Genomic DNA, 72,089 nt, shown 5'->3' on the forward strand with positions numbered 1-72,089 from the left:
GATTCCAATTTAGAATGGGGTTGCACTATAAATATCACGAGGGGATGGAACACTCTTGTGCTCTAATCCGGGAAGGAAGCCGTTTTCACGTGGTGCGGTACGAGGAAGGAGGATGCAGGGAACTTAGTACTTTACCAAGGTAAGCGCTGTAGGAGTGCTCTTCTAAGTAGAAAACTTCTGGGTTTACAAGCGCGTTTGGGTTTAATTAGGAATAGCCTTCATTTTCCAGGGGGACAGTTTTTGCCTATTCCACTCCACTCTGAGTAAATTGTCATTGGTCCCACTAGAAGCTTTAGAACTTGATACTTACACATTTATCTTTTATGCACGGTTCTAGATTCCCCTCCCTAGATTGTTCTTGGCAGCTTACACTACTGGCCATTATAAACTACTGAGGAGGTTATGTCCAGTTGCAGTTTGAGGCCCCCTTTAAATAGTCAACCATTTTATTTGTCTTGGAAATATACTTAAGGTAGGATATATGGGCTTTTAGATCTGTGTGTCTCATAGTTTAAAATACTAATATGATAGACATCCTTTTTCTTATTTAAAATTGGGCTTAATTTATAAAAAGAAATATATGACCGCATTATGCACAAATTCAAGTAAATGGATACGGGTCACCAACATTAGACTAATAGACATATTGTGTGGTCTTCCTATTTTTCAGAGTCATCCCTGATGGAACAATCGTTTCTCTGTCCATCTCCCTCTGAACCTTAGTCTATATAGTAACTAAAGAGGTAAGGTTATGCATCCACTTCTAGCTGACGATATGTTATCATACATACTTTACATTGGCCCATTACTACTAAATTCATTTATCATTTTCTCAGGACTGTTCATAAACGTCTTGCCAAATCTTTGAAGACGACTTATATTTTGACTACTTGTTTGCGCGTATAAATAATTTTGTGGTGAGTCACAACTTCAAATAAAATATATTAATTTGAATACACTTGAGACACCAATTTGGACAGGGCTCTCATTCAACAACAAGTATGCAATTTTCCTTAGGGATGTCTCAATATAAAGACACGGTGCTTCAGCACAAAGGCATCATGATTGAGTTGTATAGATACCTTTTAGGCTTGTGGATTCCCAAGATTACTTAAACACAAATGTGGATGTTTCATGGAAATGTAATTTTCCTTAGGGATGTCTCAATATATAGACACAGTGTTTCAGCATAAAGGCATCATGATTGAGTTATATAGACACCTTTTAGGCTTGTGGATTCCAAAGATTATTTAAACACAGATGTGGATGTTTCATGGAAATATGATTCAGGCAAAGAGTTGTCCTGCTTTTCTCCTGGGAAAGTCCAATGCTACTACGGGTACTTAGGCGTTTTTGTTTCCTCCTGGCAAACCTCTTATGTGAATCTGTTCCGTGCTTTTTTAGGCATCCCAGTACTATTAATTAAGAGATCCTTTGAGACGTTGAGTTACAAAGAAACTATCTACCCATTACGACGACTATCCATACTCAAAAGAATTCGGTATGTGGGACTCCGTTCTTTACATTTGCAAGATGAGAAGTAATAGAGTGTCTCTCCCATACAGCACATTTCTCTGTCCCTGGGATCTATTCCTTATATTTGACTTCACCCCATTCACTCTCTCTCCAGATTCCTCTCCTTTCCTTTAAATTTTTGTCTCTTACTAATGTAACCTTTATGGACATTGGATTAAATTATCCATCATATGAAAAGCTTATATGATGATGAATATATTATATGGTGTTGTTTTTCCATTTTAAATGAAAATCAGCTTGTGATAAAAATGTTAAAATTGGTTGCATAGGCTCCTAATGAGTTTGACCATAGTGGTCGATTGTAATAATATAACTTATAGGTCATTAACTGTAACAAAGTCTGGCTATCTGGATGACTAAGCTTTTTAAACTCAGATTTTAATTGTATGTTTATATGTTTTTATGGCAGCCCTGAAGAAGTCCCTTGAGGACGAAACGCGTCGGCTGCGAACACCCGTGTTTTGATTGTACACCCTTTTGGAATAAAGAAAATCACAACTAAGAAAACCTACGTCTGTGATTATTGGCATTGTAGTTTTGTAATTGTGTGGTGCACCTTTGCGTTTATGTATTGATTACTTGAGTTCTTGGATGAACTATCACTGTGACAGTGGGTGTTAGCCAGTGTGCACACACTTCGCCCATACAAAATACCGGGGGCGACTTAAAATTTGGGAGTGATTTGGGTTAGGTGCTACAATTAGGAAGTTTCCACTGTCTCTCTTTTCTCTTGAAAATGCAACAGCGGGATGTTGGCAAAAGAAGGGGGAGCGACCTAGGGTAAAGATTAATACAAATATATAACCACCATTCAAATAAATGCATTCTCTAACAGTAACATAAATAACAGAAACACGGACAAAAAGACATAATAGTAACCTCCGGTCTTGTAGTAAAATTATAAACCTCAAAATTACAAGCAGAGAGTGAGGGTATATTTTTATCCTATGTATGCACTTGTTGGCATTAAAGACATTTTTTGATTTGGCTTGGCAGTAGGCTCATGAAGGCACTGGCGACACCCTGACACATTTAAAAATTATCTGTATGGTTTAAAGGAAGAAAACATGCAAGGAACTACAAAGAAGGAAGATTGTTTCATGCATTATGAACATTTCTCTGTATGAGAAACATGCATGCGGTCAAACATTCCAGTGGGAAATCATAATTTTGTTGTGAACTTAGCCTGGATGTTGAAAGATTACATTCTGAATGTGAATTTCTCGGCACACTTTGGAATTACGTTCTGATGAGGAAGAAAATATACGGATGTATGACGTTAACACGCATACTTTTACAACGCATGCTTTTACAACGCATTTTTTACAATGCAAGTACATTTACAACGCATGTTTTTACAACGCATACCATTACAACGCGAACATATAATAGTTATGAAAAAGTACCATTACAACGAAAACCAATACAACGCATACCATTACAACGCATATATTAAGAATATTATATAATTTTTTTTTCTTTGTAAAATAACTCCTGGCACGGGATGCAGGGAAAATAGGGGTTTTGGGTGGGGAAACGTATTAAAAATATAGTAAAAAACTGAACAGTAATACTTGAAAATAGCCCGCTTTCGAAACAAATTAATACTTGAGTATTAAAATTAATTCTCGAGTATTGAAAAAAGGTACTCGCTGAAATAAAAAAAATTATTAACTAATTATTTTCATTACAATTAATTAAAATCGAATTAAAAACAGTAACTTTGATGAATATGAACAGGACAACAAACACATATCCGCCATTTTAGGAAAGAAGCCAAAAAAAGAGTCCTTCAACTATTTTCATAAAGACAACAGCACGATCCTCTAAACAAAATGGAGGAAAAAACGCTAAGTCAAAGTAAAACACACACATTAAAATAGATATTTTAAATTACACGTTTTCACATCATTTTAATGTAAAAAAAACAGATTTAAACTATGGTTTTCTCAAAAATTAAGAAGTTAGTCACAAAAACCTATAAATAGAAGTAAGCCACCATTTTGAAAACAGTTGTTATTCAACTCCCAGAGCGAGCAGTTGTAACAAACTGACCCTCTGACCTTTTTGCCACAGTGACGACCTCGAGTCAATCGAGAACAAAGCCATCCATAAATAGAAGTAAGTTTGCAGTAAAACACAAGTAAACATCGCATTTTCATTAAATATTGTAATATTAATAATAAATGTTAAACATTTTTAATTTTCAGTTTTCCGAAAATCTCTACAATTACTATATAAAATCGTTTCGACATCTTAAATAATTGTTCACAGATGTAAGTACATTTTTACATATTAAATATTTTTAATAATATGCAGTTGAATGCTTAAATTAAATTTTAATAATGTCGTTCTGTAAACATATCCTCTATAATGAAACAGTGTTTTTTAAACCCATTTACAAATATTAATGTCAGATTTTTCAAAGGTCACAATCTCCGTTTTTTTAAATAAATTAAATTTAAAATAATTAATAAATTTTTTGCAGCTTATTCGTTTTGTGAATTTTCAGTTTTAAAATGGGACCAAAAAGTAAAGAATTTAACTTTTCATATTTTAACAGACAAAACATTAGCTGTGAAGAATCCAAAACCAACATTCATAGATTGTTTGCAAATTAGAAGCAAAATACCAAAATTTGACCTTATAAAAAGGTAATTGATTCAAAATATTTAACCAAATTATTTTTTTTACAGGGAAGCAGTTAGTAACCTGCATAAAAATGTAAACACATTTTTAAATGAAAAAAAAGTTCTTTTAAACATGTAATAGACTAATCTGAAATGTGTAAAAATTATCTATAATTAACATATTGTTATTTCCTTTAATAAACTAGGGTTTTTAATATTTAAAATAACATGTATTATTGTTTAGAACCATTTACAGAGATCACGAAATTCAAAATCTTGAAAATCTGAGCCAACATAAAAATAAAAAGAAAATCTATAAAAGGTAAATAATACTATTTTAGACCACAAAAAAACCTGTGACATGTTTTTAACAAACCACTTTTTTCCAAACTAAACAAAATGAAGCAAAATAAAACAATCATCCAATTATATCTTTCTAGCAGAATCAATCAAAACTACTCTACAAATCGACCCGAAAATCCAAGCAAACCTAAAAGACTTCAACGCCAAAGTAAAGAACAAAAGGTAAGACACATTTAAATACACAAATAAACATTTTCATCATTAGACATGTTCATAAAACTAATGAATGTTCTATCTATTCCTTCAAAACAAACAGAGCTCTTACATCGAAAACATATCAAAGAAGAGCAATTTAAAACACATCTTCAAAGACTCAAACAGTTCAAACTAAAAAGGTAAAATGCACCAAAAAAAAGTAATAAAGCTAATACATAGTGTAAATGTTTCATTTACTATTCTAACTCCAAGAATGTGCAACAGTAGGAAAAGAGATGGATAGTGTAGGGGTATAGTTTAATATTCTAACTCCAGGAAGGTGCACCAGTAGGGTAAGTGATGGATAGTGTAGGGGTATAATTTACTATTCTAACTCCAGGAAGGTGCAACAGGATGGAAAGTGATGGATAGTGTAGGGATATAATTTACTAATTCTAACTCCAGGAAGATGCAGCAGTAGGGAACGTGATGGATAGTGTAGGGGTATCAATTACTATTCTAACTCCAGAAAAGTGTTGCAGTAGGGAAAGTGATGGATAGTGTAGGGGTATAATTTACTATTCTAACTCCAGGCAGGTGCAGCAGTAGGGAAAGTGATGGATAGTGTAGGGGTATCAATTACTATTCTAAATCCATGAAGGTGCAACAGTAAGGAAAATGATGGATAGTGTAGGGGTATCAATTACCATTCTAACTCCAGAAAAGTGTTGCAGTAGGGAAAGTGATGGATAGTGTAGGGGTATAATTTACTATTCTAACTCCAGGAAGGTGCAACAGTAAGGAAAGTGATGGATAGTGTAGGGATATAATTTACTTTTCTAACTCCAGGAAGGTGCAGCAGTAGGGAAAGTGATGGATAGTGTAGGGGTATCAATTACTATTCTAACTCCATGAAGGTGCAACAGTAAGGAAAATGATGGATAGTATAGAGGTATCAATTACTATTCTAACTCCAGAAAAGTGTTGCAGTAGGGTAAGTGATGGATAGTGTAGGGGTATAATTTACTATTCTAACTCCAGGAAAGTGCAACAGTAAGAAAAGTGATGGATAGTGTAGGGGTATAAATCACTATTCTAACTCCAGGAAGGTGCAGCAGTAGAGAAAGTGATGGAACCTGCCATCTCAGAGCTACTGGCAGTCGCGGCCGATCTCTCTCTTAAACACCCCCACTTCATGGTACTGGGTGACTTCAACCATCATGTGGACGTAAGCAACTGCAACCGCGCCTCTCAGCTCCTGGAATCTATGCAAAATTTAAATCTGTCACAAAAGGTAATAGGCCCCACTCATACCGCAGGACACACCCTCGACCTTATTTTTTCGAACTGCGAGAAACTTAAAACCCTCCCCCCCGTACCTCTAACTTGCTCTGACCATTACTTAATACCTTTCGAGGTCCCCTTGGCCCAAATTGTCAAACAGGAGTCCACCATTAGAACACAAGGCAGGAAATGGCACAAGCTCTCATTAACTACCTTAGAGCAAAAATACCTCAACAGTCTAAACCCCCTACCGGACGATCTCGATGTAGCAGCACGTATATTTGACAACGACCTTACGTCCGCTATAGAGAAAATTGCCCCTTTACAAACCCTTACCTCCCGCAGACAAAAACCTTCTGCCCCATGGTTCACTCAAGAACTCAGGGCACACAGAAGCAAGTGCAAAAAGTTGGAACGACTTTGGAGACAGCACTATGACCCGGAAGCCAAGGCCCTTTACCGACAAGGCCTTAAAGAGTTTCGCAAACTCAAACGCCACTCCATGTGCACCTACTTCTCAGATACTATTGCCAAGGCAAAAAGCTCGACCAAGGCCCTTTTTAATATAGTAAAAGATTTCACTCATCCCAGTGCACTGTCCACCCCTGTTCCTGTGTCCCAAGCCCTGAGTGAAAATCTTGCAAACTACTTTGAAGAAAACATAGCCAACATTGCGGCAACTATCCTTCAGAATGGCTCCAACACTACCGAAGGCCCCGCCACTAACTGCAATCATGCATTCACAGCATTCCAACCTCTAACTAAGGAACTTGCCCTGAAGTTTTTTATGGAATGTAAATCAGGCTCTCCCCTGGACCCAGCCCCGGCATTAATCATGAATGAAATCGCCCCCCTAATCATCAATCCCCTTCTCGAAATCTGGAACTCCTCTTTAATCACTGGTGTTATGCCCTCTGCCTGGAAACATGCATTACTAATCCCAATCCCCAAAAAAACAGGCTTAGATCCTTCCTGCCTAAACAACTACCGGCCGATCTCACTTTTACCCAAACCCGGCAAAGTACTTGAGAAAGCTGTTCAAAAACAACTATCACACTACCTAGAATCAAACTCTTTGTTCCACAATACCCAATCGGGCTTTAGACCGGACTACAGTACTGAGTCGGCACTACTCGAGGTATCCGAGTCGATCCGAGAATGCACGGATAGGGAAGAGGAGGCCATGTTGGTCCTCCTCGACCTATCCGCGGCATTTGACACCATCTCTCATGACAAACTACTGACTCGCCTACAAGAGATAGGTATTGGCGGGCCTCCCCTCTCTTGGGTAAAATCTTTTCTCACGAACAGAACCCAACAAGTGATGCTGGGACCCTTTCTTTCCTCCAAAAAATCCCTGATATGGGGCGTTCCGCAGGGCTCTGCCCTTAGCCCGCTCCTTTTCCATGTGTACCTCATACCTCTGGCAAAAGTGGTGGAATCCTGGGGCGTCAAAGTAACCTTCCACGCTGACGACACCCAACTGGTGTTCTCTTTCAAAGACCATTCTGAAAAATCATTCGACAACTTTCGCCACTGCATGCTGAATATCGCCTCCTGGATGTCGGTGAATAATTTAAAACTCAATACAGATAAGACGGAAGTCTTATTCTTCAATCAGAAACAATCAGAAATCTCCCTTACCCTCCAATGTCTGGTGGCCGTCTGAACTCAACCCTCCTCCAGAACCAGTCCAAGCCGCCCGAAACCTAGGCTTCCAATTCGACACCTCCCTCTCCTGCAAAACCCAAGTCAACAAAGTCACCTCAGCCTGTTTCGGGAAGCTACGTATGTTAAAAAAAATCATCCCCTTTCTACCGCTGGACGCTCGAAAAACAGTAGTCCATGCCCTCATCACCACCCACCTGGACTACGCTAAGAGCTTGTATGTAGGTGCTCCTACCTACATCATTAACCAACTACAGAGAGTCCAAAACGCAGCAGCCAGGCTGATATGCAATATCCCTTACCGACATTCCATTTCACCCCACTTGATCAAACTCCACTGGCTCCCAATCAGACTGCGCATCCAATTGAAAGCCTTAACTCTGGCTTTTAGAGCTCTCAATGACCGAGGCCCCACATACCTACGTCGCAGAATGAGGTTTTCTCAAGCCCCACGAAACCTCAGATCTAACCATCTCCGCCTCATGGTATGCCCCCGTTATCGTCTGGCACGCACGGGAGGAAGGGCCCTTGCAGTTGCTACATCCAAACTCTGGAACCAACTGCCCACAGAGTTAAGATTTCTGACATCAGAACCCCTATTCCGAAAAAAACTGAAGACCTGGTTTTTCTCCCAGATCTAATTCTAAAAGCCTCCTCTCACACTCCCCTGACTCTTCAGAGATAAGGTCTTCAGCGCCAGGACACCTCAGTCGGAGGTAGCTGTGCGCTCTACAAAATACTAAATAAATAAATAGTGTAGGGGTATCAATTTCTATTCTAACTCCAGAAAAGTGTTGCAGTAAGGAAAGTGATGGATAGTGTAGGGATATAATTTACTATTCTAACTCAAAGATGGTGCAACAGTAAGGAAAGTGATGGATAGAGTAGGGGTATAATTTACTATTCTAACTCAAGGAAGGTGCAGCAGTAGGGAAAGTGATGGATGGTGTAGGGGTATCAATTACTATTCTAACTCCAGAAAAGTGTTGCAGTAGGGAAAGTGATGGATAGTGTAGGGGTATAATTTACTATTCTAACTCCAGGAAGTTGCAACAGTAGGGTAAGTGAGGGATAGTGTAGGGGTATAATTTACTATTGTAACTCCAGGAAGGTGCAACAGTAAGGAAAGTGATGGATAGTGTAGGGATATAATTTACTATTCTAACTCCAGGAAGGTGCAGCAGTAGGGAAAGTGATGGATAGTGTAGGGGTATCAATTACTATTCTAACTCCAGAAAAGTGTTGCAGTAGGGAAAGTGATGGATAGTGTAGGGGTATAATTTACTATTCTAACTCCAGGAAGGTGCAGCAGTAGGGAAAGTGATGGATAGTGTAGGGGTATCAATTACTATTCTAACTCCATGAAGGTGCAACAGTAAGGAAAATGATGGATAGTGCAGAGGTATCAATTACTATTCTAACTCCAGAAAAGTGTTGCAGTAGGGTAAGTGATCGATAGTGTAGGGGTATAATTTACTATTCTAACTCCAGGAAGGTGCAACAGTAAGAAAAGTGATGGATAGCGTAGGGGTATAATTTACTATTCTAACTCCAGGAAGGTGCAGCAGTAGGGAAAGTGATGGATAGTGTAGGGGTATCAATTACTATTCAAACTCCAGAAAAGTGTTGCAGTAGGGAAAGTGATGGATAGTGTAGGGGTATAATTTACTATTCTAACTCCAAGATGGTGCAACAGTAAGGAAAGTGATGGATAGAGTAGGGGTATAATTTACTATTCTAACTCAAGGAAGGTGCAGCAGTAGGGAAAGTGATGGATAGTGAAGGGGGAAAATTTACTATTCTAACTCCAGGAAGGTGCAGCAGTAGGGAAAGTGATGGATAGTGTAGGGGTATCAATTACTATTCTAACTCCATGAAGGTGCAACAGTAAGGAAAATGATGGATAGTGTAGAGGTATCAATTACTATTCTAACTCCAGAAAAGTGTTGCAGTAGGGTAAGTGATGGATAGTGTAGGGGTATAATTTTCTATTCTAACTCCAAGATGGTGCAACAGTAAGGAAAGTGATGGATAGAGTAGGGGTATAATTTACTATTCTAACTCAAGGAAGGTGCAGCAGTAGGGAAAGTGATGGATAGTGTAGGGGTATAATTTACTATTCTAACTCCAGGAAGGTGCAGCAGTAGGGAAAGTGATGGATAGTGTAGGGGTATCAATTACTATTCTAACTCCAGAAAAGTGTTGCAGTAAGGAAAGTGATGGATAGTGTAAGCGTATGATTTACTATTCTAACTCCAGGAAGGTGCAACAGTAAGGAAAGTGATGGATAGTGTAGGGGTATTATTTACTATTCTAACTCCAGGAAGGTGCAACAGTAAGGAAAGTGATGGATAGTGTAGGGGTATAATTTACTATTCTAACACCAGGAAGGTGCAGCAGTAGGGAAAGTGATGGATAGTGTAGGGGTATAATTTACTATTCTAACTGCAGGAAGGTGCAGCAGGTGGGAAAGTGATGGATAGTGTAGGGGTATCAATTACTATTCTAACTCCAGAAAAGTGTTGCAGTAGGGAAAGTGATGGATAGTGTAGGGGTATAATTTACTATTCTAACTCCAGGAAGGTGCAACATTAAGGAAAGTGATGGATAGTGTAGGGGTATAATTTACTATTCTAACTCCAGAAAGGTGCAACAGTAAGGAAAGTGATGACTAGTGTAGGGGTATAATTTACTATTCTAACTCCAGGAAGACGCAGCAGTAAGGAAACTGTAAGATACAGTACAGATTAAAAAATTGGTTGTAATATAGTCTACTTCTATACAAAAATAACCAAATGCAAAACTCTTTCTTTTTCTTAACAGATAATGTTTACTCAACAGACTGCATCATACATCAAATCCAAGAAAGGAAACCGCTTACTTAATCATTCTGGATATATATATTGTAAAGAGAGGATAAGTGAACCTCGAAGACATTGGAGGTGTGTGCAATATTACTCATCCCATTGCAGTGGCAGAGCAGTTACTCTTGGAGAGACCATCATTAAGACAACTGAGCATAACCACTCTGCCTCTGCAATGGAGATTGGGGTTCGTGAAACAATCAATGAAATGAAAGAAATTGCATGCACCTCCAATGAAACTTCAGGTGCAATTTTAAGAGAGGTTGCACAGCATGTCCCCAGTCATGTAGCTAGCAGTAAGCATGGGCGTAAAATCCGTTCCGCTCGCGGATTTTGCGGATTTTCGGTAAATTCGCAATCCGCAAACTCAAGCGAATTTGCCGAAAATCCGCAAATTCGCACGCGGCGGATTTTTTTGCTTGGTGATACAATATTGCGGCGCGCGGCGTTCACTTACCGTCATTCAGCGTTTGCCGAGTTGTTTTTCTCGATATTTTGCGAGTGCTGCGCCATTTTGGATCTTGCTGCGGGATCCCGCGGGAGTTTGGCGACCACCTTGCACAGCACGCATCGCGAGAGTTCGTAATTGCGAACACGTAGATGCGGCGGGCAGCAACAATCTTGCACTCGCGAAATTACAGAATTTGCAATTCTGCACAAGATATCCACCAGCAAGCAGCATAAACCTTCGGAAAATGATGATTTTTATCAGAATAACTCCTCAGGTTGACATTTGCCTGCACTTTTTTTGCAAGGAGTCCATTTTGGGGGGTGGGGGGAGGAAGGAAGTGCCCCACAGTCTCCAACTTCCTGTTCCTGTCCAGCAGGCTCCTCCCAGTGCTTTCTTCATGTGCTGGTCACTTTCATTCGGATCTTGACCTGGAAGGATTACTTTTTGTGGATGCTGCTGGATATTTGGATTTGAGGCCTTTTTGACTTTCTTTGGATCACTTTTGGATTAGAAATTTCACAAGTAAGTTTGTTTGGGGCATTACATTTGCTGCAACTACAATTTTGGAATTTTCGATTTTTGGGCTGTTGTTGGGGCCTTTTGACCACGGGTAGTGAGTGGTGCATGGGCCTAGTCTTTCTGTGGGGTGTCTTGAATTTAAACATCATCGAGGGCATGGATGGCATGGGATTGTGCTGATTTTTCTGTGTTTTTCGATTTTTGGGCTGTTGTTGGGGCCTTTTGACCAGGGGTAGTGAGTGGTGCATGGGCCTAGTCTTTCTGTGGGGTGTCTTGAATTTAAACATCATGGAGGGCATGGATGGCATGGGATTGTGCTGATTTTTCTGTTTTTTTCGATTTTTTGGGCTGTTGTTGGGGCCTTTTGACCAGGGGTAGTGAGTGGTGCATGGGCCTAGTCTTTCTGTGGGGTGTCTTGAATTTAAACATCATGGAGGGCATGGATGGCATGGGATTGTGCTGCTTTTTTTGTGTTTTTCGATTTTGTGGGGTGTTCATGGGGACAGGCCATGTGGGTGGGGGCCATTTTGAGTGCTGGTACAGGCAGACCCTGGGCATGTGCTGGGAGGCAAGGGGCCATTTTGAATGCAGGCAGTGTTCTCAGGCCTGCACCCATTTTGCCTAGCTTTCATACATTAGCCCCAGGGGTAGTGAGTGGTGCATGGGCCTAGTCTTTCTGTGGGGTGTCTTGAATGTAAACATCATGGAGGGCATGGATGGCATGGGATTGTGCTGATTTGTCTGTGTTTTTCGATTTTTTGGGCTGTTGTTGGGGCCTTTTGACCAGGGGTAGTGAGTGGTGCATGGGCCTAGTCTTTCTGTGGGGTGTCTTGAATTTAAACATCATGGAGGGCATGGATGGCATGGGATTGTGCTGATTTTTCTGTGTTTTTCGATTTTTTGGGGTGTTAATGGGGACAGGCCATGTGGGTGGGGGCCATTTTGAGTGCTGGTACAGGCAGGCCCTGGGCATGGGCTGGGAGGCAAGGGGCCATTTTGAATGCAGGCAGTGCTCTCAGGCCTGCACCCATTTTGCCTAGCTTTCATACATTAGGCCCAGGGGTAGTGAGTGGTGCATGGGCCTAGTCTTTCTGTGGGGTGTCTTGAATTTAAACATCATCGAGGGCATGGATGGCATGGGATTGTGCTGATTTTTCTGTGTTTTTCGATTTTTGGGCTGTTGTTGGGGCCTTTTGACCAGGGGTAGTGAGTGGTGCATGGGCCTAGTCTTTCTGTGGGGTGTCTTGAATTTAAACATCATGGAGGGCATGGATGGCATGGGATTGTGCTGATTTTTCTGTTTTTTTCGATTTTTTGGGCTGTTGTTGGGGCCTTTTGACCAGGGGTAGTGAGTGGTGCATGGGCCTAGTCTTTCTGTGGGGTGTCTTGAATTTAAACATCATGGAGGGCATGGATGGCATGGGATTGTGCTGCTTTTTCTGTGTTTTTCGATTTTGTGGGGTGTTCATGGGGACAGGCCATGTGGGTGGGGGCCATTTTGAGTGCTGGTACAGGCAGACCCTGGGCATGTGCTGGGAGGCAAGGGGCCATTTTGAATGCAGGCAGTGTTCTCAGGCCTGCACCCATTTTGCCTAGCTTTCATACATTAGCCCCAGGGGTAGTGAGTGGTGCATGGGCCTAGTCTTTCTGTGGGGTGTCTTGAATTTAAACATCATGGAGGGCATGGATGGCATGGGATTGTGCTGATTTGTCTGTGTTTTTCAATTTTTTGGGCTGTTGTTGGGGCCTTTTGACCAGGGGTAGTGAGTGGTGCATGGGCCTAGTCTTTCTGTGGGGTGTCTTGAATTTAAACATCATGGAGGGCATGGATGGCATGGGATTGTGCTGATTTTTCTGTGTTTTTCGATTTTTTGGGGTGTTAATGGGGACAAGCCATGTGGGTGGGGGCCATTTTGAGTGCTGGTACAGGCAGGCCCTGGGCATGGGCTGGGAGGCAAGGGGCCATTTTGAATGCAGGCAGTGCTCTCAGGCCTGCACCCATTTTGCCTAGCTTTCATACATTAGGCCCAGGGGTAGTGAGTGGTGCATGGGCCTAGTCTTTCTGTGGGGTGTCTTGAATTTAAACATCATGGAGGGCATGGATGGCATGGGATTGTGCTGATTTTTCTGTGTTTTTCGATTTTTTTGGGCTGTTGTTGGGGCCTTTTGACCAGGGGTAGTGAGTGGTCCATGGGCCTAGTCTTTCTGTGGGGTGTCTTGAATTTAAACATCATGGAGGGCATGGATGGCATGGGATTGTGCTGATTTTTCTGTGTTTTCCGATTTTTTGGGGTGTTCATGGAGACAGGCCATGTGGGTGGGGGCCATTTTGAGTGCTGGTACAGGCAGGCCCTGGGCATGTGCTGGGAGGCAAGGGGCCATTTTGATTGCAGGCAGTGTTCTCAGGCCTGCACCCATTTTGCATAGCTTTCATACATTAGGCCCAGGGGTAGTGAGTGGTGCATGGGCCTAGTCTTTCTGTGGGGTGTCTTGAATTTAAACATCATGGAGGGCATGGATGGCATGGGTTTGTGCTGATTTTTCTGTGTTTTTCGATTTTTTGGGCTGTTGTTGGGTCCTTTTGCCCAGGGGTAGTGAGTGGTGCAAGGGCCTAGTCTTTCTGTGGGGTGTCTTGAATTGAAACATCATGGAGGGCATGGATGGCATGGGATTGTGCTGATTTTTCTGTGTTTTTCGATTTTTTGGGGTGTTCATGGGGACAGGCCATGTGGGTGGGGGCCTTTTTGAGTGCTGGTACAGGCAGGCCCTGGGCATGTGCTGGGAGGCAAGGGGCCATTTTGAATGCAGGCAGTGTTCTCAGGCCTGCACCCATTTTGCCTAGCTTTCATACATTAGGCCCAGGGGTAGTGAGTGGTGCATGGGCCTAGTCTTTCTGTGGGGTGTCTTGAATTTAAACATCATGGAGGGCTTGGATGGCATGGGATTGTGCTGATTTTTATGTGGTTTTCGAGTTTTTGGGGTGTATAACTGAACTGATGTTCCTCTGTCTTCCATTGCTTTTAGGTGCACAAGACTCAAGAGAACCACCAGTGCCAGGAAAAAGTCCTGCAGCGGTGTGTGTGTGCAGCATAACGTCACACGACGTCACGTCTGGCCACAGACAACTCTGCAACTCGTGCAACTGCGGCCTGCTGTTCTGACCTCTGAAGAAGATGGCCCCAAAAAAAGTTCCCCGTAGCTCCTCTAGCAAGAAAGTTGCCAGTAAGGAGCAGAAGAAGCAAGTTACCAAGGAGACAGACAGGTGTGCCGCCCCCGCCACATTTTTTGGGAGTAAAAAAAAAGTACGCCTGCAGCAGCAGCGGGATCTGCTGGGGACCAAGCTGGGAGCAGCACCCCCGCTCCATTGGGCTCAGTGCCACCACCACCACGCCAGCTTAAGTCCAAGCCCTTGAGTGCTGCAGAGGTACTTAGTCTAGTTGTTCAATCACCATCGACCAGTAATGTTGGCTCATCGCAAGAAAGTAGCAGCAATGTCCCTCAATCAACACTGGTTGTTGTAACTCATCTGACGAGTGTTGAACAACCACAGCCGCAACAACAACCACATGTGCAAGTACAAGCCCAAGTACATGTGGAAGGAGAGGCAGCGCAAGGAGATGCGCAAGCAGAGGTGCATGGAGGGGCACAAGTGCCCACAATAGTTGTTCCTCCCGAAGTAGGGGCACATCAGGAAATCGACAATCACGCCGAGGTATCATTTGAGGAAGCCACTCCTCCTGATGATCATTCATTGTCTTCCAAATCCCTAGCAAGGAAAAGATCAAGGGTGGTGTCTACATCTTCTTCAAGCCCACCTCCTTCTGATGATATGGATCTAACTTGGGAACCACCACCACCACTGCGGTCTGAGAGTGAGGCACACCATGATCTGACAAAGGTAGCTAAGCGTAAAAGGAAGGTCCCCGAAACTCTCGTACTTATGGAGTGTGGTGCTGAAGAAGAAGTGGCGTATACTACTCCTGCTGATGAAGACTCTCACGACGACGACGCAGTCATAAAGGTCACTGCAGCCCCAGCGGGCATGCAGCAAACAGACATTTTTACCCTAGCCCGAAAAGCTGCTGAGCGTGATGATGTTGTCGACGAGGAGGCAATGGAAACACCACAATCATTGGAGTTAACTAGTACACCAACACCTACCGCTTCCATATTTCTTCCTCGCCAGAAGGGACCTCCATCCACCTCGACCTCAATTAGTGGTGGTGAAAGTGCACAACGTAGTAAAGTTCGGCAATACACATCCTCCACTTCATCTGGCATTAGCAGCATGACCACCACCAGTATCGCCTCCTCCGGCCCCCACAGACATTTCAAGTCCGCAGTTTGGGACTTCTTTAGTGTTTGCCCAAAAAAGGAAAACTTCGCCATTTGTAGCATTTGTAAGCTTGCAGTTAGTCGTGGTAAGTTTGGTACCAACTATGGTACCGGAGGCCAGAAAGGTCATCTTAAGAGACAGCACGCTGTCCAATGGTTTGCGCACCTAAAGGAGATCAAGGAAGCCCGAATTGCAAGTCAAGAAAACGTTGATGTTTCATCTGATGATGACGAGGAGGAAGAAGTGTCAAACACTTCACTTACACCCAGTACCCCTGTCAGCAGCACACCCCCTGTGAGCCACACTAAGAGTGTGGGAGAGAGTGAGACACCAATGCGAAAAAGTTCATCAGTGAGCGTAACTGGGTCGACGAAGTCATCATCATCATCATCCCGTAAAATCATGGTCCAGGCCAACATTAGAAACATGTTGTTTTCAGAAGCGCCATATGATCGCAACCACCCACTGACAGGTCTGTATAACACTAAGCTGGCTAAAATGCTAGCTCTGGACCTTCTCCCTTTTTCTTTTGTAGAAGGGGTTGGTTTTCTAGAATTAGTGGCAGCGCTCAGCCCTAAATGGAAGGTTCCTAGCCGGTTCTATTTTGCCAGAGTTGCGGTTCCAGCACTACATGAAGATGTGCTGGAGGTGATTGGCGCAGCTTTGCAGAAGAGTGCTGTTCACACTATACATCTGACAACAGACATGTGGACCAGTGGCGCAGGCACTGATTACATGTGCATCGCTGCACACTGGGTCTCTTTTTCAGGGGTTAAAGCAAAGCTAAACGCAGGTGTTGACCCGGACAAAGTTTTTAAAGCTGCTCGGAAACATGCAACACTAGCCATGTTTGGCTTGGAGAAACGTCATACAGCAGAAAACATTTTGAATGAATTTAACACAAAGGTCTTACACTGGCTGTCCCCAAAAAAACGCCAGATTGGTTATGTTTCCACAGATAATGGCGCCAATGTAGTTAAGGCCATGGATCTGGGTCACTATTTCAGAGTGCCGTGTTTGGCGCACTGTATAAACCTGGTTGTTAAAAAATTCTTGAGTGAAGACAGTCCAGCGTGCGAGTTAGTGACCACCTGCCGAAGAATGTGCAACCATTTCAGCCATTCTTTTAAGGCCCGGAAGCATCTGAGGAGCCTGCTACATGAACGTCGAATGCCAGTGAAAGCACTCATCCAGGAGGTGCCAACACGTCGGAACTCAACCTTCTACATGCTTGAGCGTCTGTATGAGCAGTATACGGTACTCGATCACTATTTCTTAACACTGGGTACAGCTCAGAAGGACCTGAGGCTAGATGCGGCGCAATGGAAGCTAGTTAAAAGCCTGACAGACATGCTTCGTCCTTTTGAGGTCTTCACCCGTGCAATCAGCAGGGAGGACTGTCATTTGGGAAAAGCTATCCCATTGTTGCGCATGCTGGAGCACCAACTGAAGGCGGTGTCTTCTATGTTTCAAAAAGATAAAGAAAAGAAAGACGCTTTTGTTTTGGCGGAGAAATTATTAGAGCGCCTACTTGGCGATGAACGTCTTAAAATGATCTACTCAGAACAGCATTACATTTGTGCTACTATTCTGGATCCACGCTACAAAAAGGCGCTGGCAGGCAGAGCATTCTTTCCTTTTGATGATGAAGATGTTACAAAGTACAAACGTTGGCTAGCCTTGTTAGCCATGAGGTTTGAAAGAGAACAGCAGAAAATTGAAGGAAAAGGCAGTACATCAGCATCAGCAGGCCATCCCCAGTCAAAAGAATCCACTTCTGCACCTGTGGCTGTGGCAGAAGTGACCTCTCAGCCGTTAAAGACACCGGCAACCGGATCATCTGCACCAGACACAACAGTAACATTGGGTGAAGAAGAAGATTGGCTAACTCTGCTTGGGTTTGGTTCTCAAAAGGTCCCAGCAAAAAGTAAGCAAAGTGGAGGAACCTTGGAGAACCTTGAGTCGATGGTGCAGGACTATCTGAATGACTCAACAGAGGTCTATGTTAATGCTGACCCATTGGCTTATTGGCATGGGAAAAAAGAATTGTGGGCACAGATCTCCAACCTGGCTATAAACTACTTGTCTTGCCCACTCGCAAGCGTGTCTTCTGAACGTGTTTTCAGTGCTGCTGGTGGCATTGTAACTTGCAAACGGACCCGCCTCTCGCCCAAAAATGTGGAGAGGTTAACAATGATCAAGATGAATCAGCACCTCATACCACCAGATTACAAAGTACGAGAACACACGCCGGATGAAGACGAGGAGGACAGCAACTTAGATGAGGGAATTTCTTCTCTGTTAGGTGACACTGACCTACTCCTGCCTGAATTCGCAGAGTATGAGGATGAACTCTTATTCTTATTCCCTGACACCGAGCCCTGAAAATGAGTCAATGAATCAATAACTTTCTTTTTCGTCCTTATTCACTTTTATTCCTGTGTGTCTGTCTTTCTTTGTTTTGCACAGTTAATATAATTAAAACTTTAATCACCTAATCACAAAAACAAGCCCATCAGCAGAACTGTCTTCACTTATTTGCTTATTGATTTGAAGGTGCCGCAGTCTGCACTCCTCAGGTTCACAAGAACATGCTCCTCTATCCTCCTCCTCCAGACTCCTATTTCCCTCAAAGCAGAGGGCTGGATTACGCCCAATGAAGAAAGACTCTGCACTTGTGGGGGTGTTCTACTTCTTTGCGGGTGAGTTGGCGGGTCTTGGGGCATTGCTGGGAAGGTCTAATACCGGATAAAACTGGTTTTGACCAAATCAGACTTGAAAACGTTTTTGACTTTTTGCTCACTATCATGTTTAGGGAGGCCTGTTTGGGGGGCTTCCTGGTGATTGTGGGTGGGTTTCGGGGTCTGGGAGCACTGCTGGGTATGGATACTTTTGATTGCAAGAGGTTTGAAGCAAATCCATGGTGGCAGAGGGGAGTTAGGGCCTAGCTGCAGAGCGCGCGCGAAGTGATTTTGGAAATTGCCATGAAAATGACTAAGTCCCCATTTTTGTACTTTTGCTTTTTGGCTGTTTGGGGGTCTTCTACTTGTTTTCGCCTGGGTTGAAGGCTCTGGGGCCATTGCTGGGAAGCTCTAATACCGGATAAAAGTGGTTTGGACCAAATCGGAGGCGAATTTTCTTTTGCGTTTTTGCTGACTTCCTTGTCTTTGAGGTGCTCTTTGGGGGGTTCCGGGTGTTTGTGGGTGGGCTTTGGGGTCTGGGGTCTGGGAGCACTGCTGGCACAGTCTAGTTTTGATTGCATTTGCTTTTCAGGAAATCCATGGTGGAAAACGGGAGTTATGACATAGCTGCACAGCGCGTTTTGACAGAAGGCCGAAAAATATTGTAAGTATGAGATTTTCCTTTTTGGCTTTTTTGCTTTTTGGGGGTGTTGTGCTTTTTTGCGAGTGGGTTGGCGGGTCTTGGGGCATTGCTGGGAAGGTCTAATACCGGATAAAACTGGTTTGGAGAAAATCCATGTGGAAAAGCCTTTTGGCACTTTTTGTAACTTAGGGTTTGTTAGGGTTAGCCCTAGCAGCAGGATTGCATGTGTTTCGGGGTGTTCTAGATTTTTGCAACTGAGTTCTGAGGTCTTAGAGCACTCGTGGGAATGTGTTATTTTGGTTGCAAGTGATTTGAAGAAAATCCATGGTGGGAGAGGGGGGATTTGGCATAGTTAAAGAAAGCGTTTGCCACTATTCTTAACTTAGGGCTCGTTAGGGTTAGCAGTATTTGTATTGCATGTGTTTGGGTGGGGGGCTGTTTGTGGGGGGGTTTGCGAGTCTTGGTTGGATATGGATACTTTTGCTTGCTCGCAAGTGGTTTGAATACAATCCACGGTGGGTAAGGGGGGATTTGGGCCTACTTTTACTTTCAAAGTACGTTTCGTCACCAGTTTTCTACTAGGCCTCGTTTTTTGAGATCTGATTGGGGGTCTTCTACATTTTTGCGACTGGCTTTAGTAAGGGTCTGGGTGGGAGCACTGCTGGGAAGGTCTAATGTTGTTCTAAAACACAGTTTACAGTACACCTAGCTTGAGGGGAAAGATCCGCTAAATTAATTTGCCCATACTTATTTATCCTTCAAAAGGAGACTCAGACAGAGTACGCACTTTCAAAAATATTGTACTGTCTATTAGGAAACTCAAAGTGTGACTTTTTGCACTACACAGCGTACATACCTTATATTTATTTGTCAGTGGTGTTCTAATATCACTTCCTGTTTTTCCATCAATAATTACAGGCCGGGTTTCAGTCTGTGCAATGGGAAAAAAGGATGAAGTCAGGTTTCACATTAGCGAGCCGCAATTCAGCATCCGCCAGGCAGGCAGTGGACAGGGTGTCTTCTGGTCACCAACATTGATGGACGAAGCGTCAGCTGGAATGGAGGAGTGCCGCTAATAAGAGGAATGGCTTGATGCGTGCAACCTACTTACCAAATTCAACAGGACAACTACAACAACATACAGATACAGTATCCATTCATTTCAAATTATTTTTTAAGTAATGTTATTGCTGTGAACTTCTATGAGTGTGACTCTGCATTTCTTGGATCTCTCTCTGCTTCTAAATTGATCCCTACAGCCATTCTATACGTTTTACTTCGGCTATTTTTTAAACCTAATTTAATGTAAGAAGTGTTTCTCTGAGTGCAGAGATAGGCAAGTGAAAACGCAGCAGCCCTGTACTGTCGCATTCTGTCATTCACGGTTGTCGAAAGTACTACTTACTTTTCAGTAACAATGCATGCAGTAGTGCATGCACTTCCTTTATGTCACTTAAAAGATTTATGGTTAGCTTTGTACCCAAAGATTTCTTTATCTTCAATTATTGTTTGTCCATGCTGTGCTTTGTTTTTCTTCTCTCAACAAAACTTACCCAAAAAAAAACCCCATTCCCATCCATTTTCCAAACTCTAGCTGTGTGGTTTTGATCGATGTGTGACTAAATGACAGCAATAATTCCACACACTTGCTGGGGAGGATAAGGTCATAGCAACAGGCTGGTGAAGGAATCCGAGGATATATATTCTATTCTTACTCAGCTTGACACTCAGTCACTATTGGCAAATGAAAGCAGATTTTCATGTGCGCCATCAACTTGATAGGTCATCAAGATTAGAACATCCTCCTCCTAGACGTGGAAAATTATTACGCTGCTGTGTCCTTCACCTTCGGTACTATTTCTTGTAGTAGTAGCCAATGTCAAATAAATTCAACGCAAGTACTAGTTATACTTTCAATACTTTACCATTTGTTAGGCTACATTGTGGCACTGTTCTAGTGTACTGTCACCTGCTATATTCTCTATCGTACCGTTCTAATGCTACGTTAAGGACAAACAAAGTTTCATTTTCTTTTTTTTCAGATGCTGCAACTGCCACTGTGTAACACCACTAGTACCAACGCAATGATGACATTTCATCCGCCCAGGATTGCCATATCGCCATTTGACGTGCAGCCAGCCCTGTGCCTAGCCCTATTTCCAAACACAAATTACAGGTAAGATAAGCGTTTGGGGGGGAGGAAGTATAATGGAGTATTAGGAGAGACGAGAGACTGACGCTAGTACTAGTAAAGTCCTAGGACTATTGAATTCACTTACTCTGTGAGAGGCACTTAGTTTTTAAAACATTTGGGCAATTAATTACACAACTTGAATCAAGATGCCACTTAAGTGTCACCAAAACAAAGTTACTGTTAAACCCCCACCCACCAGCCTCAAAAGCAGTAAAGAAAACATGTATGCTAAGATAAAGTTTAAAGTATATTTATATCCCTGACAAAAATAATCTCCCACAAGACCCAACCCACCCCCACTCCCTAACCCCAACGAATGTCCGTGAGAAGTCCAAAAAAGTAAAAAAACCCAACTCCCAATTCCCACCCCCCAGAAGTCTTTAAAAAAGGGGCAAGGGACAGTCTCCTCCTACTGCTGGCTGCTGCTGTTGAATTTCCGGGCCAGGTCGGAATGCTCCTTGCGGAGAGTCTCGAGCAGGGTTTTCGTGTTGAGCAGCTCCTGCTCGAGGTAGGAAACCCTCAGGGAAAGGCGGTGCATGCGTTTCTTGCAACTGCTGTGGGGGGCAGCTGATTTCTTTGCTTGGCGGTGGCGGGTGTCTGCGGTACCCCGGCTCCGTACTGCTGGAGACCTGTGCCGTCTGGGTGACCCAGGGAGCGCGGAGGAGGATGCAGCTGTCCCGGTAGATGTTGTGGTAGACTGCGTGTCCCCCTCCTCCTGGGCCACCAGCCGGCGATATTCAGCGACAGTGGCCTCCAGCCTCCGTTGCCGGGCCTGTCTAGCCAGCTCCTTCCGGGTTGGTTTGGAAGGAGCATCTATATGAAGAAAGAAAGACATAGTCTGTAACCAATGCTCTTTGAGATTAACACAAAATGATTCAGCAGAAAGTTGTGTCACAGTAGAACTAGCAACTTGCAAGTGCAGTACATAACTATTGTGGCCAGTATCTATCTAACCTCCCACTTCTTCATCCTTGCTCTAACATTAGTGGGAGTTTAAGGAATCAATTCTACGGCACTGTGGACTCACTCCATTAGAGTTGACTATGACAGTACACCAGTCTTATTCTTCTTCTTCTCTCTTGTTTAGCAAAATTGGTACGTTTACTTCTACAAGCCGTCATAATGCCAGAGCAGTCAACTTGCACCCGAGAAAAACAGACGCCTGCCATGATGAGTGAGACAGACTTGCATTACTGTACCAGTCCAGTACATGCAGGTGGTGATGCTCTTACTTTTCTATTACGGATGGCACTAAGAATACTCTGTTACAAGGGCTACTGCTTAATTAATTTAACTTTCACCCTACAGTGCCAATGAATACTAGAAAAGGAAAATGAAGAAGATAAATAATCTGATTATCTATCACTGCACATGGTATGTATTTGCTTACATATGGGATGACTTTAGGTGCTTTGCTTTTTATTGAGTGAACAGTGCTACATCCAAACATGAATGACCGAGTTCCACTAAACTTATTAACAGAGGTAGTGAGTGGCCATCGTAATAGCCGGATATATGCTGTGCTTGCAGTACAAACTACTGCTACTATTCATGGTAGTATTCAGACAAAATTACAACTTCTTTTCCTTGCCTTTCCTACACTGGGACGGACGTGCGGGTGCGGTGTTACATGCTCTTCAAAGTAACACTTAGTTCATCCAGTGACCGTCTACTCTCTCTAGATACACATATGCTATCTAAGAGTCAGATAGTACCATGATCCAGGCATCCATCCATTCAAACTATGGGGCAGATTAGGATTGCGGATTTCCCGCATCCTCTGGGCCGGCGGAATCCACAGCCGGCCCGGAGGATGCGGGAAATCCGCAGCTGACTGAAAAAGACCCCCCGCCAGATTAGGATGGCTGGGGGATCGTTTTGCAGTCCGCAGCCGCGGTCGCCTCCCGTCCGCGGCGGAAAAGCACTAACATGGCTGGCGGTGTCTATCAGACACCGCCAGCCATATTAGGATGTCTGGACTATACATGCCTTTACACGGCTGCATTTCCGACGTGCAAAGGCATACAGATTTTTGTTTGGGGGCCCGTTGCGGGCCCCCAGAGGTGAAGAGGGGGTGGGGGGTGCACATTGGGGGTACCTATGGTACCCCCCTGCATTTGCCTGCACAAAGCGGCAGGCACCGCGCGGTGCCTGCCGCTTTGTGCATGCAAATGCACAACTTACATTTTTATCATTGCGGCGGGTGCTGCTTCAAGCAGCACCCGCCGCAATGATAAAAATACAGGATGTGACTGCCAGGGTGGCGGTCACATCCTAATTACCACGGAGGGACCGCCACTGCCCCTGCGGACAGTCCCTCCTACTCTATGGTGGCGGACGGACTCAGGTCCGTCCGCCATCATAATAGGCCCCTAAATGTCAATCATTCTTCTTCATGTCTCTCATCTGGACAAACCTTACGTTTTCTCACGGGGAGCAGCACACTATGCAGTCTGCAATCTCAATAAGTAAGGAACATAAGAGCTTCAGCTTACCACTGCCCGCCACTACCGTGGCAACCCGCACAGTAGTTTGGTCCGGCACTTGCACCGCCTCCTCCCCAGAGCTTCCCTCCACCTCCGCGCTGGGCCCAGCACCAGATGTTCCACCTACAAAGTACATTTAAGAATGTTAGATGTCATAGACATACACCACTCACTAGTATTTTGTCTAGGAATGAAGAAATGTGAATACAGAAACCAATCTATTAATTTGTGACTGTCTACTCTAAATTAAAAATGTCCCTTTTTCCAGGGAAGGGTGTTGTCTTGCAGCATTATTTGGCACAATTGATGAATGCTTGGTTTTTAACACGCACCATTTTCCTCATAACAGACAGAAGCTTCACTTCTAAGAAGAAATCATTAGGACGAAGGGACCAATGACTCCGCACCAAAAAGAAAAATGAAAGTTCAAACCAGGTGAGGGCTCGGCTCGCCCACAATAAATGTGTGAAATTAGAAATGAGTATAAGCACTTTTCCATTTTTAATCAACCGTTTATGTTTTATGACAAGCTTGATTTTAATAAATATTTTAACTTTTAATAAAGCTTTAAAACTTAAATAGACTCTGTGGTTTTTGGTCATGAGTGAATGAGCAAAAGGTTTTGCAATTTGCAAGCATGAGTCCGTGCCTCTGACACTTCTGGACTCTGACTCCGTACTCTTGTCCTGCGTTGGATAATCATCATTGGGGATCAATCATCGATGAATTCGGGAGCTAAATGACTCTGCCACACTATCTAGTCAGTAAGGAGATTGGGGGTTCTTCAAAGTCTGATATCATTGAGGTATGTGGAAAGTCTACCTGCGCCTATTATAATTGATAAACAATGCACTATTTAGTGTCCATAGTTCTGTTTGTGCAGATTTGTCCCTGCAACAGTAGTAGAATGGATTGTCCTCCTATCCAAACCAAAAGTAAAGTAGTATCTTATTCTTTCTTGGTGGTCATTCACCTTTTTATTGTTGGCAATTGAAAAAGCATAAACATTTAGAAGACTTGAAAATACATTATGGACAATCCCAGAGGACTGCACTCAGTGCATAGAGCTATTGCTGACTAGAATGGGAGGCCAATGGAATTGCCAAATGTGCAATCTTACTTAGCTACACAGACAGACTAATAAGAATAATCTAGTAATACCACAGGGAGTCATAGTCGAGGCAGGATAAGAATTTAGATACAGTCAACAAGAAGATCAAAGACGATTTAGAAAAAATCGAATGAGGAACGCTAGGAAAAAATAGGTACTCTATATTAAAATTAAAACTTACCGGGGCCAGCAAAGGAGCCCTCGCCTGACCGATCCTGTTCAGCAGCAGCAGCAGCCTCCTCCAATGCCCTCTTGCCCCTGGGGGGAGCTGATGTACAACATGAAAGAAAGAAAGACCAGAAAACATGGATGATATTTGTCAACCAAATCAAACATTTCAAAAGAACAATAACAAAATATTTTGGCGAATTAGCAAATAGACAACTATTCCATGGGATATATTGACCTATCTCATGTGGTCTACTATGTTATTAGTATTGCTTGATTTGCGGACCGTCGACTTGGAAAGTTCTTATGTAACTCACTAAACAAACTACTAAAAAGGTTTGCCTAGGACTGGCAGGCAGCAGTCCACAGCACGCGAAGTGACAGACAAAGTCCATCGTGATTGCAGATCAGCGACAACACTAAAAAGTTTCCTACTACATTAACCAGTCAATAAAATACTCAAACTATCAATCCACCACCACTATTTCTTCTTATTGACAGGTGTACAAAGTAAGGACTGGACTTGAGTCTGTAGGGGCTGATTTAGAAGCCCCTTGCGGCTCTTTTGCTCCATTGTTGCGTGACTTTTGTGACGCAGCGGCAGAACAAAAGAGGCGCCATGGTGCGGCGTATATTAACAACGTGACGCATATGGGAGATGCATCACGTTGTAAAGCCCTACGCCATCAGGGGGCATTCCGGCGCAAGGGAGGGCGTTCCTGCGCAGGAACGCATCCTACAAGTGGCTGAGGGAAATCTACAAGATTTCAATCAGTCACTTTGAGGACAATGATGCGTGACTCAAACCCTGCGCCTGCTTGAAGCAGACGTACGGCTTGACGCAGCATTGGGGGGATAGGGCACCCCAGAGCATTGCTGGAGCTGCGCCATCGTTGCGACGCAACTCCAGCAATGCGCCACCTTTACGGCACAGATGCGTAACGCTTCGGTGACGTTTTGGGCCCATGGTGCGCCGCATTGTAAATACGGCGCACCATGGGTGGTGGTGGCGTGGCGCACAATTACTGGTGCATCCCTGCTACTTTGCAGGGATGCGCCGGTAATTAGAAATCTGACCCTAAGTGTCTAGCATTACGCAGTTCTTTAAACTACACTCATACATAATTTCACAGGCCAATGAAATGAACACAAAATCGAAAACAAATAAGCATAGTAGCAACGCTACTGAGAAGGAGAGCAGTGCACCTGAAATGCACAGAAGATTTTGAAATATAATTTACCTACAATGTAATCAGCAGCATTATTGCTCTTGGTAAAAAACAAAAATTTGCAATATAATAACACACAGAGCAGGAGAAAACAGAGTAGTAAAGAAATAGCTACTACTACTCACCAAGCCCGGGGATCTCAAGGCCGAGCAGGTCGAACAGATCAGGTTCCCTGTCCAGGAGATCCGTCCAACGGTGGGTGGCCTGGTTGTAGGTGCGCCGGACCAGAGAGTGTTGGTACATGGCCCGGCACACCTTCCCCCACCGCTTCCGGCGCTCCTGGATCCCGTACCCGCGAGCGATCTTGCCGCCTGCCATGATGGTCCTGGGGAGGTGGCGCTGAACATAAAAAACTAGTGCAGCCACCTCCTCCGCGCTAAAGATCTCCCGGGCTGCAACCTGCTCCCCCCTCAAACGCCCGCACGGGAGCCGGGCACGGGGTGCGGGAACCTTCCCCTTCTCAGGATGCTTCCCGGCTCCCTTTACCATGGTCTGGGCAGAAAGGAAGCTAAATAATCTCCTTCAGTTCCGGAAATCACTAAAAACCCTCCTTTTTACTCATCCATAAATTCCCTCCTCTGCGGAAACCACAGGAGATTCAGGTTCAGCGCTGGGATGCTCTAGGGTTACTACGCGCTCTACAAAACCTTTAAATAAATAAAAATAAATAAATAAATAAATAAATAATAAAGAAGAAATAGAATAGGAAAGAAGAAAAGAAAAGAGTTTAAAAAAGTAGTTTAAAATTAACCAAAAGTAGCAGAAAACACAAAAATATAGAGCTAGAAAAATAGAGGGATAGATAATAAGTAAAATAGATTAAAAAAAACTTCAAACAAGCAAAGGATGGCAGAGATTCAGAGAGGATACAGAAAGCATGCCCAGAACCATAGCAAGGAATGAGAAACAAGATGGCCGCGCCCGTTCACGACTGAGTGGGTAAGTTCGCGCGAGATTTTCCTCGCGAGCACACACGAAATTGTACTAGCGAGCCGCACACTTTGCGAGATTACACATCGCGCCCGGAAACGGAAATACGTCATGCAAACAAGATGGCCGCGCCCACTGAACGACAGTGAGGGTAACTTTGCGCCGTTGCGCTACAAGCGGCTCGCTAAAACGCACAAAACCTTGCGAACTAACACGCCGCAAAAAAACAAAACGCAAATTCGCACGAATTCGCGGCTTCCGAATTCGATCTCGCGCAAGTTCGCGCCCCGCGAATCCCGCGAAATTGCAGAAAAACGAGTTTTGCAAAACTGAAAGCACTTAGCAGGTGCAAAAGTTCAAACTCATCATTAGTAACCATTCCCTGTAGTGCTTCCTCAGGGGCCCCTCCAGAGTTCAGTTGCCTACTTGCAACTATTCTATGACCCTGCTCTGACCCTCACAGCAGGCTCATAGAATAGCTACAAGTAGGCCACAAAGGTCCTGGGAAAAAAAATTGCACTGCAACAGAAAGCAAATTACAGATAAGGAAGCAGGTGCCAGACAGGAACTTTAAATTCAGTGACACATTAATCAACCCCAAATTAATTCATGTCAGTTGAAGCAGGGCAGGTGTGCTTGCTTTTCCCCCCCATAATCTACAGTGATGAATCAGAGGGTGGCAGTGATGTACCAGAGGGTGGCATGGGTGAATCAGAGGGTGGCAGTGGTGAAACAGAGGGTGCTGTGAACCTGTGATGATGAACCAGACGTAGAAACAACAAAGTCGCGACCGTTGCGAGCCGACAAGTAAGTTCGCAATTGCGAACTGGTACAAAACCCTCGCGAACTGGCAGAAACCCTTGCGAACACACAAAAAAAATCCGCTAATTAGCGAGAATTCGCGGATTTTGCGGATTGCGAGTTCGCAAATACGCAAATTCGCGAACGCCAGATTCGCAAAATTCACCCATGCTTAGCTAGCAGTATGCCCATAATTCCCAATTTGAGAAGGATTATCCAAAGACAAAAGCAGGCAAGTAAGACACATACTCCAACTCCATATACCTTTTCTGACATTCTCATTCCTCCTGAACTCTCTATTTCTTTTTCAAATGAACCTTTCCTCCTGTATGACAACAAAAACTCTCTGAAACGTATTCCTATCTTTAGTACACCCCGCAACCTTTTTAAATGAGAGAATAGTGAAATTTGGATGATGGATGGGACGTTTAAAAGTACACCCCATCCTTTCACTCCAATTTACACTATTCATGCTAAAATTAATCACAATGTTATTCCCTTAGTGTATAGTTTGCTACCTGATAAACAATCTGCAACCTACACTGAACTTTTATCAGTGATTAAAAGCAAAACTTTGAACAAAAGTCCTAGGAAAATAATAGTTGATTATGAATTTGCAATGATTAACGTAATCACTAAAACGTACACGGATACCCAAATTCAGGGATTTTTTTTCATTTTTCCCAGGCTTTTTGGCGTAAACTTCAAAAAACATCCCTGGTTGCAGATTATTCAACAGATAGCAAACTACAATTTGAACTTAAAAAACTAACTGCGCTTTGCTTTGTTCCTCCTGAAAGTGTAGACGAGTACTACACTGCAATCACAGAATCAGAATTTTGTCAAGCTAACGAAGATAAATTGGCAACCCTTACTAAATTATTTTGAAGACACATGGATTGGGCAACTAAGCAGATCGGGTCGCAGGAGGAAGCCACGTTTCCATGTGGAGTGGTGGAACTGCTACACAAGTTACTTAGAGGGAGAAGCAAAAACAAACAATGCAATAGAGAGATGGCATAACTCCTTCAACCATACAATTGGAAAACCTCACCCCAACTTTTATCATTTTTTGAAAACTTTGAAGAAGGAGCAAAGTTTTCAAGAAATTAGAATTTCTCAAACATTAACAGGTAGTCTGAACCCACGCATTTCCAAAAAATCTAAGGAAATGTCTGAGAGACTATTGGCTATTTTACAACAGTTTTCGTTGTGCGTGGCTTCAGACTACCCTGATAATGTTGCTAACATACTACTTTTTTAATTTACAATAACACATTACTTTCCTGCTTTGCCCTAAATTAAAATAACATTGCAATTAAATTAGCTTTTTTTTCTAAAACGTTTTAAAAATTTAACGTCGGGTCACCTTACCTTTAGTTGTCTTCTTTCTCTGTCTTTTCTTTAAATCCAAAATAAATCCATTTTCAAATGCAAACATACAGCAAGTAGCATCCAAGGATTAAAAAATTGTTTTTGATTCCTCTTTTTAAAAAATCGATTTCCAAATCAAAACTCAATTTTTTTAAATCGATTTTCAAAACTTGAATAATACAATCCATAGGTGTTGAAATCAATCATTCAAGATTGAATTCCACTTTTCCACCCAAAAAAATCTTCTTCCAATTTTTTTTCCGAATATCTTCTTAATCCAAAATCGAACTCCAATACAAAAATCAAAAAACATCTCCAACTTTTCCCCCAAAAAAACTTGTTCCTTCTTCATTTTCCATCATACGATTCCGATTAAGCAAAAAGAACAATCCCAGAAAAACACCTACAAAATCCTGTCCTTAAAAAACCATAATCCAAAAATCCATGTCCTTTTATAAAAAAACTCCCAAAAAATCCAAACTCCACGAATTCGATCTTCAGCTTGACTTCTTTTTCAAAGCATTATTTAACAATACTTTTTAAAATCTTTAAATTACTCTTTAAAATGTGCTTATTTATCACAATTAAATTTTTATACAACTTTAATACTGTATACAGGCGACCCGACAAAGGCTAACTCTAGCTACATGACCGGCGACATGCTGATTTTACAACAAAAACATTTAAAGTAACATATGCAACCTCTCCTTATCCTGTCTTTACAATATATATACTCCTAAATGTTTAAATGTTTATAATTAAAGAATAAAGTTTTTCCTACCTGAGCGCAGATCTGCTTCCTGCTGCATTGTCCATCGACGCTCTTCAAAATGGCCGCCTGCTTACACGTTTACGCGTCGACGTCATCTGGAGCTACAGAGAGCAAAAAAAGGACTATTGATAAATAATATGTATTATAATACATTTATAAGTAGCAAACTATTTAATATATGAAATAAATTTATTTTTATTTCCATAAAAATATGAAAAAATCAATAAAAATATTATTTTTCTAAACATATATTTTTCTAAATAAATAATCAAAATACAATTTTCTTGTCCGTGTTTCTTTATATTAATTACATTTATTTCTACATTTTTTAAATATGTTATGTTTTCAAAATTACTTTTTAATTCTACTTACCTCTAAACTTGTTACTTTTCCTTCTGTTCTATTCTGCTTCTTGCTTTTTTTGAACTTGTAAAAGTGGTCCGCGGCATTCATGCAAGCAGCTATGGAAATAAATGAAGGACATTACTGTACATTGAACTCAATGCAAAAGCGTGGGAAAATTACATTTCAATACATTTTTTCAATCTTAAAATTTATATTATTAATAACTTATGTATTATTTTAAATTTTGAGTATTTTTTTAATTATTAATTTTTAATTTCTTAAATATTGTTTTGTTTTTTAAAAAAGTGTCTAACTTATACATTTTTTTAATTCTAGAGTATCATTGTTAGATAAATTACTAAATAAATACTCAAGTATTAAAACAATAATAACCCTTTTAATACTAGTGTTTTAAATGTTTACTAACCCTTTAATAACTTATAATAATAAAAACTAATATGTTACATTATAATACTTTTGTATTAACAGAGTATTATATTTTAATTTTAATATTCAATTATATAAATAATTAGCATATTTTAGAATTAATAAATATTTTAATTCAAGTGTATCATTGTAATATAAATTACTAAATTAATACTTGGTTATTTAATAAATATTAACCAATTAATACTAGAGAATTTAATAAATAATAACCCTTTTATAAATTAAAATAATATAAACTTAAATGTAATAATTTAATACTTGAATATTAACAGAGTATTAATTGTTACTTTTATTATTAAATCCTATAAATATTTAGCATATTTTATAATTAATAAATATTTATAATTCAAGAGTATCAATGTTATTTACATTACTAAATTAATATTAAGGTATTTAATGAATATTAATCAATTAGTACTAGATAATTAAATACATAATTACCCTTTAATATATTATAATAATATTAACTTAAATGTAATAATTTAATACTTGAGTAGTAACTGAGTTTTAATTTTTAATTATATTAATAAATCCTTAATAAAGTAAAATAATATGAACTTAAATGTAATAATTGAATACTTCAGTATTAACTGAGTATTACTTTTTAATTTAATTAATAAATCCTATAAATATTTAGCATATTTTATAATTTTAGTAATTTAGTAATTTATATTACATTTTATAATATCAATGTAATATAAATTATTAAATTAATATTAGAGAATTTAATGCATATTAACCCATTAATACTAGAGAATAAAATAAATATTAACAATTTAATGACTTATAATAATAGAAACTTAAATGTAATTTAATATTACTTGAGTATTAACTGAGTATTAATGTTAAATTTAATAAACAAAATAAGTGACTAAAATAAATATACTTACGTTGTAAAAACATGCGTTGTAATGGCATCTGCGTTGTAATAGCATGCGTTGTAAAAGCATGCGTTGTAAAAGCACTTGCGTTGTAAAAGTTGCATCGTAATGGTAGTGCGTTGTAAAAGTTGTGTTGTAAAGGATGTTTTCCAAAATACAGTATCTAAAAGTATTTGTTTTAATTAATGTTCTGTCCTGGTTATACGCATTTTTACATATATATTTTCCAACTGCTACTTAGGCAATTGATTTATGATGATGAATCTAGTAAAAAAAGCTGCATTCACTGTTATTGCACAAGACAGCAAAATCAAGAATGAGAACACATATATATATGAATAATGCATAGCAACATAAAAATGTGCCACAAATAACATGCGTTTCATAAATGAAAAGATGAGAATTGTTAATATTTAATAGGTCAGGGTTTATGTTTCCGTACTACTGTTGTACTGGAGAGGATATCTTTTTCTCTTTCCATAAAAGTAAGGATGGATTGCATTCATTAATCTCAATATTTGCTTTTCAAAGCCACATAAATTGATGAGTTTGATACAAAATGACCCATGTGATAAATTGCAAAGTGAACTTCGGAAGTGGCCTCAGCCTTGGGGCTTCATAATTCAATAGAATTCCCTTGGCATCTCTCACCGATAAAACACACATGCTTTGTTTCTTTTTTTCAGGAAGCAAAACTATTTGAAATATCTCAATGAATGTTGAAATCGGGATCATTCTTATTTCTAGGCATTGTGGCACTGTTGCTTTAGGATTCATTTTTTTAATACATACATTTTATTTTTTTAAAGATTTTTTTATTGAGCCGAAAAAACAAATAAGTCACAATTCTTTTGTTTGCATACTTTTCAGCACAGTTACATCATTTGTGCATATAAGAGGAATCAATAGTAAATTAGTCATTTGCCCCTATATTATTTCCACTAGTTTCTCATCTCCATCTCCTTACTAGGCGAGGTACACAAATCACCCCGTATGTGTTCCATTTACAAAAATTTTTATCACATTTTTTAGGGCAACCCCTGGACTTGAACACCTCTTTTTCTGCTATCATACATTTGTCTAATTCCTTAGCCCAATTCTGCGGCAATGGTTTCTCTTCCACCCCCCACTTCATTGCAATTGCTTGTTTCACTAGCGTGTATCCCAGAGTGGTCATTTGTTGCTCCACCTCCTTAAGGTCTGTAGCTTCCCATATATTAAGGAGTCCCAGTTGTGGTGTTAAGATAATCTCTTATACTTGTGCTCTTTGCATGTATCTTCTGGCATTTTCCCATAGAGTTTGTATGTGGGGCACTCCCAGATAGTGTGGTAAAAAGTGTTCTCTTGATGACATCTTGATGGCATCTATGGAGACACAGGGCATCTTGTCTACTCCCTATTTTTGCTAAGGTGACCCCAGTAAGATAAGTTCTGGGCAGGATTTTCAATTGAGTAAGACAGAGCCTAAGAGGAATGGCAACTTCTCTCGGGGACATCAGTGCTGTTTGCCAATCGTAATCTTCAATTTGCCCTACATCGGCTTGCCACCGTTCTCGAAGACTATGAAATTAGTCTGGTAAGTTGTTACATAACTTATTATATGTTAAAGATACAGCTTTCGCTGACATAGGTTCCCATAGCAATCGGTCCTCCAGAGGGGATGACTCAGGTATACTTGCTATGTCTGAGAGTGGAGTTTTAAGGGCATGACAAACCTGTAGATAACGGAAGACCTCCCCCTGAGCTAGTTCATATTTTTCCCCCAATTCCACAAATGTTAGTATGTTCCTTTTTTCACTAAGTGGCCTATTGTGGAGATTCAAATAGTATCCCATCTATCAAAACCAGGTTGGTAACAGAGTAATCCCAGCTTTTGGGTGGACCATAGTGGAGTGGCCTGCGTCAGTACGTCTGACCAGCCGAGACATCCATTAGCTTGGCGTCAGATCTCTACCGTGTGGGCTGTTGGGCCCAGGTATCGATGTTTCCGGACTTTCGAGTAGAGGGCTCCTAAGTAGCCCTCCCTGCCCATTTGATATTAATCCAGCAGATATGGAGGAGCCTAGCCTGCAACCATGATGGCCGCCTGACTCCTCGGCTCCGCCGACCCGCCCGCTTTCCTTCCGAAACGCCGCTAATCCTGATTTCAATCCTGATAAAGCGTCGGCGTTTCGGACCCGGGTGGCGATCCTGATTCCGATGGTGTGCTTCCCGCTGAATATCTTGCGGTGGAACTATCGATTCGTCCCTGCCTTCGTTCCAGCGTTGCCCGCTGGAGACCGGGTCTTTGTTCCCGGAGACTGTTGTTCCAGAACTCGACGACTGCGTATGCTTGCAGCGGAGGAACGGGCGACTGGCGTGCAACTGTAGCAATTCCTTTCTGGCTACATTGTATCACCCGGCCCTGCGCGCCACTACGCTTGCTACATCGCAATTGTTCTGAAGCCTTCTTGTACCTCCAAATTGCCCTGTGGCTGACACTGGGAGCCATATTGTCCTTCAGCGCTACGGTGGGTGCCTTCTTCACCGGGCGCCCGATATTTGGAACGGCCGACCCCGGAGGACTGATCGGATACCTCATCGAGGTGCATGCAACATTGTAGCCGGGTCTTGGTGACCAGAGACAGATTCGCTGTTGTTAACCCCGTGGCTGCGTTGCTTCGTGGATCTACCGCTGGCGCTCTGTAATGGCGATGGGCACCGGTGGACATTTTCGAAGACGACAATATGGCGGCGCCCTCCGGGTGCATGGAACTGATGCAGAAGACCCACCTGGGATTGCTGCTGTCCTGGGCGCTCTGAATACCCTGCGATCGTCTATGCGCCTACGAGCCCAGGACCTAGAGGGCCGACTAGACACAATACTGCTCGGCGGCGCTGCTCATCAAGCTCTGTGCGCCTTGCCCTATCCTGTGCCCGACGGAGGCGGCCAATCTACCCAGACGTATGTCATGACACCGGATGCCCAGGGACTAGTGGCCGCTGCGCTATCCATTCAAGATGTGGAGAATTTGCTGACTCTCGACCCTATTTATCGGCAGGAGGCATCTTTTTGGTCGCCACGTATAGGGTTTACTCTATGGCCCCTCAGAGGATCCCTTTGTCTCATCATGGGGTTGCTGCTATGGCCCTGGTCGGTCAACTTTGAGGTATGGCTGCCGTGTTTCCACCGTTACTGGGTAGCTCTGCTCAGTTCGGCTTCGCGTTGGACAGACCACTGCGGATGGTGTTATGCTCGGTCATGGTCCTTACAGTTGCTATTCTCATCCAAGATGGCTGTTGCTCTACTAGACTTTATTGACTGGCTGGAACGACAGGGACAAGGCTGAAGCTGTTTTCTCTTTCTCTTCTGGTTCTGCTGCGGACAAGGCTGGTGTTTGCATTGGACAGCTGGGGAGGTGAACGTTTGTGCGGGGTCCTGGTGGGGCCAGGGGAGGGGCGGCCGAGGTGCGAATCCATTGATAGCTTATTTGTCTTTCTCCGGCCCTCCTCCGGTCTTCTTTCTTCTTCGGGGGTTGTCTTTCCCCCCGTCTTTCCCTTATGTGGGTACTCTTGGGGCGACAGGCACGTTAGTAGGGGGGGTGGGCCATAGCCTCTTCGACGTGCAGGGTGGGGGGGTGGGGCTTTATTCCTTTTTCTTTTTGTTTCTATGGCCTTCTTTCTATCTTTATTCTTATTTCTCTTTTTCTTCTTCTGTATCTTGGGTCAGACGGGAGGTTGGGTTTGGTTCTTTAGGAAACTTCTATTTCCTCTGTGTTTTGCGTCCACGTCCTTAACATTTGGTTCATTGATTCTATGATATAGATACCGATTTTCACACATAGTCATTGAATGATTACAGAACTTGCTCTTCCTTCCTTTTTTCCACTATCGATTGGGGGCGCATATCCTGTCACGAATCTCGATATGTAATGACTGCTTTTTTTTTATACGTCATTGGATCCTTTATTACTGCTATGTGATGGTCCCTTCTATATCCTGTCATACCGTATGCAAGCTAGATGTAATTCCTGATTTATACATTGATTGGGCGGGCGCTACTTGGGGCGACATCTACCTCTGTGATTGTATATCAGTATTGTGAATGATTCACGCCAGTATTTCATAGAGATGAATCACTGTTGAACATCCTACATGTGGTTCGCCCACTCAGCTACCCTGTCTGACTTTAGGACGATTCGTCAAAATTATAAAATGAAACCCTCGTTATCCTTTTCCTTGGGCTCCTTGCAAATCCATCGTTGTGTTCTTGTTCATATCTGCTGCAATGCAAGGTACCTCGGGATGATTGTATATTGTCATAGCGGCCGGCCCGCAGTGGTTGTAGGCTGACGCTGTGTACTATGTTTCCGGAAAATAAAGGTTTTCAAAAAAAAAAAAAAAAAAAAAAAAAAAAAAATCCAGCAGATATGCTGGGTCCAACGGGGAGCGATAAATCCAGTGATTCACCACTATCTACTGCAAAGCCCAATAATATAGTTGCATATCCGGGATTGCAATGCCTCCTTCGTTCCAGCCCTTAGTTAATTTATGTAATGCTATACAGGGTGCTTTTCCATCCCATAATAGAGTTCGAACCTTACTCTCTATGTTCCTGAAGTTGGAATTGGGGACCTTATGTGGGCAGTTTTAAAGGATGTATAAGAAACGTGGGAGAGCAAGCATCTTAAAGAGGGCAGCTCGACCCAGTAAGGAGAGGGACAGTGACCTTCAATGCCTGACGTCATTACGCAGTCTCTCCAGAGGGACGGCCAGGTTACTATTGTAGAAGATCTGAGGATCCAGAGTTATATAAATTCCAAGGTAGCGTAATCCCTCAATAGCTATCTCCACCTCACATCCTGAGGGGAGTTTTGGAATCGGTCCCTGAATCGCAAAAATCACCGATTTAGACCAGTTAATCTAGTAATCGGAATACTTGCTGAAATCCGTGAAAATATTTAAGATTCTGCACACCGATTTATAAGGGGACGCCAGATATAGCAGGATATCATTGGCTCAGAGGGATATCCCATCCTCATTTCCCTCTGCCCACTTCAACCCTCTAAGCAGTGGATCTCCCCTCACCCATGAGCCTCTCATGTATCTTTATACAATGTCCTAACGCTTGATGCTTTAGCATGGTAAACACAGACCATTTAGCCTTGCCAATGCTTCTCCTGTAGTGCCATAATCAGTCTGTATCATGGCAATCAGGTAATGGGAACACTTTGGAATTATAACAAAGATATGCCTGGTGGGAACAAGCTATCATAGATGTGTAAGACTATGTGCGTAGCTTTGAAATCTGTACTGGGAGTGAAGGTCATCAGCAATACTGTGCAAGATGACTGTATGTTCCTATGGATGGCCTTCACGCCTATGGAACATCATTTCAATAGATTTCCTAACAGAGTTACTCCTGTCTCAAGATCTTAGGGGCTTATTTATGAGAACCCTGCACCACTTTTACAGCACATAAAGCGGTACATGCATGGCGCACCAGGCACGGCCCGTGCCGGGCGTCATACTGGGGCGGTGACGTCAGGCAGGGGAGGGTCAGGGTGGGGGGTTGTAAAATGCGGTATATGGACCATTAGAGGTAAGTACCGAAAAAAATAAAGAAAACGAATTTCGTTGCCCACGCTGCATCGCCAAATGTGATGCAGCGTGAGCAACGAAATTCGTTTTTTGGGGTTTTTTTTCAGTACTTACCTCTAATGGTCCATATTCCACATTTTACAACCCCCCACCCTGACCCTCCCCTGCCTGACGTCACCGCCCCAGTATAACTCCTGGACTTGGGCCGTGCCTGTGGCGCAGGGCTCCTTTTGATATATGAAGCCACGCAAAGCCACTGTGTGAGGCTTGGAGAGGCCTCATAATTCATGAGTATGGCGATGCAGCGCAAATCACTGCGTCGCCTAACTCTGCACCCAGGAGGCGTTCAGTTGGTGCTGCAGTGGGCTTTCCCACGCACACCAATGGCATTTGACTCTGCCCCAGATGTACAAAGTGATGTAAACCTGGGGAAGCACCAAATCTGTAAGCCTCCCGGGGTCAGGCGTAACAAGGAGAAATGTGTTCATTTCTCCTCGTTCTTTCCTGTTTGCTGGATTCTGCAGCACACATAGAAAGATGAAAACGCCTCGTAGGATTGTTTTTGTGGCGTAAGGCGCCCGTTCCTGCACAAAAAACAATCCTGCGTGCAATAGAGGCAGCCTTGCGCCATGGTGCACGGGTGCCTCGGTTGGCGCTCGGCTGCCGAAACTGCGCCAGCGTAGGGGAAAAGGACAGAAATGCACTGTTTTTCTTAAATACAGTGCATTCCTGCCCTTTCACTTTGGCATATGACAGCGCAGCAAGATGCTTTGCTGCGCTGCCCTATGCCAAAATCCCATAAGTGAGCCCCTCGGGGGATATATTAACTGACAGGGTGCATGTGATTCATTTTTAAACTCAGCCCACAGAAATGTACTTGCTCTTAGCTTCCGTGAGTAATGGATGGTTCATCCTCTGTAAATGTGGCAGATCTTAAATATTATTTTTAGTTTTGTTAATGCAAGTCTTTAACTAGTCGTAATCAGCAAAGTGGAGGCCAAATGGAACAAACTAACTAACCTATGTATTGTGCAATGGCGATATCATTAGCTGCATTTAGATAATATAACATGAGACATTTGTCTATATTGATGCCTCTAGTCAAATCAATAAAACCTGATGGGTGGAATTCTTTCAAATGTCACAGTCGCTGGTGACTGGGGGGCGGAATTTGCGTAGTCGCTCCATGTAAAGCTCTGCGAAACGGTAAAAAATCTCCACGAACATGCAAAAGTTTGTCGAACACGTGTAATTACTTGCTCTGCCTGTTCGCAGTGCTTTTTTCCTGTTTGCAAACGCTGTTTGCGTGCTCAGGGGAAATATCTGGCAAACACACATTTTGAAAGCGCGAACAAGCAAAAAATTCCGCAAAGCCGTGAATAGCAGAATTTTGGGCAATTTTGCGTTCTCTGCAGAACGCAAAATTACCGAAATTTACCGCCCAGGCCTACGTCAGGACCACATTCCAGTCCAACTTTTTTGCTCATTGTCCTACTATACATGGGTAGCAACCAAATGTAAATCAGCCGTGGTCCTGCTGAGATAGGAGAATTTCAGCCTGAACTGCCAGGCCATGTCCCCTCTAAACGCGATCAAAAGAGCCCTAGGCCAGTTTCAGCTTTGCTGGGCCTCATTAGTGAGATGCAGCTTGGATCCTGCAGACAGATTACTTTTCTTTCCATAGTTTGCCATATGTTTTGCCAGAATTGTATATGGTTTGTGTGGCTTCTTCTCAATTCAATACGTGCAAGGATCAACTTGGACAACAATGCTCTGATCTATTATGAACTAAAATCTGCACATAAACACAAATGTCCAGCACCAAGAGACTGTCTAGGGGATCTGATAGGAATGTGCATGCAGTGTATTGAGTTTCCAAAAGGTTCTTGTAGATTTTACCCACATTCTGTTGGCTGATATCCAGTTTGGAATATGGTTAATAAATGCAGTTACTGTACTAACTCTTGTGTCTCAAGCTGATTGTACTTTTCACTCTCTGTCTCTTTTAAACATTCAGCCTTCTCAACGGTCCAACCTCCCAGTACCCACAGTAGTGCCTCCTTCTCAACGGTACAACCTCAGCGTACCTACAGTAGTGCAGCCTTCTCAACTGTACAACCTCCCAGTACCCTCATTAGTGCCGCCTTCTCAATGGTACAACCTCCCAGTACCCACACTAGTGCCGCCTTCTCAATGGTACAACCTCCCAGTACCCAGACTAGTGCAGCATTCTCAATGGTAGAACCTCACAGTACCTACACTAGTGCAGCCTTCTCAACTGTACAACCTCCCAGTACCTACACTAGTGCAGCCTTCTCAATGGTACAACCTCCCAGTACCCACACTAGTGCCGCCTTCCCAATTGTACAACCTCCCAGTACCTACACTAGTGCAGCCTTCTCAATGGTACAACCTCCCAGTACCCACACTAGTGCCGCCTTCTCAATGGTACAACCTCCCAGTACCCAGACTAGTGCAGCATTCTCAATGGTAGAACCTCACAGTACCTACACTAGTGCAGCCTTCTCAACGGTAAAACCTCAGAGTACCTACAGTAATGCAGCATTCTCAACCGTACAACCTCCCAGTACTTACACTAGTGCAGCCTTCTCAACTGTACAACTACCAGTATCTACACTAGTGCAGCCTTCTCTATGGTACAACCTCCCAGTACATACACTAGTGCAGCCTTCTCAACGGTACAACCTCAGAGTACCTACACTAGTGCAGCATTCTCAACGGTACAACCTCCCAGTACTTACACTAGTGCAGCCTTCTCAACTGTGCAACACCCAGTATCTACACTAGTGCAGCCTTCCCAATGGTAGAACCTCCCAGTACCTACACTAGTGCTGCCTTCTCAACGGTACAACCTCCCAGTACCTACATTAGTGCAGCCTTCTCAATGGTACAGCCTCCCAGTACCTACACTAGTGCCTCCTTCTCAACGGTACAACCTCCCAGTACCTACACTTGTGCAGCCTTCTCAATGGTACAACCTCCCAGTATCTACACTAGTGCAGCCTTCTCAATGGTACAACCTCCCAATACCTACACTTGTGCAGCCTTCTCAATGGTAGTGGAGAAGTGTGGCTCAATGGTTAGAGCGGCAGACCCAGATGCAGAGGTCTAGCCCGGGACCAGGGTTCAATTCCCCGCCTCGGTGGGTCTTGGGCTCAAAAAATCTATGGACCTGATTATTCTCGCCTCGGTGCCTATTCTAATCATAGCGTCCCACTCTGCAACTCTGGGCAATAGCTTGCTTAATCTCCACAACGGCCCCCTCAACGCTAAGGATGCCTGGCCTCCACCCTGGGGGTGCCCAGGAGTGGACGCCTCACAGGGAAAGCCAGGACGGGTTCCACAGCGGTATTCGTACAAGCGCCTTGAGACCCTTGCGGGTGAGTAGTGCGCTATACAAGTATCAATTTACATTTAATGGTACAACCTCCCAAAACCTACTCTAGTGCAGCCTTCTCAACGGTACAACATCCCAGTACCTACACTTGTGCAGCCTGTCAACGGTACAACTCCAAGTATCTACACTAGAGCAACCTTCTCAACGGTACAATGTCCCATTACCTCCACTTGTGCAGCCTTCTCAACAGTACAACTCCCACTATCTATGCTAGTGCAGCCTTCTCAATGGTACAACTCCTAGTATCTACACTAGTGCAGCCTTCTCAACGGTACAACCTCCCAGTACTTACACTAGTGCAGCCTTCTCAACGGTACAACATCCCAAAACCTACACTTGTGCAGCCTTCTCAACAGTATCACCTCCCAGTATCTACACTAGTGCAGCCTTCTCAAAGGTACAACCTCGTAGTACCTACACTTGTGCAGCCTTCTCAAAAGTACAACCTCCCAGTCTCTACGCTAGTGCAGCCTTCTCAACGGTACAACTCCCAGTATCTACACTAATGCAGCCTTCTCAACGGTACAACCTCCCAGTACCTACACTCGTGAAGCCTTCTTAAAGGTGCAGCCTTACACAGTACTTACACTAGTGCAGCCTTCTCAACGGTACAACCTCCCAGTATCTACACTAGTGCAGCCTTCTCAACGGTACAACCTCCCAGTACCTACACTAGTACAGCCTTCTCAACGGTACAACCTCCCATTACCTACACTAGTGCAACCTTAGTTTAGTTTAGTTTAATAGTTTATAGAGCGCTCACATCACCCTGGGGCATCGTGGCGCTGTTCAAATAGACGTGCAACCTGAAGGAAGAAAGGTAAAAAGTAGACTAGCCGAAAGTTAAAACAGATATGCTTTCAAATGTTTCCTAAAAACATTGTAGCTTGTAGTTTTCCGTAGTTCCAGCGGGAGTTGGTTCCAGTACTTTGGTGCCAAGAACGAAAAGGCTCTGCCACCAGTCCGGACCAGCCGAATACGAGCAATCTGAAGCAGGTCATGAGCCCTTGATCTGAGGTTCCTACTTGGAATGTATTTACGTAATTTATTCCGTAAATACAAAGGGCCAATTTCGTTAACTGCCTTGTACGTTAGGCAGCAGATCTGAGGTTCCGTGACAATCGGAACGACATTTTGGACTTGCTCGAATATGGACGAGTTTGGTATCTATGAACCGCAAATGATGAGTTTAGTGGGTGTACGTGTTTTCGCTGCACTACTTTGTACCGTTCGTCTTGTTCGTGGGTTTCTTCATTTGACCCCACGGGTTCCATTTTAGATACGGCATCCATTTTGTTTCTTGCCCTCACGTAGTCAGTGAACGGACAGTGTTCGCTTTGTGACCCTGGGATTCCCAAGCTCTTGCTGATGACACATGTTCCCTTGAGAGAGACTTTATGATGAGGGGGATGATACGGCAAAGGCAGATGGCTCCGCTCGAAGCGCATCTTGCCGGTCAGTCTATTGTTTCAGCCGTGCATGCATTAGGCACGGATCCTTTGATCCTGCAATCACGTTTCCGTTATTGCCCCCACATTCTATTTCTATTTCTGTTGACTGTCTTCCTTGCACCTGTTTCTGTTTCCTCTCTTCGGCCGTTTGCAGCCTAAACGGAATGGGCTTACTGATGGGATGATGTGCTTTTACAGTTGGGAACCGGCAATGTTACTGTAATTATGTTCCGGGCTTCTGAAACATGAAAGCGACCCTTTTGTCATTTACTGTGGGAACTGAGTTGTAACCTTTTGTTCACATGTTGTGCAATGTTGGAAAGATGTATAAAAGGAGCGACTCACTTAGTATAATTTGAAGCAGTCTCCTAGAACATACACGTGTTGTACTTCTTGTGACTTCTGTTCTCCCTGCAGTAAATAAATGCTGATCTTTGACGTCGAAGGAAGTGTCCCGTGTCTCTGTCATTTGTGCGCCAGAACAGGTAAACCCACGAAGGTTTCAGGTGTTGTCCCCTGGCACCGCTGGGCCTTAGAATAACCCAGTCCTTCAGATCTTAAAAAAATATATTTTCTTTACAGTCAACCAATGCAACTCCTTCAAAAGCGGAGCTGAGGATGATCCTGCCGGTTGGTTAAGGATCATTCTTGCCACAGTATTCTGCACCACCTGACTTTTGGCCAGAAGAGTCTCTCCGACTTCCGCCAGTAGGGCATATCCGTAATCAAAGCGACTGGTGACCATTGCTTGTACTAGAGTTCTCCGATAGGGGACAGGAATGTAGGGTAATATTTTCCTCACAAGTCGGAGGGCATAGTAGCAGGAGCTTGTCGTTGTAGAGACTTGGTCTTTCATATTCAGGGCTCGATCAAGCTTTAATCCCAAACTTTTTTACTGATCCTTTGGGCGATGGAGCGGATCCTAGCTCCTGTGGCCACCAATCCTCTGGCCAGACATCTGTTGCTTTTCCCAACAACATCAGCTCGGTTTTATCCGGGTTCAACTGGAGACAGTTTGCTGTCATCCAGTCCGCGATGGTGAGCATACCTACGGCAAAACGAGCTTTACCAAGAGTGGGGTTCAGTCCAATGTTAAAGATAAGCTGTGTATCGTCTGCATAAGAGACGATTGCAAAGCCCAATTGCTTCACAATCCTAGCCAAAGGGGCCATATACATGTTGAAAAGGGTAGGGCTCAAACAAGAGCCCTGCGGGATGCCTCTGCCCAGATACCTTCTTTTGGAAGTGTACGGTCCCAACATCACTGTTTGGAATCTCCCTGACAGGAAGTCATTTGGCCACTTAAGTGCCACCCCATTAATACCTGAGGCAACGAATCTCTCCGCCAGCCTAGAGTGCGAGATGGTATCGAAGGCCGCGGAGAGATCGAGTAGGATTAGGATTGCAGAGCCCCCTGCATCGACAGTTAATCTGAGCGAGTCTGTCACTGCCAGAATCGCGATCTCGGTACTAAACCCTGGCCTGAATCCTGATTGCGACGGCTCCAGGAGCTGGTTCTCTTCAAGGTAAGTACTGAGTTGTCGATTAATAATCCCTTCCAGGATTTCGCTCAAGAGTGGTGGAAGGGAAATAGGTCTGTAATTTCCAAGTGTAGAGGGGTCCGCCGCAGGCTTTTTCAAAATAGGGCGCACAAAAGCTTCCTTCCATATTGATGGAATAGAACCAGTGAGTATTGACCGATTAAAGATGTCTGTGATTGACTGAACACAACTGGTTGCTAGGAATGTCATTATCCTTGGAGGACAGAGATCCAATGGAGTCCCAGACTTGGCCGTAGCAAAGCCTTTCATGACCTCCTCTGTTGTAATTGCTGTAAAACTGCTCAAAGAGCATGCTACAGTTTCATCCTGCTTCTCTAACATATTAGGTACTCCTACGTTGATTAGGGCTGGTGGGGGAAAATTCTCATACATTTTTGAGATTTTATTATGAAAGAAGTGTGCTAGTGAGTCACATAATTCCTGTGACACCTCCGGGGTTTGACTGCACACACTTTTGGGGATACAAACTCCTGTGCCATCCCAAACAAGGCTTTGGAAGAGAACCTTCTCAAAGGTACAATCCCAGTATCTACACTAGTGCAGCCTTCTCAACGGCAGTGACGTCACTAGGGTTGGTGTCACCCAGTGCGGTAACTCATGGTGTCACCCCCTCACGACTTACCCCATGCCTTGCACAGACCTGAAGGTCCGGGAAAACATATTCTGATTGAAAATATCAGCAATGCTGCAATAACTTGTCTCACTGCCGAGGTCTTTTGGCGCCAGCTTTATTTCATGTTTATGTACATGCAAGGCCGAGATCCCTGTTTATTACTGCATGTTCATGAGATTTTTCTAAGGCCAGAATGAACTTCACTCGCCGCAACAGATTTGTCAGGTGCACAGAGCAAGACGGGGTGGGTGTAAATGAATCAATGTAGCGATACCTGATGTTTAATGTCACTTTGATATTTTTCTGGAACTGAAACTTTACACAAAATCACAGCAGTACCCTTAGACTAGAGCGTACCCTTAGACTGTCGATGGACCTCCTCCGAGTCCGCCAGACCCGCTCCGTGACTCACGGACACCTGATTAAATCAAGTAATCGGAGCGAGCAGGACAGGTCGAAGCAATATTAGTAATCTGTGCATCATTGTGCAGAGCCAGGTGCTTCGCCATTTTGTTGTGCGGCACGCGCCTTCCCCGTGCTGCAGGAAACGGACTGGAATTCAAAGGCAAGATACCCTTGTGTTGGGCCAGAGAGTAGGATTTCCACTTTTCCCAGAGAAAAATGCAGGCCACCAGCTCATGTTTTATGAATCTGCAGAAGCCCGTACCCACGACACACTATGCTTCTTAAGTAAAACTTTAGATGAAATTGTCTGTATTCATTTTTTAGCATGTCCTTTGTTTAATTATCAGTCAGGGATCATCAGGGAAACTTTGTAACCCATTTAAAGTGTTTTTGCTCTAACATTTACTGGTTAAAATGCACTCGTAAGGTGAAAAATACACCTTGAGGGGATTTCTTTTTTAGGGGAGGGGTGTACTGGCCACCCTAGGATGATGAGCCCCTACACATTAGTCCTGCAGCTCAGACACATCTGTGATCTTGGGGTAGAACTTCTGTGTTTCTGAGGGTCAGATAATTCAACTACAATTGGTTAGGGTTTAGCTTTTTGCTCTGCAAGTGGCAGCACAGAAAACTCGGAATGATTGACTGACAGAAAGAGCCCGACGCCTATGACTCTCTATTAGGGTGGCTCTATAAGGGCGTTCACTGTACCTGACAGAGTACTCAGAGACCGATTAGGAGTTGGGGGCCGGCACAGACCTGGCCATTAACAAGGTTTTGTCACATTTGGTGTTACCTCATGGAGCTGGGTCCACCAGACGCACAGGGGATTGTAAAACCACCTGCAGGCATGGTTCAGATCCAGAGGGCTAATGCACATCCTGGCCCACACCAGTCCCCCACGGAAAGCATGGATCACACCCACACACCCAGTGGCCATAGAACTTGGCCGCCGTTCCAACACCCTCCTCACATCATGACCCTCACACAGTGACCTGCATGTGAACCCCAGCCCTTTCCCCACTTCTCAAATGTATCACTTTTCTCAAAGCAGATGCTAAATGTGAGCATAATTTCCCTAGAATTGGGAAAATCATGCACTTTTTTACCCACTTTTTTCAGATTTAAAGATTATTTACTGACAAAACTGAATTTGTGTGGTGCAACAGTGCTATTACTAGTCTGAATCAGTGAGTCTGGCCCATTAATTTAGGGGATCCTTGTACTGTGCAGCTTGAAATTGCCCTCTAAGTGGAAGAGAAAAGATGGAGAGGGAGTTTTAAAAAGCATAGGATAGAAGATCTGTTGCCTATGTAAACTAAGGGTGAGGTCAAACATTTATAAAGTCCTATGTTTTATAAATCCCTGATTACAACACACTGGGGGGCACATTTACAAGCCCCTTTTGCTACCGTAGCATCACTTTTTTTATGCTCCAGTGACGTTGCCATGCGCCATTCCCCATATTTACAAGATGGTGCTAAGCCACTTAATGTGGCTTAGCACCACCTTGTAAATATACCCCTTTCTGCCGCAGTCCTCTGCAGCAAAGGGGCGGTCAATGGGTATTGCTGTTGGCGTTCCACTGCAACACCCATTGCTTTTTGACGCTGCCCAGATTTACAAAGCTGGTCCAGAGCAAAAACTAAGACCAGGTAATTCCTGGTCTTAAAATGGTGATACAAGAAGAAATTCTCAATTTCTCCTCATTGTTTGCTCTTTCTATGTGTGCTGCAGCCCACATAGAAAGAGCAAATTGCCATTATTGATTGTTTATGTGCAGGAAAGTGTCCCTTCCTGCACATAAACAATCGCCCTGCAGCGCAGGCACCCTTGCAACTTGGCTGCAAGGGGCCTGTACTGGCGCCAGGCAGCTTTTTTTGCACCAGCCCTAGGAGAAACACAGGGGTGCTCCCTATTTTTTTAAAACTGCGCATACCTGCATTTAGAAAATGTCGGAGCGCAGCGCTGCCAAATTTGACGTAGCACCAAGCGTTGGCATTTTCTTCTACATATGCCCCTGGATGTCAAATAAATGTCCAGAGCTACTGACTTTGGAGCTAGGGAACCAGGATCGTGTCTTGGCTTCAGCGCAACATCCTGCGACTCTTGGCAATCACTTAATCTCCCTGCGCCTACAAAATATGAATGTGCCCTTATATAATGTAACTGATGCACCACTGGGTCGAGTTGGCGCTATCTTAAATTTTACTTTCTTGTAATGATTTGTCTTGTTATAGGTTAAAAGCCAACCTTTAGCCACTGATGTTATAAGCTCATATGTGTCTGGGATACCCTCACTACCTCTCCACTTATCTTCAGTAATTCCCCCCAGAAGGCCTCTTGCATATTGAAGTACTGCTGCCCAATAATATACCCTGAAATCAGGCACTGTTAGACCCCCCCGTTCTTTAGACAAAGACATAAATTTTATATCTCTACGTGTTCTGCCTTTTGCCCAGATGAGCCGATTTGCCACTCCTTCTATCTTTTTGAACCAAGGCCCATTAAACTTTAATGGGTTCGCCCTGAAAAGATATAAAATTTTAGGGAGAAATAACATTTTTATTATGTTACAGCGGCCTATTATTGTCAAATGTAGATTATTCATTTTGTCAAAATCTTTCCTTGCTTTCTTAAGCACTGGGGTAAGATTCTTCTCCACTAAGTTCGCTAAATCTGCCGTTATCGTTATACCCAAATAGACCGCCGAATCTGTCACTCTTTGGTCTACCAATGTAATTTTCCTGTTGACCACAATTTGTGTCTTCCCTTGGTTCAATTTATACCCTGATTGGGCCCCAAAGATATCCGCCTCACGTTCTATTTCTGCCATCGCCGACATTGGTTCAGGTGATGTAATCGCCAAATCATCGGCATAGCCCAGGATTTTGGTCTCATGCCCATTTAATATTACCGGTAAGATATTTCTATTGCAGTCTATTCTTCTTATAAAGGAGTCGATGTAGAAGGCAAAGAGTAACGGGGAACAGGGACAACCCTGTTGTGTCCCTCGCCCAATGTTTATTGCTCCACTAACCTTGCCCATTACTCTAAGTCTGATCTTAGGGTTTATGTATAATGCTTGCAGAGCCTTAATACACCCTTTACCTACATTAGCTTTCTCTAATGCAGCCCATAAGAAGCCCCACGAGACCCTATCAAAGGCTTTTTCAGCGTCTAATAAAATAAGGGCCATAGGATCTCGTGAGGCTGCCGTACCATCAAAGAGCGTACAAACTCTTCTGATGTGGTCTACGGTACCCCTACCTGGTATAAACCCATGCTGCCTGGGTGAGATTATCTTTCCGATTTTAGAACTCAGTCGATTTGCTAAAATCTTTGAATAGATTTTTGTATCGCTATTCATAAGGCTGATTGGCCTATAAGAGCCAGGTTGGGATGGAGGTTTATTTTTCTTCAGGAATACAACCATTGTAGCCTCTCCCCAAGATGGCGGGGGTCATCGCCCTTTTGGATTTGGGTCAGAAGATTATATAAGTCCTCTTGTATAACAGGCAGGACTTTTTTATAAAACTCTAATGGAATATGATCCGGGCCTATATAAAACTGCAAAAAATAGAATAACTTCCCATCTAGCATTAAAATCATTGTTAACGCTGAATTTAATGCTACTTTAGTGTACAAAGGATTACTGTACTTTCAAGTAACAATGCAATACTTTGGGAATCACACCAAAAACTACAAGACAAGCATACTTACTTACAGGCAGCAATGAAGAGAGTAAACCGTCGGACATAACATTAATCTTTTCTCCATAAAAGAACACAGAAGGAATTGGGCCAACTATTTGCATGAACCATATCATTGCACACTTTGCACTTATTATCAGGAGACGGCCATTCCCTGTGTATGCTGTTGCACTGGAGCAAAAGAAGGGAACAGAAACTGTGAAAACGATTTAAAAAGAGGAACCTGCACGAGTAAGAACGCAGTGAATTACTGTTTAAACACAGAATACATCTCAGATGGTGATTATAAGAGGCTTTTTAAGCAGAAAGGCTCGCAGCTGACAGAGAAAGGAGTCTCCCCTCCGCCGCCCGCCCCCACCCCCGTGGTTGGGTCCTCTAGTAATCAGCGTGTTTACTGTAAAGACCTCCCCGACGTCACCTTCGTGCAGACGGGGTAAAACATTTCTGACAATGACGGAATCCCCTTCAATTAGACTATGTTGTTGCTAGAACAAGTATTTTTAATATCCCCTCTTTGAGGCTGCCTGGTCAGATTTCACCGGGATAAAAATCACATTTACTACATAACCTGTTTGGGTTATTTTCAAAAACATTGCATCAGCGCCAACAAAGGCTGTGCGTGATAATTAATACCAGTAGAAACTGCCTGCAAAATTAACCTTTACAAAGTCTGCCTTGGCACGAAACACCCACACGTCGGTGTCACCCCTTGTGATGGTGTCACCCGGTGCGGTCCGCACCCCCCCGCACCGTCCTAGTGACGCCACTGCTCAACGGCACAACCTCCCAGTACCTACACTAGCTGATTGTCAAGTACAAAGTGTAGAAAAGGATTTTTTTTAAGTCTGCATGGATAGTATTATCTTGTCTGCAAGAACTAACCTTTGTTCCCAGATCACTGGCCCCAGGAGTCCAGGTTCACTGCAAAACCCTGCCCTCGCTACCAACATTTCTGTGAATGTGTCTGCCCACTTAGCGATGCAAGGGAAAGAGGATTGGGGAAGGAGAGAGGCAAAAGATTATCGTTTCTGGGGTCAGCTCGGTCCAGGGAGCTTTATACAGGAGATTAGTCATTCTTACTTCTCTTGGCCAGAAAATGAAACATTAAAAAACATTAATCATCTCTATAAGTGCACCATATATACTTTAAACTTTAAAATGGCAAGTAGAGGGATGAGGGTAGGGTTTATCCTACGTGTGTACTTTTTTGCAATAAATGCATTTTAGCCTTCCCAATTTAATTACATCAGTTGGGCAATGATGGCCCTCCCCCCCCCCCACCCACCCCCCACACACACACACACCCACATACACATTAAAAAATATATTTTAAAGGATCTGTAGGATAAATAGGCATGCTTTCAAACAATAAATATTTTATTTTTCATTCTGGTGTGAACTTCGTCTCGATTTTAAAAGACTACATTTTGAATGCTTTAAGTACTTGTCACAATTTGTAATTAAGTTCTGATGAGCAAGAAAATATGCAACATGCAAAATTATGTGTTTTAATTTGGAAGGTTTATTTCTTAGTTGAAGGAATTTTCCATGATTTTCCATGATTCTGCTACTTCTGTAATTGATTTATGACCAAGCATCTACTAAAATAAATTGCATTGACTCGCATTGCACCAGAGCGAAAAACCAAGAATAGAAAAATATGTATACAATAATGCCTCACAATATAAAAATGTGCCCCAGATAATAGAGCTTTTTATAGATCAAAAGAGGAGCAGGTGTTAATATTTAATAGGTCAGGGTTTATGTTTCCGGGAATTACTGTCGCGCTGTAGAGGATATCTTATCTCTTCCCATAAAAGTACGGATGGATTGCATTTATTAATGCTAAAACTTTCTTTCCGTAGCCACATACATTGAGGAATGTTTATACAAAATGAGCCCTTTGTGAAGTTGCAAAGTGAAATGCAGAAGTGCCTGAGCCTTGGGCTTACATGGTACCAAGATTAGCCATGACATGTGTCATCATTAAAATACACGTGCTTTGCTTTCTTTATTTTCATTGCACAATACAATGGGGAAATATTTCAATAAACGGTAAAATCATTTGTAGGCGTTGTGGGCACTGTTTCTTAGGATTCATTGTTTTAATACAAAACATTTTGACTGGGAAAGAAAAAGCCCTTTTGCAAATGTTTATTGTACAGTGCAGCAGTGTTGCAATTGCTTCAGTGTTAGAGCAGATCCGTTGCAGGAGGCTCTTCAGCAATGAGGGTCGTTCACCAAATGTACCAGTGCACCCCAAGCCTACCCTCTGTATGGTGTTAATAATTGGTCTGTTATCAAAGCCAAAACGCAAAAAGGGGAGAGGGTGTGGCCTAACAGCTAGGGCTGTCGACCTCAAATCTGGGGAACCTGGTTCGAGTCTCGGCAACGACACTCCACATCCAGTGATTCTGGGCAAATAACTTAATCTCCCCTTGAGTAAGAAAAATGAATGTGTCCTTGTGTAATGTAACTGGCGCTTATGGAAAGCGCCCTGATGCGTTCGGGTCAAGTTTGAGCTATATAAAATTCCGGGGAAAAAAGTAGCTGTTTCTCTGTTACATTAGGAATCATTACTGATTTTTTTCATAAGGCTAGAATGCAAGTCCTTAACAGGGCAGGTTTTTACAGTTACTTCTGCAATCTCGAATACATTTCCATTGCACAGTTCAATTTAACTTCTCGCCTGGAGTATCAGCAGAGATGATCACGATGAGAATTGCAACTCAGTCTCAGTCTTGATTATACGCACTTATCATGATTCTCATTAAGTTTCTACTGTTACTTGACCTTTGATTCTGCTTTCTTAAATGGTCCTCTCTTTGCTTAGTCTTTTCATCAGACTTTTGACTAGGGTTCTGTCCCAACTAATGAACTGGACTTCTTGTAATATTAGTCTTTTATTTTGGTCTGGACAGTGGTCTAGATCCTCATTTATAGAAAAATGATTTCCCAGATCTTCCTGTTAAGTCTCTTACAAGGGGGAAACATCTACCCCAGTATTTTGTCCAAGGTCTTTCTTCTTCATGGGACTCTGTATGGTCCTTGCTCCAGCTGATCCCGGAAGGTCATCATCTTTTTCCCAGTGTTTTCCTCCAGGACATGCTTTTCCAGAGAAGCCCCTCGGAGAAAACAAAAACAGAGCTCCTAGATTGTTAGACAGTGTTCCCTAGTCTCCCCACAGTGCTCCATATCCCACAGCCAAGGTTCCCAGCCCAGTCACTGTGTGTGAGCAATTCAGATTTTGCAAGGCATCCTTGTGCCACGCCCCTGAGATCATGTCCGTCACCAAACACCCACACACCTTCAGGTCTTTCAGTGCCGCACCTCTCAGCCACCCACCATTCACTGAGTACTCATTTCAGGCCATGGTTCACTGCAGAAACATGGTTGAGGGAAACACACCAACTCTCCCATGTAGAACACTGGTCTGAGGTATTTCCGCCAATCATGGAGCTCGCTTTTACTCTGTGTCCTGGCTTCCATGATTTATTCCCGCCTCCTTCACCACTTGTTTTGCTCTTCACTCTCCCTCTGGATGTTGCAAGTGTCTGTTCCAAGAAATTCCTCCTCTTTGGGTCCAGCTCCAGTCTTTATTTCTTCTGCCCACTCATTGTTTGTCGTCACTTTAGTCGCCGTTTGTCCCCTGTGGATCTTCCTTTTTGGACTGGCCAACCTCCATCCTATTTCTCTTTCTTTCAACTCGCGCACACCTTCTCTCCACTTCCCAGCTTACTGTTTTTAGGATTAGCCCATAATCCTGGTTCCATTGGAGCTTTAAATACATTTCTCAGATGCCGTAAATGGTTTTCTCAGACAGCACTGAAAATAACTATATTGTTCAATAATGCAAATGCGATGGAGTATCTTCTCTGTCAAAATGATAGACTGTCCAGTTTATGTAGAACATGGAAGACCATAAGTATTCAGTCAGCAGAGCCCCTGTTGGCTATGTCAATGGAATACTTCTGATTTAGTAGGGGCTGTCAAAAGAAGGACTTTACACCGTCTGCCCTACGGATGTATGACGGTACAGCGCGTACCGTTACAACGCATACCTTTACGGCGCAGGTTTAACAACGCAAGTCGTTACAACGTTGGGGGGAGCTGGATAGTGAATAATTTAATTTACTATTCCAACTCCAGTCCCCGTGGATAGTAGGGAAGGTGTTGGATAGTAAATTAAACTATCCCCTATCCTAGAGCACCCTCCAGCGAAAGTCGTTGTAAATCCTGCGTTGTAACGGTACCGCGTTGTAACGGTTCCGTTGTAAAGGATGTTTCCCCTGCCCTACTTAGAATGGATGGTTTAAAGCCTTTTATTTCCTGTCTGTCACTGGCAGGGAAGACCTGGTGGTAAGGGACAGGTCCTGTTTCTTCATATTTAAAAATACAGCTCACATTGGGAGTTTGTTTTGAAAAACAAAACACCTTTGAAACGTTTGACAGTCAGCAGTCATGGCTGATGGTACTGTCTATCAAACTGTTCATACATGAGTTGTCATGATTGTGGTTCCTGTCAATGTGTGTAGTTGTCGTCATGGTTGATGGACTACTCAAAATTTGGTTGTCTGGATCTCAATCAGAACAACAGAGTAAAGTACTCTATTGCCCTGATGGACATTAATCCGGCCACCAAACGCTACATCAGGTGCTTACCTTGGAATAAACTCCCTATTAGCTCATCCACTCGGGCATAGGTTAAGTGTCAAATTGTGCCACCTGATTCACCTTTCATTAGTCAATGCAGAACCGGATGATTCCATCTGCCTTTGGAGCCAATAACCCTGGAGAACTGTGAGATGGTTCCATACATCTAACTGCCAGCATTTAATTTTCTTGCTCTACAGCTTTCAGTCTTGCTTCTGGTATTCTATAAGACCTTTGACACACAAATGTATGCAGTGAAGTTAAAAATGTTGGCAAATTAAAGGATTTTTCCTGGCCTCCTTGAACACCATCTGGAGAACTCCCTTATTTAATGCTTTACTTCTAACTGTCAATTATAACAAAAGAGGACAGAGAGGGAAAGTGGATTCGTTCTCCCTATACAGTTATATTTAAACAAATGAAATCCACAGAAGGTATGAGGGGGGTCCCTACAATGGGTAAGTCACCTCGGAGCCGCGTTGTGGGAAGTCAGACGAAGTCGGACGGAGAAAATCTCTCGTAACAGGTGCTATTAAGCACTACAGATCCCCAACGTTCAGAGGCTCATGATGCAAACCTAACTTTGGCAGCAAGTTCTCAATTGCAGAATTCTACAAACGAAGATACTTAGGCACATATTAGCCTCTAACTTTCGTAAATTTCACTTTTCTGTAGATTATCAGATTTTTTAACTAATGTGAGTAAGGTGAGGATTTGTGTACCCCGTCCTAAAGTAGGAGCTCTGCTCCGAAAAATGTTGACACACACACTAGAGGTAACGTATATTAATTTACAAATTACCTCGCCTATCACTCCTTTTAACAGTACCAGCACGGGGAAGCATTAAAGTTTCTTGTATTTTCCCACGTGCCAGGTGCTTTTTAAACCTCACCCTATTCACTTAAGACCCCACCACTCACCAACACCGCAATCACCCCACATGCACCACACATAGCTACCAAAGCGCTCCCACGTAGTCATAGGTTAGTAGCACACCGCATCCCAAAGAGGGGTGCGAAGACCCCAACGATGAAGCATGACACCAAGGGTCCTTTTGGTGTGTGAGGGGTCCAGGGAATGTTTCCGGTCCAGGGAAGACATGGCTTAGCAGTTCGGGCTGGACTGTTCCCATGAGGCACAGGATGAGACTGATTTGCATATGGCCATGTCTGAACTGGGGTGGCGGAGTGAGCTAAAGAATGATGATGGATTAAACCCAGATAAGTTGACTGGGGTGAGTGCTTGCAATGTTCAATACTCCGTCCATCATCCCCTTTGTTTTTGATTAGTCTTTCAGAGCCATGCCATTTGGTAGATGATAGTGGTGAGGGGAGGGACTGCAATTCCTATTTTTAGCATTGAGGGCGTTTCTAAGTGAGGCCTGCCCATTTGTCTGTGATAGAGCTGAAGGCAGGCAGATGCAGAAACCGCATTGTGCTGCTGTTGTTGGTGAGCCCAATTGGAGACAGGAGCGGTGTGACCTGCTTTGAGAAGCATCAATCTACACAAAAGCTCTGTCTGGAGAGCAGCCTAAGGAGGATACATGAAAGAAGAACCACATAAAACAGGTTCTACAGTTTGAGAATTTACACCCCGTCCGTAAATTGTGACCTAAACCACCCCACTTTGTTCCAGTTCCAAGTCTTTTATGACCAGAATACTCAGATGACTGCACCCTGGGCTATTGTCTGCCTGACAGTCAGTCTCCAAAAGATGGGGGAACATCGCCTTAAGTCTGCACTTTCTGCTGGAGGAGCAATGGATATTGTTGAAGCATTTAGAAGCCTGACAGCTTGCTGAGAGAGGGAAGGAGCCTGCCTGACCCTCCAGGAGAAAAGATTGTCCAGGAAGAGAGACTAGTGGGTCTATTAGGATGGCGGGCAGACCACCATCGCTATACCGGCAGTGGTGATCCACCCACCAAAATACCCCGCCGGACGGACTATTATACCCGCCACATTAGCATGGCGGGGGTAAAGACTGACCGCCCCTTTTCCGCTGGAAGGCAATCGTCACGATTGCCTACTGGGCGGAAAAGGCCTGCAATATGGTGGCGGTGCCTTGCAGTCTCCACCATCCATCTTACGATGGTGGTGGTGTAATGCCTTTCCATGGCAGATACTCTGCCATGGAAAGGCATGCAGTGTTCCCTTTGTGGGCCTCCAGGGTGGTGGGGGCTGCACTTGGGGGGTACCCCCTAAAATTACCTCAATATTCCTCACCATATGTGTGTTTCCATTTCTGCCTCCTCTATCTCTGTCTCTCTTAGTGTTGTCTACCTTTCATCTCTGCATCTTAAACCTTTCTCAATGCCTCTCATTCTATGTCTATGCCTCTTGCTCTATCATTACCACCTTGCTCTCATATCTCTCTGCACCCCCTTCTCCATTTCACCTCAGCCTCTCTAAATCACCTTGCTCTTGGAGCAGCTTATTTTGGCTCCACCCTTATATGTTACAAGTTACACTTACTACTGTGCAATTAGCACTCTGGTTACACGTTTGATTTATTGACAAGAATATAAAAAATTGAGTGTCAGTTATATTCCTGAAATGTTCCATACACTAAGAAACATTTTGTAGCCGATTACAATATTGTGCGGACAGCCTCCTCCCGACAGTCGGAACCTCCTCGACTGCATCAGAACCTTTCCGATCTGACGATTATGATGCAGATTTCCTACAGTCTTTCCGAGTCATACTGTCTGACATGGAAAGGCTGTCGGAAACTGACTCCTAGCGGGGCCCTCTTCATCCTAAGGCATTCGGTTGGGGGCCAAGGGGGTACCCTTCATTTGGTGGTTGGCTCAATGGGGTGCCCACAACAGGGTGCAGGGTTCTCCACCCACCCCCCCCACTTTCCCCCCCCCCACACACACTTCCCCATAGGAGCCTGTGTTACGGCCGGTTGTTGGACGGAATACGGGCTCCCATAGGAAACAATGGGAATCCGACCGAACAATGTTCGGTCGCATCGTAAACGGTTGGGCGGGACCACCAACCGCGAGTCGGTCAGTCCCGTATCTGAAACAGTGTCGGGCGGAAAGTTCCCGCACAACATCGTAATCAACCCCATATTGTGCATGCATACTAATGTTGAAAGATTTTCATTTAATTGTAGTTTTCACTCCTAGTAACCTGAATGTTTTAGTATGTTACCCCAATTCACCTATAATATTTCTACAACCATGATTTATTCATATAAAGTATATCCACAGTGTTGTAACAATATTGTGGCCACACATGCACATATATCCAAATGTTGGGTGCACATCGAGTATTTCACTAAAATAGCATTGCCAAAGGCCTTAAGCTTTAGGGATTTCAGTTTTTAACCTTCAACATGAAAGTTGCTTGTTTGCATGTTTTCTCAGCTCTGCAGGTGCAGATACAAGGCTACATTAGATAGTGAATAGGTATTGTCTATTTGTAGCAATAGTAAGGTACTGGAGTACATTATTGGCAAGGAGAAGACACACTAATGAAGTTGAAGATGAGTTCTCATGGTGGAGAAAGGATGCTCAAGGTTGATCAAATGTGCCCAAATGAAGGTAAGGGAGAAAAGCTGAAAGTTGGCAATTTCTATCAAGGAAGATGGAAATGTACTGGAAGAGGATGACGTTGGTTACCTTGAATACTGTGTGTGTTAGTAGGTGTTGTATAGTTAGTTGTATTGAACAAGGACCACTGATCAATACAACAAACTGTTACCCTAGGTCCTTGGCTACCTTTAGGGTTCCCTTGTCTTTAAATAAATGTATAGTTAGTTAGAGCAGCAGACGCCTTTATATTTTCCAGAGGTACAGACCTCATTGCCAGATCTCGGTGCATGGCTTTATGCTATACACTCTTTCTGATTGGAGCCCTTGCACAGAATTTTCCATTATGCTGACACCTTTTGTTTGCTTCCTTGATCTTGGTCAATTGAGGTTCCCTAATATAGAGTAGTGTAGAATAACATACATTTTGTAAGTTCACTCATGACTAGAAAGGAAGAACGAAACTGTTGGACTTAGCTTTTTGGAAGGTTCACCCCTAAACGTTTTGCCTTCTAGCCTTTTCTGTGACCTGGTTGTGGTGTTTTTAGGCCTCTGGGCACTTTAGCACTGCTGTCCAGTGTAAAGAGTGTGCGCTCTCTATGTTACATTGGTGAGATTGGCCTGCCCTCCCATAAGAATGCATTGGGGAGTCCCTGATCAGTGTGTGTCAGTGGTAATTCATGGTATGGGAGGAGCAGCGTGGTCGAGTTTAGTATATTTGGATTTGTAATAATAAATGCTGCGCAATGGTGTGCGCAGATTTATTGTGGTTATTTTAGAAATGCCACTTTTAGGAGTTGGCATTTCTGTGTGCTATGTGTCTGCCTGCCTGATGTGAATTGCATGTCTGGCTTGTGAGTGATATGGGCTAGGAGGTGTGTGTGGCTCCAGGAGGGGCAGGGTGAGTCAGCACTAGGCTGAATGGGACATCTGTGCTGGGAGTAATGGGACGAGTAATCCCCTGACTCTGTATAGGACTGTGCCCAGCCTGGACAATGCTGGCTCTGCCCCCTGTGGTGTGTCTGATCACCTAGCCCCCTGACAAAGGGGAAGAGGAGCTTGGAAAACAAAGTGCTCCGAATCCCCCATGAACCAGTTGCAACTGGTTCCCCCATCCTGTACAGCAGACAAAGGATTGTGTGGTATAAAGGTAGGGGCTGTGACCCCATGTTTTGGTTCTGTGCTGGTGTGCTGGTCCTGACTCGCTGGGGGCTTACTTCTGCTGGGGCCCAGAAGGAACCGTCAATGGGGCTTGCCTCCCTGCTGAAGGGCCCTGTGTCCTGGCCTCCCTGGGCCCAGCTATACCCCTGGCCCCTGGGAGACCCCTTCACCCTGTGAAGTACTTTTCTTATGCCTTCTCCAGGACCTTCAGGACTCCTAGAACCTTGGGAAAGATATATTTTACCCTGCCAGGAAGGAGGAGAGCGTGGGCTGCGCAGCGCTGAGCTGCCTGTCGTATGGGAGGGAATCCCGACGTGGGGATCCCCCCACAGTGATGCTGTGGAGTGGGTGCCCAACCCACATTCTTTTCAGGCCGCGCGGGAGCTCACACCGCTTCATTTATGTTTGAAATGGCGGGTGCCAACCCCGCATCGTGCACCTTTGAAATAGCGGGTGTCCACCCCGATTTGGTGATTTTATAAAGAGCGGGTGCCCCCCCCCCCGCACATTGCCGAGATAAATTGAATCACAGCCGCCGGCCCGAGCAGGGTGTCAGGCAAGGCTGTGCCTGTCCATAGGCGGGGCTTCCGTTAGGAAAGGGTAGCCCCTCGTGTTGTGAAATCCGGCCGCCGGAGATCCGTCCGGAGCCTTGCAGGCTTCATGTTGAAGTCCTGGGTACCAGGAGGGGGCCTGGGTGAAGTGAGGAGAGAAAGTCCCCGAGGAGCGGGGCTCTCCTGAGCATGCTGACGGTGAAGCGGTCCGGTGTCAGCAGAAAAGAAGAGAGCAGAGTGAAGGTCCCAGCAAGGAGAGAAGACCGAAGGAGTCCGGTCCCGCAGCCCAGGTGAGTAGGGGCTTCTCCAGTGCTGTTGGCGCCTTCCAAGGCATGGTGCCAGTGCCTTTTTAATCCGAGCGGACCCGCCAGAGAGCAGGCCACTCCAACGCGAGCCACATTGCTCCTAGGCCCCCCGTGGGGGTCTAGAGGGCCCAGGGGTGCCCGTGCTTCCTCTGTGTGGCTATCTTCCCCAACTGCCCCACCACTGGCTAGAGGCCAGTTGCATCTTGGGGCATATTTGTTGTCAGAGGGCCCAGAGGGGCCCGTGCATTCCCCAATTTGGCAATGTGTTCACAGTTGCCCCACTTGACAGTGGGCAACTGCAACGATGGGAGCAATTTTATTTAGAGAGCCCCCGCAGGGCCACGAGTGCACACTTGTGCCAGGACCCACGTTCTGCTTCACAGCTGCACGGCAATTAGCGGCAGCTGCAACATTTAGGCTGACATTTCTTTGGGGGCATTGTTAGTGAGGTAGGGTTGAAATGCACTCCTCTGCCCTAGCGCAATTGCGCACTTGCGAATTCTGCTGACTTTTGGACGTAGGGCATTTGAGCCCTCTGAGGAGGCCAGTTGGCCAGGGGGACTGTTAGATGGATAGGGCGCCAGGCCTTAATGTGGTTTATGTGATTTGCAGGAAATGTGATTCATGTACTGTGTTTTATGCACCGTGATTTATGCCTCTACTCTGGGTTATGTTATGAGGTTTTGCATACTGTGGTTTATACTTGTGAGATTATTCTCTACTATGAGTTATGCCCCTAATGTGAGTTATGCTTAGGATGTTATGGTCTAATATGTTTAGGCTTATGAGGTTAGCGCAGAATATATTTCACGCCTGATGTGAAACTGTGCATAATATGGTTTATGTTGCAGGATAATGCTAAGTACAGTGTTTCCCAGTAATTACTGGTTGTGTTCTACGCTTATTATATGTTCTACATTTACTAAGTTCACTTTGTGATGGTTCTGACAGTGGCCCAAGTGGCCCTGTCATGTGTATATAATCCCCTCTAAATATTGCCCATTGCCAGTTGCACAGTATATATTGTGTGATCACTATTCTATGTATTAATGATAATACAAAGGCTATTTTTGATATAACCTTGTGTGGAGTTTCTTTTGCAGTGTTCCTAGTGTGTTGTTGCTGGGTGTGTGTTGCGAAGACGCTTTACACATTGCCTCTGGGATAAGCCTGACTGCTCGTGCCAAGCTACCAAGGGGGTGAGCAGGGGTTATCTTCAGCGTGTAACTCCCTGGCCCTGACTAGAGTGGTGGTTTCTGCCTGGCTTTGGCGCAAGCCTTAGCCAATCAGAAATCTAATTTCTAACAGAAATGTACAATCAAACTTGCACATTTTATTTCTAATCTTTTGTATTTGAGCAACGGAATTTCTAATGTCTTTCATATTGTTTAGACTAAATTTTCTTAGGAGATTCAGACTTATTTTGGTGATTTTATACTTCTATAACTTACTTCCGAGACTCATTGTTGTCAGTTTGTTTCTGAGTCTGTAATAAACCCAATTAATCTTCTTCAGTGTTCTGTGTTACACTGTTAAATAATTTCATAAATGTATGACTAACTTCCTCTTACGTGTCAAGCTACTACAAGATGGATCGTCCAAAGAAGGTAGTTGTCTGATGGGCCCACGGCTCCATCACTCTCTCTATCTATTTTAGTTTTACATCTCTCTACTTCATCTTTCTGTCTACCATTTTCACTGCCTCATAACTCTCTCTTTATCTCATCAGATCTCTACCTCAATATAAACCTCCGCTCCCTGTTTTACCTGTCCCGCCTCTCTAATTGACTTTTTCTCCTTCTTTTTCTCCCACCTTTTTCTCTAGTCTTCACTACTCTAATATTTCTCACGGTTACTCCTTGTTGTTATTCACATTGTTCTATACCAGGAGCTTGATAAATAAATCACTGGAATATGATTGGTGTACCAGGACATGATTGTTGTGTATGTGCTGTGCGTATGTGTCGTGTGTCCTTGTGTAATAATATTGCTGTGTGAATCGAAGCCCAAAACCACAGTTGATGGACAGAATGCAGAACAATGTCATACATTCACCCCAGTACAGAATTCTGGGCCCAAATCCATCGTTTTTTTGCACTCCACACCACCCCAGTTCAGACATGGCCATATGCAAATCAGTGACTCGAAGCCAGCATGTAAGTGTATACTCAGCTGTCCCTGCAGCCATCTGCCTTTACATTTGTGGATTCAGGTAAAGACACACCAGTTGCCTTTGCCAATGCTTGTTTACATCATGCCTTCTATAAAACACGATTCTGCAATCTATAAGATTGACCAAGGGCTCTGGCCTGGCAGTGGAAGGCACGTTTGCCTCTCTGGCACCCACTGGGAGGGGCGAACGAGGAATCAATAATGTCTGGGGTCTCAGACAATAAATAAATCATGCTTTCAAGGCTCGTTCATTGACACATGCATGTGGCGGGCTCGAGAACCAGGCCTTGCTTTATCTACGAAATGTGCGCGGAAGGAGGCGCTGTCTCTGTGCTCTCTGCCACACCTTGCAACGCACCGATTTTAAAGGCCAGGTTTATGCACATATACAGCTATGGCATGGATACAACCATGCATGCGGAAGACGGGATTAAACGAGGACAGCAGTATTCAGAGCAGCACCACGCATCATCCAATCACACGCCTGAAGTCTTTCTTCTCTGCCATGAATATTTCATCAGCTGCTCGACATGGAAATGTTCTCGAGGCGCACTTGGGGGATTTCCTGATACACAATTCAGTATCTTCTTGACTGTTGTTCGCGTGTGAAGGCAAGCACACCCTGGACGGTAATTCAGAATAAATTGAATTTATGTCGATAACCGTTCGACCCAATCAGAGATATTACAGTCGTTAACATTTCCGACACCTGCCTCCAGGTACAGAGTCACAAAGACCCCCGCATGAGCAGCTGCATTTGTGTAGCTAGTGACGTGAGTGTGGTTTCTTGCTTTGCCACACGCAGTGTTTTCATGTTCCGTGCACATTGTGCAGACAAGCTCCAGCTGTTTTCAAATCTTACTTAAATCCAGAACTAGCACATTTTTTTACGCATGATTAAATACTAGATTATGTGTAGATTTAGGGTACATGGAGAGGAAACTACTAGTGGCCTTCTAACACGTGTTCACCAATTCTTAGTTTTAGGATGTATATGATTTAGAAAGGCTAGATTTCCTGATTATGAGAGCTTCTTAGGCACCTACAAGTGACATTCTTTCTGCATGAACATTTTAGTGATCGAAGTGTAATAAAGAAAGTAGCATTCCACACTTTCCTCGGTGTATTTTGTTCTTTAAAAGTAAAAAAATAAATATTTTTATTCTGTTGGACACTTTTTTATGTGTTCATGGTCACAGTGCATGTGGGCGAAGCAGCATGTTTACCTTGAAATAACAGTCCACGTGAAACAAAATAGAATAACTAAACATTGTCAGACCTAAATATAAGGTCTTGCTCATTGCTCTCAGAATTCAGTGGGGCAGTGTAGGTGTGAGTGAAGTTACATAACTACTTCCTCAAACTTTATGCAGCTGAATGGGAAATTTCACAATGTTGACTAACTAGCAAAGTATTTTAATTTAGAACTTCATCTGCAAAATCGGGAGTTTTGCAGCTACAAAAAATGCATTTATTAAAATGATACTTCCCTAAACTGTTTCTGAAAATATTAATTTGATCCGTTTTACAAAAAAAAAAACAATCAATTTTGCCAAGCACATAATCTCCAAAGACCCTCTTCTCAAACTTTGAAGCACAGATGCATGACCAGCGGAAGTTTATGCCTGTAATGTACCTTCAGAGAGTTGAACCACAACAGACCTTATGGTTATGCTCTGCAGAGATTCGACAGAGCTAAGCGAAGAGGTGGAGGATTAGCAATTATCTATCAGTCTCATCTGTCTTGTCGTATTAACGCCCTGACCTTACCATCTGAGCTTCTCCAGGTCCTGCATTTTGTTATTTCCTCATCCCCTTCATCATCCTTTGTGGGCCTTCTTGTTTACAGGCCCCCAGGACCTAGATCCAATTTTAGCAGTGACCTGTTTAGAATTCTGGAACCATATGTTGGCAAGCCCCATTTTACTATCTTAGGAGACTTAAACTTTCATTTAGAGGATTATGTCTCTAAAGATACATCTTCCTTGGTTGATCCCCTTAAGGAATGTGGCTTTCTTCAATTGGTTAAAGGACCAACACATCGAGCAGGACACACTCTTGACGGAGTTTTCTCCAATGATCCTAGAGTCAATACCGGGACTCCGGAACCTTTGGTCTGGACAGACCATCTAGCAGTACCGTTAGTCCTGACCTTCCCCCACTCAGCCCCCCTTAGTAAAGAACTAACTCAAGGAAAGGGTAAAAGGAATTATAAAAATATCACCAATGATTCTCTGGCCCCCATCATTGGCTCTGTCTATCTGCCATCAGCCCCTGAGAAGGCAGCACAAAATCTGGCCAATTCCATCTCTGGTGCATTAGATTCACTAGCCCCTGCCATACGATGATACTCAGCGAGATGCAGGCCCTCGGCTCCTTGGTTCACAGAGCCTCTTAGGCTACTGAGACAAGGTTGCAGGAGACAGGAGAGAAAATGGAGGAAATCATGGGACTCTACTGACAGAGAGGCCCACAAGCAACTGTTGGGTGAATATAAAGCCGCAGTCATTAAAACCAAGCAAGAATATTTTTCAGAACTTACTACCTCTCTCACCTCATCGAAGGAGTTGTTTAAGATAGTGGATTCCCTTTGTACACTACAAGTTCCAGACCCTGTGAAGGGCTCCCAGGAGCTCTGCGATAAGATCTCAACTTTTTTCTACAACAAAATCGATGAGATAGCTATCAACTTAGAAGCGCAGAAAAAATCCCTTGAGACCAACACTATCCAGGCACTAACAAATCTAGAGACCTGGCATAAAGACCCAACCAAGACTCTCTCCAATTTTCCACTACTCACACTCGATTATCTAAATTCATTGCTGAATAGGACTAAATCCTCCTCCCCTTTGGATCCATGTCCTCTTAATGTGATGAAGGAGTGTAGGAACACACTGCTTCCTCCTCTGCTGGAAGTAATGAATAGTGCTTTGTCACATGGGATCTTTCCGTCAGTCTGGAAGAAAGCCATTGTTAGGCCATTACTTAAAAAACCCTCACTTGACCCCACAATCCTGAAAAACTTCAGGCCCATATCTTTACTTCCTGCCCCCGCCAAAATGCTTGAGTCTCACCTGAACCTGCATCTGTCTGCGTTCCTGGACTCCTCTGGGTTCTTAGATCATACCCAGCATGGGTTCAGGAAACTCCATAGTACAGAATCCGCACTCACTATGGTTACTGATAACATCAGAATGAAGGTAGATCAAGGTCAGACAACACTGCTGGTCTTACTCGACCTGACCGCAGCATTTGACACCCTCTCTCCCTCAATTCTAACATCTCGTCTGAGGGAGATGGGAGTGGAGGGGTCAGCCCTGGACCTTCTGTCCTCTTTTTTAGATCTTAGAGAACAGAGGACTAAATTAGGAGAATACCTCTCCCCTGCTACATCCCGCAATGTGGGGTACCACAAGGGTCGGCTTTAAGCCCGACCCTATTTAACATTTATGTGGCCCCCCTAGCGAGATTGGTAAAAGCCCAGGGAATGGAAGTAGTGTCATACGCAGATGACACTCAGATTATGGTGTCACTAGCCCAACCAGTCAGTACCTCCGCCTCCAGCTTCAGGAGTTGCATGCAAACAGTCTCTGACTGGATGATAGTCAACTCCCTGAAGCTGAACGGCGATAAGACCGAGGTGCTGATCTTTGGAAAGGACCAAGATGTGTGGTCAAATGATTGGTGGCCGCAATCCCTGGGAACCTGCCCGGTCCCCTCCCACTCAGCTAGGAACCTAGGGGTTATGTTTGATACCTCGTTGGCAATGACCCTTCAGGTCAACAGAACAGTGGCTACTTGCTGGGGAATTCTCAAAATTCTCCGCCGTATAGTGCACTATCTCTCCCCGCAAGCCAGGAAACAGACAGTGGTTGCACTTGTTGTTTCAAGATTGGACTACTGCAACTCACTGTATGCAGGGATTAATAAGGGACTAATACAGCGATTGCAAATAGTACAAAATGCGGCTGCAAGATTCGTCCTGGACACTCCCCGATCATCCTCGGCAACTCTAGCCAGAAAGAGTCTACACTGGCTCCCTATAGAGCATCGTATTTCCTTCAAAATCATCTGTCTGGTGCACAGCGCTCTTAAAACTGAAACATCAGTTGGGCTGGGTGCACTTCTCTCCAGCTATGTCCCCAGCAGATGTCTGCCCTCATGGCAACAAAATCTTCTAGTTATCCCTCGGACCAAGAAGACCAGATGGGGAGGTAGAGCTTTCTCTACAGTTGCCCCCAGTCTCTGGAATGCTCTCCCCTTGGAACTTAAGTCTCTATCTTCACTGCCCCTCTTTAAAAAGGCCCTGAAAACATGGTGTTTTAAGAAAGCCTACCAGTAATCCGCTCATGGGATGGGTAATCAATATTGAGCTAGGCGCCTTGATGCCCTTTGGGGCTTAGTTTGCGCGTTATAAATTTTCTTTCATTTCATTTCATTTCAGACCTGCTCTCTGTTTCCAGTGGACCCTCTTTCCCTGCAGGTAAGAAGTCCTGGTGCACATGGAATCCTGGCGTTTCATTACCACACCCTGACCTGACATAATTATGGGGAGAGAAAACAAATACCCAGATCCTTTCTGTGGTCTGCTATGGAGTAGGTCCAATTTTATTGATGAATGTTCTGATACAGAATTGTTTGTTTTTGCTTTCTTTACATAGGTTAAACAACCGAAACATTTTTTCGTCTTAGACAACTTTTTCAAGACTTAAAAAAAATAACAAAGCTCATATAGTAAATGGGGGACACAAGAGCTCGGCACTGTCAACGGGAACCTAAAATTGATAGACGGTGCCCAAAATTCGAAGTAATATAATGTTCAATGGACCAAGGTGAGTTTGTGTTAGGTAAAAAGTGCTGAGACGCTGGAAGCAAAACCAGCATTTAAGAGTGAAGGGCCTTGATAAGTCAGAGGTTTACGCAAAGTTGAGTAACCAGCCTGATGCGCGTGTCCCGGAGTGTGGGGAGTGTTTTCCACTATTGCCCTGTTTTCGGAAGCCCAGGATTTGCCATGCGATGCTATGGAGAAATAGTTTCTCGGAGGAGTAGAAGGTGGCTGCTTCATCCACAACACGGAGTGGGATATGCCTAGGATGGTGGGTTGACGAAGGGATGACTTCCACACTGAAGAAACACAAGGCTTTTTGAGCTAAGAAAACCTGCAGTATGTTGTCTAAGACCACTATGTAGCAAGCTGCTAAACATAGAAGTCACTGGTGTCAAGATAGCCTGCCTGTCTGTCAAGGTGCTGCCTAACCTCTGCATGAAACTCATGGGCAAGGAGTGGCAATTAACTTCAATTTGAAAGTATGGATCTGTGGTTGAATGATTTTGCAACATCAACCCTTTAGAGTGAAATTTCCAGGTTTGATGCAGAGCCTACATCAAGCGGAGTCCTACAATCCTGGCTATATGAGATACTGCATCAACAAACATCTTCATTTATACTTAACACCTGGTTATTCGTCTACAGAAAAGCATATTTATAAGTCTGTCTATGCGCAAGATCAATTCCTACTATAGTGGCTAGTGGCTGTACTCAGACGTTTATTTATACATTTCTACACCTTTGCAGAAGGGCATAAACAGTCGAAACTTTTACAAACTGGCTATTCAGGAAAGCCAGTACATGCATATTAAACCTACTCATGTTAAGACATAAATCTTCTGCTTCACTCATATATTTAGGCCCTTGTGTTCATGTTCACACCTGAGGCAAATTGTGTTTTTTGCTTTCTCACCACAGTCAATTCCTCTTTCTCGGCCAGTGAATCCCCACAAGTGTCCGAAATCTACTCTCGGTAGGCAGACAGTCAGCAGTAAGATAGTGAAGAAATATACAAGCTTGTGTAAGACCCATATCTCCTAAACACCAAGTGTCCACTTGGTTGTGGACATTGCCTAGAGCCCTCAACTAGAAAACATGCATCTGTATGACATGACTATGTTGTGATTAGTGCCACCTCTAGGCAAAAGGGGCGTGGTCCCAATCAGTGAAGTAAAATCACCCGACACAGGTATAGTAATAGCAGAACCTGATACTAGGATCTTTAGGCCTGATGTACTAAAACTGGTCGCAATTTGCAACTAGTATTTGGCAACCACTAAAGAATTTTACTGACAAACCAATGTACTAAAAGGTTGGTTTATAAAATTCAGTTCGGGAGTCTTTTGCATGCCGACCTATTTCATGAATATCCATGACGAGGTAGGTTGCAAGTTCCTCCAGATCGCTGCCATCACAAAGAAGGTGACTTGCTAGGGTCAGCAGACCACCATGTCTGTGAGAGCCTTTTAATAACGTAAACCTTTTGTTTTAAATGCAGACATTTTTCCTTAAATGATATGGTGCTACTTGTAAAATGAAAGATAACTTTATTTTTACATTCACATGGCTTATCACCCCAACTTGCTAGTTGGTAAATTTCCACTATTGTGTTGAAAGACACTGACACATCTCATAACGAATTTCTATTTGAAAGGAATGCCTATAACATTCCACTTATAAATAGCAATTCAGTGTATTGGATTCATCACAGGCCACTTATAGGAGTTGGTAAAAATTTACTGAGTCCTAAAATGACATTAGTACATGGCAAAAAAGCATTTTGTGGTCGCGAACAGTGATTCGACTGTTTGTCACTGTAAAAGTTTATCGTCTATCAGGCCCTTCGTTTTCTGAAAAATTGCAATGTGTGTAGTGGCAGATCCGTATCGGTTTTCAGGACTTTGTTGCATATGGGCTCAGTCCTCCCGTAAAGCCTTTTGAATCCTATGGAATCCTAGCTTGATTTACTACACTAATGACTAGTTAAGCCAGCTGGAGCCAACCACAATTTCACTATTTCAACGCTACCAAGCTCTGACTCTTGCGTTTTCTTTCAGGACAGTGTGAGGTGGTTGCGTCCTGCCGCACCAGTGGCTGCCTGCTGAAGACTAAGGGCCTGATTACGACGTTGGACAGACCGGAGTCCATCCGACATCGTTTGGGAACTGGAACTGAATGACCTCCTGCCGAAGGTTCAAGCCCAGCAAGTAGGATGCGACCGAACCCTGTTCGTTCGCAATCCTATACTTTACAATGGGAGCATGCATTCCGAAGGGAATGCATGCTCTCATTGCATAGAGCAGAGGTGCAGTTCATCCCTGCACCCCGTGGCAGGCACTTGAATGTGCCTTCCACTGGGTGCAGGGATCAGCAGGGGGGCACCATAGGTGCCCTTTAGGCTGCCATTCGGTGGCCTTGCACCCATGTGGGCTTTGCTGGGGGCTCCCAAAGACAGATTCCCAAAGCCTTTCTATTTCGGAAAGGCCAGCACAGAAAGGCAGTGGGAATCTGCCATCGTAATCCCTCCGCTAGAACGAGCCGGCCGAGGGATTACTGAACGCTTTCCGAATGACGGACGAAGCCCGTCGGAAGCCATTCAGAAATCTGACTTGGATTCCCTTCTGACTGACCCCTTCAAAATGACCAGCCGATTACGATGCGGACTGAAGGGCTCCGACCGACGGTCAGAGCCGTTTCAGCCTGCATCGTAATTGGGCCCTAAATTGTATTTTGCCTGACTCCATTTCCTATCTCTGCAGGCTATCTTCGACCATTAGCAATGCTGGGTTGATGGTCTGTGTGGAATCTACACTGCTACGCGAGAACGCCCAACATTTTCTTGGTTATTGCTGGATCTGCGAGCTCCTATGTTCCATGAGCCACTAGGCATCGATGTAGCAGCGTGGCGGCCATATTTGATATGCAGCGCTTCCAACAGTTCTGTGAGCCCCACAGTTGCAGTCCACTTTCATTTTTCATTGGTAAGAGCGTAGTAAACATCTTATTTAATCCACACGAGTCTTTAAGCTAATGGATGCGCTGCTGATCTCTGGAGGACTTTCTATTTGGTTTTTGCATGACATTGCCCCCTGATCTACATACCTAGCATTCAATTATTCAACATTAAGTGCTGCTACAGTAGTGCATGCCTCATTGCTCGCCATTACTGAAATAAGTGTTGCTTCATTATTTGCCAGTTTTTCATACCCGTCCCGATGGTACCGAGTTAGCTCTGTAATACATTGGGATAATTAACCTGTTCCTTTTCTTCTGAGACCCGGAGAACATTCTATGAGTTAAGCATATGGAGCAGATTATTTAACAATTATATGATGGCTTCGATTGTAAATCATTTGAAAGTGCTAAGAAAAAGCACTATTGCTTAATCTATTGCATTATCAACTCCTGGAACTTTTGCCTGTGATTGTGATGATTGTATTGAGGCTTTGGATTTATTTAAATCATCATTTCATCCAGGAGTTATACATTGTGATGGTGAGACACAATTTTATACGAGACATAAACTTATTAATGAATGCATTTATTCGTATGTAATTTCACTTTGGTCTTTGGCTGGCAATTGTGAGCTTGGGAATATTGTGTCTCAGTATGTCAGATATCAGTTGATTTTATGCTGTTTCAACGAGAAAATGCAATGTCAATTCTTGAGACCTTGTACCTCAGCCTTAGGCAAAACCATTGATATACATTAACGGTCTATTCAGTCATTCAAATGAATTAATGACAATAGATTGTTTGCTTTGGAAGTTAGGAAGGTGAATTCAGTTAAGGAAAAACCTGATAAGGGAAAAGATGAGCATACATTACTTTTGTCAGCAAAAGTTATTGTTTGAAATGTGGATCTAGACACCACCTATCACTAACTGAAAACTGGCCAGTGTTGGGGAACAGGTGTTTTAAGTTTTGAAAAGAGTGACCACTTCTCATATGTTTGTGACACTGCAATTACGAGGGTTAGTATGATTATGGAGTCTGACATTTTCAATGACGCCTAAGTGCATTTAGTTTTGGGAGAGAAAAAGGGCAGTTTGAGGAAGCTAAATTAATATGTGAAAAGTACTAGGCACGAGAAGGTAAAGGTTATTTCAGTATAAACAACAAAAGAGTGAAGCCAAGGTGGAAAAGGCTAGAAGGCGGAGTCAATAAAGTAGCCTATACTCAAGTAGTAGAGGCTATTTTAACATCACTCACTGCACTACCACTTGCACCCAACATTCAGAAATCCTGCTCCGCTGTAATCAGGCATCATAGCACACCGGAGGGGCACTCGGCCTCTCTGATGGGGGTCCAATGATGAAGCATGTCACCAACTAGGCCGGTGATTGAGGACCCTTCTCAAAAACATGAGTGACTCCGCCTTCTAGCCTTTTCCACCTTGGCTTCACTCTTTTGTTGTTTATACTGATTATCCCTGGGGAATAAGAGTGGAGTAATAATTCCCTCTCTCTCTCTTTGTTTTGGTAAAGGTTATTTCAACCAATAAGTCTAACCAGATATGTTGACTGTGGATAGTAAAGTCAACAAATTGATGAAGAGCCAATTGAACCACTTACTTGTGAGATTGTAATAGATGTAAGGAAGATAGCAGATTCACTAACACCCTTTGATGTTACATTCAATGACTATTTGTATCTGCTATTTTTTATTTTATCAGATAGAATAAAAAATTGGAGACTGTCAGAACATTAATTATTATTTGAGGTGGATGACTCCCCACCTCAATGAACACGCACAACCCCTGTCATGGTGAACCCTTAACGCCACAAAATAAACCTGAGCTCAGCCCCCCTATAACTATGGCACAGAGCAGACATGCTTAACTTAGAGGCAATATGCAAAGTATTTATGCAGGGAAACATCAATTACAACGCAGTCATTACAACAACCTACCTTTTACAACGCAACTGCCTTTACATCGCATGTGATTACAATGCATGCCATCACAACAGATGTCACTACAACTCATGCCATTACAACACATACCATTACAACGCTTGCCATTACAACGCCTTATAAATTCAAGTAATGGAGATATGTTTAGTATTAGGGTTGGTATGGGTTTTGGGGTACATGGGAATAGTAATTTTTACCCCTACACAATCCAAGACTTTCACTACTGTTGCACTCACTGGAGTGAGAATAGTATTGATTATCCCTACACTATACAACACTTAGTAATTTTTACCCCTACACTATCCAACACTTACCCTACTGTTGCCCTAAAAGCATTATGCGTTGTAATGGTATGCGTTGTAACGGTGTGCGGTGTACTGGTAGTTTTAAAAAAAGCAGTGTAATGGCATGCGTTGTAAAATCATGCAATGTAATGGTAGTTGCGATGTAAACACTGCGTTGTAAGTGCATGCGTTATAATTGCATGCGTTGTAACATCATATATATTCATTTATGTAGTACCAAAACAGTAATGGAGTTAAAATACTAACCAATAAAAATCTGAAAACAAATTAAAAAATAGAGTAAAGTTTTATAAACAAAATGACACCGCAATGACAAAAATCCAATGCGGGGAACTGTAGGTATACATTTTTAAACTTACAAATAGTGCTAAGAAGCACAACGTTCAAATGATAGCTAGTAGTCCTGGACCTAGATGCAATTTGATGCTGACCCCAATGGAGCAATGTCCGGATACATCAACCATTGATTGTACTGTCTGACTTTTGCCCTTTAAGTCCCAGTTCTACTGCAGGAGTACACTGCTTAAGCACCCCAAGTTCTGATGGGGAAGCATGTAGAGACACAGGGTGTCAGACAGAGGCTAAATAGCAGGGTCAAGTTTAGGTCCACTGGTGAGCTGGGCAGGTACAGGCAGAGTCCTGTTGTAGCATGTTGTTTCCATGTTGCTGTAACAGAAGCCCATACATATGACCTTTGGAGTTCACTTCTTTGCTCTGGGTACAAGAGAGGGCAAACATGGTCCTTACAGGGATCTTCTCAGGTCACAGACAACAGGCTCAGTCCTCTTATGATCTTCCTCCGATCCAAGAGTGTTCTGATATGGGTACATAGAGATGCCACATTTATGCCGGCATTAGCTAGTTAGTGAAACTGACCTCGGGGCAAGCCCTAACCAATGGGGTGAAAGTTCTAGGGGCCAAACCAATCCACCATGGGCATTTTCAAGATGGTGTAAGTCTTCTGTCACATTAACCTTGGGCTTTGAGAACTGGGGGGGGGGGGTGTCTGGAATGTACTGTGGCAATCCTAATGTCCTCCCACATATAACACTAAAATCCTGTTTGGGGCAGT

Source organism: Lissotriton vulgaris, chromosome 8, assembly GCF_964263255.1.
Source record: "Lissotriton vulgaris chromosome 8, aLisVul1.2, whole genome shotgun sequence".
In the NCBI taxonomy this organism is placed as follows: Eukaryota; Metazoa; Chordata; class Amphibia; order Caudata; family Salamandridae; genus Lissotriton; species Lissotriton vulgaris.